This window comes from Eucalyptus grandis, chromosome 11, assembly GCF_016545825.1.
Source record: "Eucalyptus grandis isolate ANBG69807.140 chromosome 11, ASM1654582v1, whole genome shotgun sequence".
Lineage (NCBI taxonomy): Eukaryota > Viridiplantae > Streptophyta > Magnoliopsida > Myrtales > Myrtaceae > Eucalyptus > Eucalyptus grandis.
In genome coordinates this window covers 14,133,464-14,205,552 of record NC_052622.1, presented here as the reverse complement: position 1 = coordinate 14,205,552, position 72,089 = coordinate 14,133,464, and the positions used below count along the sequence as shown (strand labels likewise).

The window sequence follows — 72,089 nt, the reverse complement described above, 5'->3', positions numbered from 1 at the left end:
ATTACTGGTGGTTAGTGTTAGTTAATTATGGTAAAGTATTTATTAGAAAGGCTAAGGGAGATTAGTATTAATTAAGGACGATTAGTTTAAGTAACCGTGGTTAGTTTACTAATTGTGGCTAGTTTAAAGTAACCATAGTTAGGTTAATTAACCGTGGTTACTTTAATTAATCGTATTTAGATTAATTAAGCGTCACGGTTAGTTTAATTAATTGTAGATAATCTTAATTAATCGTAGTAAAATTAAGTAATATTTATTAGTTTTAATTAATAACGGTTAGTGTTATTAATCGCTATTAGCTTAATTAATTGTGTTTAGCACAATTAATGACAGATTAATCGTTAAGTAGAATTTTATGTTTGATTAATTGGGTGAAATTATGCATAATTATGACTGTCTGAGCATGTAATGTCATGTTGATTGCTCAAATCATGAGTTTAAAAGCTATTTTCAAAGATTGTTTATTTGAAAAGAAAATGGAAAATTTTGAGATGTCATAGTTTGGATGCCATGTTTTATGTGTTAAATGGGGCAATGGAGTTTTAAAATGAAAGTATGCAAAATTTGGCGGGTTGGTTTTAAATACGTGACTACTTGCAATTATTTTACCGGAATTTTAAATGTAAATATTTTTCCAAGGTTTGTTATTTCAGCACGAACTCTTTTACATTGGGTTAATTGATGACAAATAAGAATTGGCTTGAGTGTTGGCGTGCTTGTGTGGTCACATAATTGAACCTGTCACCCAACAGGAGTTTGGGGATGATGCCCGATATTTATTGGATGACCGGCGGGGGTCTGGATGCCGAGTCGTGGTTGAGGTTGGATCGATGCTCCTTTATAGAATGATGTCTAGGCGAAGGTTGTAGATGATGCCATGCCCGATGGGGTGGATGATGCCTACTTATGCTAGAAGACCATTGACTCTTGTGTTGGTCGTAACTTGAAGGGTCGTAAGAATCAGAACACATGTGAATGATTGCAATGCGTTGCGCCTAATTATGGAGTAAAATCATGAGGCATGGTATGAAACGGGCAAAAACGGATTTTACTTTATAATCGGGACTCGTGTGGATACTTGGTGCATGAGAGTTATGTGTTCTCATTACTGATTATACTTGTTACATTTGTGCTAGTATATGTGATGTACTAATATGCAAGGGTGTGCCAAGGCGAGGTAAGATTGTATGTTGTTGCATGTTTTGGTTGCCTCCAAGAAGAATTTTGCATCCTAATCGAGGCTTAGGCCATTAACTTGCTGGAATTTTTATCTCACCCGTTTAAATATTTTCAGGCCCATAGTATGGAGAACCGTTGCGTGTGGTTTGGGACCTTGTTGGATCAAGACGTGGGTGTGCCTAGCGTCATTTTTGGCTGGTCTTTGCGTTAAAGAAGTTAGGCTAACCCTGACCCAAGTTATTGAGATGGTCGGTAGGAAGTGGCCATAGAGAAGTTTTTAATTATTAAACTTCCTCAGGTTAATAGTTCATAAATGAAAGTAATACTTCTGGGAATGTTTGCTTTATACTATCCCTGTTTGTTAGGATTGACTGTGTGATAGTTATATTAAATGCTTCCTTGCGTTTAACTGAAAGATAAAAAGAATGGGTCGGTGACACGTCCTGAGATATCGCAACTAATCGATTGCCGTGAGATATTCGCGCACCCGAGGTTCGGGGCATAATATTACATTCTTCCAAAAGCATCCTGTTCCTCACTATTGTCCCCCACCGCATGATGTTCATAGGGAGCGCGCAATATCCACTTCACTCAGAGATCCACAGACAGAGAAGTCGTTCATCAGGACTAAGAACACATAGAAAAGTGGCAAAAGTGGCATGCTACTCTCGAAGCTTCGGTCGTCTCACCAATAGTTAAGATGAATGGTTAAGCTAATAACCAGAGTAGGTACTATGTTCTACGCAATGAAGGAAACTGTAAAAGATGTACAAAAAATAGTCTCAGAGAAAAACAAGATACAGAGTTTCTTACTCATTCTTATCATTCTTCCCGCTCACTGGAGAATCATCCTGTTAAGAAAGTGGTCGTGAAGCTGTCTCTTCTGGTTCCATTGAGATTTATTGCTCCTCAGCACCATGAAAGGAGCGCGAGAACAATTGAAACCTCAGATAACGAAGCGCTCAAAGCACGACAACTAGACCCGTCTGATGGACAGCGAAATTCATAGGCTGAACTTCAAGGTCTGGATAAACCGACTTCCAGAGCAAACGATCATAAAAGGATGGCCTCGCTTAGAAGAGCAGTCGACAAGACCCAACTATTCTAGTCATTCATGAGTGCGTCCACTGGCTTTCGTTTTTATGGAAAAAGTAATTGGACATTAACTAGCGGTGTGTGATCCTACTAAATTCGATTCGTGAGAGAGTGGACTGGCACAGTAAGATAAGTATTGCTTGTGATGCAGAAAATTAGATTAGGTTGACTTTTTCTGTTGTTGTATTCTCAATGGCATTTCTTTAGTATGAATTTATAAGCTACGAAGTATGGAACTTATTATATTTTAGTATTGGATAGGCTAGGTAATTCATTCTGATGTTCAATTTTCATGCCTACGTGATATGCAATCACTACTTGGCTAGGCTGCTCATTCTATGCGTAATTAAACGTCATTTTGATACAGCTGTATCCGTTTGAGCGGTATATGACGGCCATCCTCTTCTTCTTCATCTTGTCGTTGGTGATCAATGCCTGCCATCGTTAAGGAGGCTCTCGAGGACCGACTGCTCGCGTTAACATATGGTTGTTAACCAATTTATGATTCATTCTAGTTTCTTTCAACTTATGGTTGTCTATGGTTGCTTTCAAGCATTGAGTTTCTTCCAGGGAACTCTCTCACTGCAGCTTCCGCTTTACATGAGTTTGATTCGATGCGTTAATGTGCAAATATAGCAAGAAGCAATTGATAAGAGGACGAGAACTTGAACCAACTCGCCATCCAGCATTCCTATTAAAGAGGAATTTGTCCTTCCTATCTCTGCTTATACACAACCAGCATTTATTAACCACGTTCCATATCACTCACAACTTTAGCAAGATCTATAGATCTAGCGTGTTCCGATTTGACGTGCAATTATCCTATCAATCTCAACACTGTTTAATGACTTGTAGCCTAGGAAAAAAAAATGGACACTTAATCAATAAAGTAAGAGTGTTAATGCCCTAAAAAAGGTGTGTTCCTATGGTTGGTTAGCTCGATGTTCTGCATCTTTCTAGTTTTACAACGCTAATCCACCAAAATCAAACCAATATATTATCTATTTTCGAGCACGGGTTTTTGTCCTAATCTCATGGAAAAGGTAGTTGAAATGTAAACACATATGTATCATAAGGAAGCAAGGACGCTTATGAATAGAATGGCGCACTAAAAGACCTGGCCACGCCATCTTTCCAGCCCAAAACCTACCTAGGCCCAAGTTGAGTCGTTCTTTTCTTTCGTCTCTTCCACCGCTCTCGTCTCTGGGTCTCTTTGGGTCTCTTACTCTGGTCTCCCTCAATCCTTGTCCCTGAATTCCTCTCTAACCATGAACTCCACCATGCATGGTCTTTTCTTCCTCTAAGTCTTCATCCTCACGCTATCGGCGATGGCAATTGCTGTTGATGAGGAGGTCTCAAATGCCCGAATCACCAAATTACTAGGCCAGCCGGAGTTGCACGTGGCCCATTTCTCTGGCTATGTCTCCATCAACCGGGAGGCGTCCCTCTTCTACTGGATAGTGGAAGCTGCCAGCGACCACAAGAAGAAGCCGCTTGTTCCGTGGCTGAACGGAGGACCTGGGTGTTCCTCCGTTGGCTACGGCCCGATGCAGGAGCTTGGCCCATTCCGAGTCTCACCCAACTGCGCAACTCTGGTCACTAAACGGTATTCGTGGAACCGAGGTATTTAATTAAGCTGCGTTCACGAACATGTAACAGAAATTCCATATTCAAAATGTATGTAACATTTTTCTTTTTCTTCATTAATACAAATTTCTGGTTTTTTTTTTGGCAGAAGCGAACTTCTTGTTCTTGGACTAGCCGCCGGAGTTTTTTTTTTCAACTGACAATTTTACTCAATACGGAGACAACTCCACAGGTATGTACCTAGTTTTTCTTCTTTTCCCTCTCCAAAGTTGAATTATAAGAAACTGAAGTTTTACATTGTCTACTGTGAACGAAATCTAGCCCATGAGTCTCATACATTTCTGAAAAAAGGGTTAAAGGGATTGCCAGGTTATAAAGGCCGAGCCTTCTTCATTGCCGGAGAAAGCTGTCCCGGTGAGTGTCATTCAATTGTCATTTTTCCAAAGCCCAGATTGAGTCTTTAAACTCATTTTTTGATCTTTGATGTCAGGTCATTATATTCCGTCGTTGGCAGAGATCATTCTGAAGAAGAACTCCAGGAAAACAAATCCCGTGATGAATCTCCAAGGCATTTTGGTGAGAGGGGTAGAATAGTTTCATCTGTTAATGCATGCTGAAGAATCTCCAAGGCATTTTGGTATGTGTTGTGTTCATGGGTGTATTAGTGACCCCTAAACCCAATTACGGTGCTTCTTAAAAATGTCCTTCAGATGGGCAATCCTATCTTGGGCTTGGAGATCGAATTGAAAGGCAGAGCTCTATACTATTGGAGCCATGGTCTCATCTCGGACGACACTTACTAATGGCAATCAAGTACTTTGTGCAGCTCTCTGAAGACATACAGGATGAAGGCATGTAAGCCCCACTTCATCACATGCTCGAGGAAGCCAGAAATGTTAATGCATTTAACGTACTCAGGACAGACTGCAAGGAAAAGGAGGTAAAATTTTCACTATTCTCTCGTGTGTCGAAACCTCACGAATGATACATATTCAGCGTATCATATCTCGTTTTCTAACGTTAGGATTTTTCCTGAACAGGTATCTGAGTTTCGTCTCGATTGGATTACCTACGAGTATATGAACAGGAAGGATAGGCAGCAAGCCTTCCGTGCAATGGCCACCGCATGGACACACTGCAGGTTTATTCCTCTATCTTCCATTAATTTCTTTTAATTTTTCGATTATTTTAAGCTTTGATTAACCACTTGAGTCTTATTAAACTGTCTCTTTTGCCTTGCAGTGAAGCTATACAATGGAGCTACAGCTAGGGGTGTAAATGGGTCAGGTTTGGTCGGGTCGGATTTTGATGTTACCTGACACTACCCAAATCATAAGGGGCGCATTCTGACCCGACCAGACCCAAACCAAAACACAGAAGACCCGAAACAAAAACCGGGTCGGATCTTTTGGGTTTTTCGGGTTTTTGGTTTTTTTCCCTCTCAACTTTTCATGATTGGCTAAACTGCAAATCATTGTGCTCCAAGAAATAACCCCCCTCTCGTTCATCTCATTGAACAAACGGCTCACTTGCTCGATGCAACCGCATTTTGCAAACATCTCCATCAGAGCATTACAAATACAAGTCCTGTGGAGAAGCCGGTGCTTGTCTGCATACACCGGAATCCACTTCCCAACTTCGAGAGCTCCTAGGTGTGCACAAGCTGGCAAGACGGATACAATACTTATCTCATCCGGTTTAACACCAACCGTTTGCATTTCCTGAAAATTTCCAGGGCATCGACATAACTGCCCACTTGAGAATACCCGGAAATCAGCATCGTCCAAGAGAGGACAATCTTGCAGGGCATCTCACCAAACAATTCTCTTGCCCTCATCATTTCTCCCAACCTAACATGCCCGGAAATGAGACTGTTCCATGAGATGGCATCCCTTTGAGGCGTATCGACACCTTATACGCATCTTCCAAATTCCCGAACATTGCCTACGTCTATCAACGAATTCTCCGTCACCAGGTGCCCGCAGGCCCGAATTTACACACATGGGCATGCACTTGCATACCCAGATCTTCGCTCGCCAACCCTGCACACGACTTGATCAAGAACGGGAACGTGAACTTGTCAGGCGAAATCTTTTCGTCCTCCAGCATCTTCCTATACACCGCGAACACAAGACCGTGCGCGTGTAAGCTCTGATGATGGCATTGTACAGGAACACATTCGGGCCCGCCACGCTCCTGAAGAGTGAAATGGCATAACCGAGATCTCCACATCGGTCGGACGCGTCAATCATCATCGTCGCCAGGAAATTGCTCTGCAATAGCGAGCGCCGGACGATGCGGGCGTGGACCCTCTTCAGCTCCACGACGGTGGCTGTGTTGGAAATTAGCGTTGAAAAGCTCACGTGACAAAGAGAAAAGGGAATAGAGGGAGAGGGAGATGGCCCCAATGCCCGCGCGGTACAGATACCTAAAAAGCCCACACCGACCTACTTTGACCCGACCCTAATAACACCGATTGATAGTGGCCCTAAACCCAATAAAAAGTTTGGCCCAACCCCAAAATATCCTAAATTTAGGGTCGGGTCGGGTCACGCTAGGCCTTTTGACACCCCTAGCTACAGCCTTCTGGTAGTGAAAAAGTCAATGTTGCGCACTCTAGAGCTACTCATTTGGTCGGGGTTGCAAATTTGGATGTACAGGGGAGGTGATAGAATCGAACTGGAACTGAAACTGAACCAAACCGAAATTTAATGCATTATCGGTTCAGTTAATGAAAAACTAACCTTATTTTCATTTCGGTTTGGATATTTTCGGTTTGGTTCGGTATCGAACTAGAAATTGTTCATCTTCTTAATATTACAATTTACTTCTCTTTACTTTTTCACTAAAACTTCTTAATATTACAAAATAGAAAACCAAAAAATCAAACTAAACCAAACCAAACCAAATTGAGTTTTGGATTTGGGTCGTGGTTTGGTTCAAAGATAATACACACCCAAATAGCTTGGTTTGGTTAGGGTTTATTGAAATTTGAGCCAAACCAAACTATTAATACCCACAGGTAACTAATAATGAAATTATTAATTAAAGGGAAATGGATTCGAAGTTGCACCAACTTGCACGACAAAAATCGAGTTGTGAAAACTTCATTAATCTCACGTGTTTCTTGAATAAGAACTCTTTTGAATCATCATTTCCATTCTTATCCAAAGGAGGAAATGTGTTTGGTTGGATAGAAACAATTGAGGCTGGGAAATAACATGATGCTTCAAGCTTCAATGCGATCCTGGCCAAGAACTTTACTCCTTTTCAGTTTTTTGGCCGAGTCGTTTCTTTCCGTTCTGCGTCGCTAATGAAGCAGGCCAAGCTTGCTTCTAGGGAAGTTATGCTTTCTGGGTTTTGTCCTTTTTAAGATGGAGACGTAGCAGAAAGTTTATTAAAAAAAAAAAAAACAGTGTTTTGCCAAATAATGTTTTTGCTGTTAAAGCAGTCTTTTATTCACCTTGAATATGTTTTTCGTTTGTACTAGTGGAGACGCAGATTCAGCAGTCCCTTTCATAGCCACCCGGACTGCTATTTCTAAGCTGCATCTAAAGAGGAACGCAAAATGGTATCCGTGGGCCCATGATAGCAAGGTAATTTATTCATTGCCCTAATGTTCCCACATCTTAAAATGAAATCGGGGTTCAAATATTTTCTTTCCATTTGCTTAAGATCAATTTCTATATTGGTACGATGTCAGATTAGTGGATGGTCTGAGATATACGATGGGATGACCTTAGCGACGATCAGAGGCTGAGGTTATGAGGTCCCCACGTACGCACCTACCTTGTGCACTTTCTAGTTAACAAGTCGTTACCTAAATACAGAGTAATGAAAAATTTGTGGTCACATGGGATTGTATTAAAATGTCCTATATAATTGCTACTATGGAACATAATCTACTATAATATAGTATCTCGCATATTTTCTAGTGACTTAATTATGGAGTCCTCTTCGTTTCCAGAGCATGATTAATGTTTTCATCGTTTATGAGTGTCATATCTTATATGGTACCTTCACGAACATCAAATTCAATAAGGGAAGTATTTTCCTCTAGCTGGCTTTAAGAAAAATTCTTTCTAACTAGCCTTATGATTGATGGGGATTAACTAGATGGACAATGCCTCCCATTATACTTGACCAAACACTGATATGAGTTACTTAAACTTAAATTCTTTGCTTCGGCTGTTTTTGCTTCCTTAGGCCGGCTCTTGGGGTCCTCTTTTGCATTGAGCATCTTTCCACTAACTCTGATTTGTTGTCTTGTTGAGTGCAAATATTGTAGTGCCGGATCCTTTGTAATTATTGGTTGAAGCTCTATATATTCTTACCATTCACCAAAAAAACAACATATGTTTTTACTTTTTTGTTTGATACGCTACAACTAAAGGCAGCAAAGGAGTATTTGGGATAACTAAATAAAAAGAGAGACGTAAGGAAATGTAATTTATGTCCCCATTTTTCTAATATGATTCCGTTGTCCGATCTGGGTGATGGACTACAATCTAACTAATCTTTATTAGATGCGGCAGTCTTCCCATCTTGATCCCACTCGACAATTATGTTCTGTTATTAAAACACATTCAATGCAATTCAAGCTGCAAATGATTATTGGGATGGTAGCTACTAAATGAATATACTTGGGCGTCGGATTTAGTTGATTACAATCATGAAACTATTGAGAAATATTGGAAAGGAGAAAATATTGAAAAAAGGGGAACTTAATTTTACTTGTTTTTGAATTGCTCTGCGTATTAAAGAAAAATAGATGCTGCAATTTTTTGTTCAAATGGATAAGTTATATTGAACTAAAAGAAAAGCAATAGAATATCACTCGTTACAAAAAGGTAGTTCTTGCTAGTATAGACAAAAAAAGGGACAATAACAACACATATATTGAGTTGAATCGGAATTGCGGGGTCTGGTGAGATCCAAATCTTATTCACCTAATCATAATTATATTTTTTTAATTAGCGTTGTTTCCATATATCATAATATATCAGTATACAGTATTAATTTATGAGCTATGCATTATGGGGCTTATGAGTTTTATAAAAATCTTATTCACCTGTTATTATTCCATTCGGATAATTATGGTTACATTTTTAAATTGGGAGTTTCCATATATCATGCGTTTGCATGATAATGGATCTATTTGCTCTCATTTACAAATTACCGCAAGTAAATTGAATTCAGTTGATCTTACTTAGTAGTGACCACATTCTTTTTTCTTCTTTTTTTTGTCGGAATATGCTGAATATCATTACTAGCCCATAAAATGGCCATCATTAGTTGGTAAGTCTAAACATAATATTGAAAATAAAGGGTGAGGAGAAAAATAAACCCAATTGCTAGGAAGAGAGTTGATGCGGTGAGCTTTTACAACCCAATCCACTGCCTTGTTGGATTCCCACGACACATAGAAGACAGATACGACACTGATCTGGGCTATAAGTTGTCACGCCCCGATCCTTGGGTACGCACACATCCTTCTACTTGGTCGATTTTATAATGCGATATCCCAGGATTAAGTATCGTCGACCCTTTCGTTTATTAAGCACATGCGGAAACAGTTATAAATCCCCAGACAATAACACAATGGGATAGAAAAGCAGGGTCATATTTTTCATACTAAAATCCATAATCAAATCTTTATACATGGCATAACTCAAAGTCTATTCACAAGACTATTCATAACATTCTAATCACACTATTCACATTTAGACATGATTCACAAAAGAGGATAGGATCTCAGTCCTCATCCGAGTCGTACTCAAGATCATCACCGGGGTTCTCCTCCAGGTACTCCTCTTCGGTTTCTTTCTCCTCAGGCTCCTTATCAGGGTCCTGAAATGTTGTCCCACAACTAGGATGAAACTATATCTCAGCAAGTTCTACCCCACTAAAACTCGATTAGGAAACCAATATGCTATCCGGGCTGCCTATGTACGCACGGGTCAGAGGACTTACGTTGGCCTCAAATTCCATCTGCATATTAGAACAGTTCAATAGACACACAAGCAATCATATCACAAATCGATATCTTGATCAATCGACTTAGTCGATTACATATCAATCGAACCATTCAAAGTCGCTTCCACTCAATCAGTCAATTCACGACAACGGATCAAATCACTGATCAATTGACTTAGTCGATTACATGTCAGTCGGACCATTTCCATATCAAATCACTTCTCAATATAAAACCTCCCATTTGCATTCTCAGTCACAGAGCTACGATAATGCTCTCGGGTGTCGATTCGCCAAGGTGACGTACAGTGAACACTTTACTATGCTCTCGGGCGTCTTTTTCGCCAAGGTGATATATTGATCACAGAGCCAACATAAACATTTCAGTATGCTCTCAGGCGTCTTTTTCGCCAAGGTGATATATTCATCACAGAGCCAACATAAACAATTCAGTATGCTCTCGGGCGTCTTTTTCGCCAAGGTGATATATTCATCACAGAGCCAACATAAACAATGGACAGCACTCGTGCATTCTTTAAGGCACCGTTTTCACCAGTGATATCCTCAATTACCGAGCCACGTATGTCCATGATAATGCATGTAGTAGACAACACTCGTGCGTTCTTTAAGGCGCCGTTTTCACCAGTGATTTCCTTATCACCGAATCACGTATGTCTATACTAATGCAGGTAATAGACAGCACTCGTGCATTCTTTAAGGCGCCGTTTTCACCAGTGATTTCCTTATCACTGAACCACGTATGTTTATACCTCGTACTTGATCAGTCTCAGCCAAGAGTATTCTTAGTTCAATCTCCCGATTCCTTCCGATTTACAACTCATCAAAGCATTATAAATGCTAAATAACCATACTCGGCTATCTACCAATCAATTATTCAATTTCACTGAATTTCAATCAATTTAGGAATAATTCCTCAAATTGCACAATTAATTCAATTCAGCACAATGCAGAACTCAAATAAATAAACGAACTGCACCACGACAATCAGCATGAAATTTCAGTCGTCAACTATCCCAGCCTAATTTCTGAAAAATAAATAATTAAATAATTAATTTCGAAAATTAATAAATAAATACTAAAAATCCAATTTAGGCCCATAATACTTAATTGAAGCCCGATAAAGGTCAAGAAAAATCTCGAGATGCATTCAATAAATAGTAGCAACTCTCTACTTGCTAATGACTATGTCTAACCACCTAACATGCATCATTAAGTTACTAATTTAATTGTTCTAAACTAATCTAACCACCTAATTGCACTTAATTAAATCTAATCAATCATTAAGCATCATTAGTCTACTAAGCAAGGATTAGTGAGATTGCTCACTTGATTAAAAGCGGGGACTGGGACACCGCGACGGCGGACACTCAAGCCGGGCCTCGCGGCTTGAGCTCGGAACTGGACTTTCGACAACACCGGCGGGCTTGGACCGGGCCTTAAATTTGGGCCCAACAAATCTCAGCCCAACTGAGATTTATTCTTGCACTGGACTGGGCTTCACTTGACTGAACGGGCCTTGAATGGGCTGTCCTTGCGGGCTTCTAATTTTGCTGGGCTTCGGAGCTGAATTCACTGGGCCTGACTTAGGGCCCAAATGGACTGAATCTGAGCGGCCCAAGACGTTTAAAATTTGATGGGCTGATGCTTCGGGAATAGGCTGCAATTTGGGCCGTGCGAGAAGCAGCAAAGGCTACCGACTGAAGAGATGCTGGACTGGGCCGAAGGAAGAAACACGTGGGTCACTGCTGCTGGAGACTGAGGACGAAGGAGCAGCTTCGTGGAAATCTTCGGTGTAGCTGGTCGTGGGAGTATGCGGTCAATTGACCGATTGATGCTGCCTTCGGTGAACTGATTTGAAGAAACGAAGGTGGAGCTGGCCACGTGGGGACGGTCTTGGTTTTTCGGTGGGCTTCTTCGGTTGATGAAGATGCGCACGAAGGAGACACGAGCTGGCAGGCAGGCGCTGGTGTTGAAGACCGAAAGGAATCGCAGTTCGGTGGAATTCTGGGGCTACTCCAGTCAACGATTGAAATGAAGAGGGGAGGGGTTTGACTCCGTGGGGCTTCGGGGACGCCTGCTACTAGACGCGTGGGCCTTTGGTGGACCTGGCACACGGTGAACAATGGGGGCTTCGTGGCAAGGAGAAACGAAAGTTGAAGATGCTGGAAATAAAATGAAATGGAGGCCTTCGGTGGAGAGAGCTCGTGTGAGGAAGATGGACGTCAGCGGGGATGTTGGTGTACAAGAGAAGCTGTCGAAGGAGATAAGGGCGAGCGGATGAGCTGGCTCCGAATAAAATGAAGAAAGCGACGCGAAGCAGCTGGCGCGGATTGTTGAAGAAGCCATGGATGGGGGAAAAAATTCAACAAATCCAATCTACTTAATTAATTGCATGTCCCTTAATACTTTCTTGCATCAATATTCATCTAAATTATCCAATTTGAAGCCCCAATTTCTGCTAATTTTCCAATTTCGAAATTCGCTGAAATAAATTAACTTTTCTTACTCAATTTCCCAAATTGAGGGCCGATTTCGACCCAGAAAAATCTCGAAAATTTTTCTATAAATCCTCAATATCCAAAAGCTCGACTTGGAAGCCAAAAACCCATTCGATTTGGCACATCCGATTTTCCGTTAATTTCCACGGCGTCCGATTCGATTTTCCGAAAAATCCTGAACTCGATGGAATTTCTCCAAAAGACAAGACGACATCCTATACATGAACCGTGACATGCTCGAATGTCCGATTTCTAAAATTGAATTCACTTTCGTGGTTAAAATCGATCAAACGCGATTTTAGTCCGATCCGACCTATCGGATAGCTTTTAGGGATTTTACCTCGGTTATATCCCTTAACGGCTTCACTCAATAGATTGGTTAACTCGTGAGTGATTAGCTCAGAGATAAAGGACCATAGGCGCGCCGGCGAAATGCCCATCATTTCATATATTCTGGACGGGATCGAAATTCAAGATGTCACATAAGTTGTGTGCAGTCTGCAATAATGGATTGGGCCTGCCAAGGGGGCTCTTCTCAGCCCGATAAGCATTGAACAAGGGAAAAGCTATCTAAACATAAGTGCACTTGCAGATCAGTTGCAGCAAAGGCTTCGTGCGGGTGTTCTGTTCGTGCATAGCTTTCTTTTCAACTTTCCCTTACCCACAACAAAGCTTCTCGGACGGCTAGGGTTGCTACAACCCATGCGAACGGGGCCAAGATCTACTTCGTGAATCCAGCGACGAGGAGGCCAGCTGCGTTACGCGGACACCCGCAACCGATCCCTCCATTTTTGAGCTGCACCATGAGGCGTCGACATTCACCCTCAGCATGTGCGGGTCAGGTGGGTTCCGTTTTTCTCTACTGTTCTGATATGCTTGCTTTCGGTTTTCTCCATTTTTCCCCTTAGCTGTCCATTTCATCCACAGATCTGCTACTGTACGAGCTTCTTCTTAGGTGCTGATCGGGTTGGGCTCTTTTCCTTAGAAAATCGCATAGTTATGGGTCTTCCAAATCTACCATAGGAGAGCAGCAAAGAGGGATTTCATTTTTGTTTCGACTCTTGAGGTGAGGTTCTCTAAAATCCATCTATCAATTCGAGTTATGCTTGTTGGGTCTGTGTTGGCTTGAAAATCAAGGGCTGACCATACACTTTTTGTCCAGTCACAGAGGATGAATACGTGCTCCATTGTCTCTAGTGCTTGGCCGCATATCTGGCATGTTGGTTCAGGTAACATTTGTCTTCTATGCAGATTTTCTTTTGTTGGGAGAGAGTTGCTACATATGTTCCATATTAAGAATTTAATTTTGGGGAATGTTGGTAGCTTCCATATTTCGTGCCAAAGTGATTTTGGTATTAGGTAGGATGGAGAGGGATTTTTTATGGTGGAGGGGATGGCTGATTTTTGTATGTGGTTATAGCCGCTCTTTATAGAGTATGAATCGGATCTATTTGCTGTCCACACCAGCTTGTCTCGGTTAGGATGCAGGCTTAGAGGGTGAGCTAGAATCTCTTTCGCTATAATTTCCTGAAACAGAGCATTTACTCTGTTCGTATCCCATTTCTTCGTGTTGCGATCTATTAGTTCAACCACAACTTTTGGATCATCTTTATTTGCTAGGCCAATGATTCTTCCAGAAGGTAGCCATGCATCTTCTCGAATTCTTATCGTTTGTCCATCTCCTACCTCCCATCTCATTGCCGGTTCAATTGCATCTCTCCCCATTAAAATACTCTGCCATCCCCATGAAGGCCGATTACCTCTGTTTGCAGCCCAGAAATCACCTCGAGCATAATAGATACTATTCATCACTTGGCACCATAGAGCATTTGGTTGTTTAACAATTCTCCAAGCCTGTTTTCCCAACATAACTTTATTAAAATCCACCAAGTTTTTAAAACCTAAACCACCATAATCCTTCCTACTTTTCAGATCTTCCCATTTCTTCCAATGAACTCCTCTTCTATCTATATTATGTTTCCACCAAAAGGAAGCTACTCTCTTCTCAATAGTTCGGCATATAGAAGTTGGAATTTTAGAAATGAACATCGCATATTAGGGAATAGCTCAAATGACCGTCTTGATAAGGATTTTTTTACTCGCCTTCGAGATCAACCTCTCCTTCCAGCCCTCCAATTTCCTTTCGACTTTTGCAAGGATCCAGACAAACATTTGTTTTTTTGTTTTCCCCTAGTCTGCTGGAATTCCAAGATACTTCCCTACATTTTATGAGATAGAAACTCTCAATTCTGCTGCAAGATTCTGTTTAAGGTTGTAAGGACAACCTCTTCCCACAAAAAGACCTGATTTATCGAGGTTGATAGCTTGACCAGACACATAGTATTGATTCAACACATTTGAGACATTATGAGCTTCTCAAATTGTGCCATCTAAGAAAAAAATGGCATCATCTGCAAAGAGGAGATGTGAGAGGGTGGGGCATGTAGAATTAAGGTGAATACCCTTTATACTTCCATCTTGAATAGTTTTGCTCATAAGAGTCGAGAGAGTGTTGGCCATGATGATGAACAGGTAGGGGGAAAAGGGGGTCCCCCTGCCTTAATTCCTCTAGTAGGTCTAAAAACAGCTGAAGGCTCACCATTGATTAATATATTGAAAGATACCGATGAAATACAATGCTTTATCCACTTGACCCATTTCTCATGATAACCCAGCTTTAGCATATAATCACAAAGAAAATCCCATTCAACTCTATTATACGCTTTTTGCATGTCTAATTTTAGAATGGCTTGAAATTTACGTTTCCTCCTTCTCACCCTTAGTTGATGGATCACCTCTTGGATGATAAATATGTTGTCTTGAATCTGTCTGCCACTTATAAAGGTTGTTTGCTCTTCAGAAACTATCGTTGACAACCAAGGTTTTAGCCTATTAGCCAGCACTTTTGCTCTTCAGCAATTTTATAATTGAAATTGCAAAGGCTTATAGGTCTGAATTGGGTGATGTTCTCTAGGTTAGTTACTTTAGGGATAAGAGTAATGTGCGTTCTATTTAGCTCGATTCAAACTTACCTTAACTGAAAAAGAAGTGCACCATGCTGAAAATATTATCGTGGAATAAGCCATTTAGCCCATCCGGTCCCGGAGCCTTAGTAGCCCCTAGCTGAAAAATTGCAGCTTTAACTTCTTCTTTTGTTCTTGGTTTGATTAGATCGGCATTCATCTCCTCATTGACCACCACATGGCATTGCTCTAATACGGGTTGATAGTTCCTGTCACCAACTGAGGTGAATAGAGATTGATAAAAGTTGCAAATATGATGAGAAAGAGTCTCGGGGTCCCTACACCAGGTTTGATCATCTAGTTGAATCATAGATATTTTATTTCACTATCTTCTTTGAAATGTTGTTGCGTGGAAATACTTGGTATTTTGGTCTCCCCATTTTAACCATTCTATTTTGGACTTCATGCACCAATACATCTCTTCTTGCCTCCACAACTCTTCAATTTTCTGAACAATGTTGCTAGTTACCTCTTTGTTCTGCTCCCCATCTGTGTTGTTTGTTATCTCCATAAGTCGGAACTTGAGGGGGTTGATTTGTTTTTGGGCATTTTGGAACTTTCTTCTGTTCCATTTGTATAATTCTGAAGCAACTAGCTTTATTTTGTGAGTAAAACTGATTGCTATAGAGCCATTTGCGTGCCAAACCCTCTTAATCACCTCATCACATTCAGGATCTTCTAGCCAAAAGGGTTGAAATCTGAACATTCTTTGACTTTTCTTTTCTTTTTGTTGTAGGGATAGAATAATCGGGCTATGATCCGAGCCGATTACTGGTAGAGCAAAGGCTTGCGCATTAGGGTATTGCACTCTCCACTCTATAGTGCAAAGTGCCTTGTCTAATCTCTTTTTAACTAATGCACTTTCTGTTGGATATTTCAATAGTTTTGAAATATTTACAATAATAGTTTCGATAAAAGTTATGACTGCATTGAACACCATCATTATTTTTAACGGTCACATAACGGTTTCTTAACGGTCATATAATGGCTTTTTAAATCGCTTAGTAATGTTTAATTTATTTTTCAAATAAATCATTCATTATTTTAAAACGGCTATATTTTGTCTGAATATAAAAATAAGATCTCATAAGACACAATATGTTCCCATATCTTTCCTTTTCTTTCAGCTGGGTTATACACAAAAGTTGTTATGTTTCCTTCTAATATTCAGTGTAGAGTATAGAGGAATGTCTGTTGTATCTCGGTAGGATAGCCGCTGAAGCCTTATACACCGAGTTTCGTACTCCGAGGGGTGGAATTATCCTTAAGGGCCGGTGCTTGCACGCCTCAGACATTTGTTTTTCTATTTTCTAATCCTTCACAATGTATTAACAGTTATTATTATTTTTATGTATTCGAAACTTTTTCCAACAATCTTAAGGATAAGTCCTATGGATTTCCAAGTTGAAGTTGTTCTTTGTCGCCACCGCAATTGGAATTGAAAGGCGATCGAGATGGTGAAGGACAAGTATCACATATTCATGGGCGGATGTCGTGGGAAATTACTGAGCATCATCAAAGGTTTCTTGGTTGTTTTGGTAAAGGTTATTGAATGTCAGGTAAAATCGTACCTTGAGGCTTTAATACCTAAATCTGTTTTGAGAGGAAGTTGGGTGTTTGTAATTATCTCAAGTTTGTGATTATTTTCATAAGCTTCGATCCACATTGGAGTTTCCTATTCTACTCTTGACCTGGAAGTTGTAATTTTAGGATTAGAGATTGTTTGTTCATTGTGACTTCATTGCTCCTATTGTTTTAATTGGTTGATCGCTTGATATTAACCATTCTGAAATGACCCATTTCATATTTTAGAAATGAAAAAAAAAAAAAAGTAGAAACATTGGATTTTTGTGAGTAAATTATACTTTACAAAATGGTTTCAAATTCTTACCATCTAAATGTCAACGACTTCTAGTATCCGTCAAGGAATTTTTGTGTCGATAGGACAAGAAGTATGTCTCCAAGCTTGAGAACCACCGTAATGATGTTGTTGTTAGTAGAATCATGTTCTTCTTGTTGATTATTTTTTTGGAAAATTCATTAAGGTGTCAGTTGTTCTTCCATTAGGAGAGAGAAGTAGTGATTGTGATCGGGTGGTATATTTGATTTAACTCTGAACTGTTATATTAGCAGGTTTTACTTTGAGTATTGCTTGGCTTTGACCTTTCTATCTGGGTGCAATTGTTAATAATGCAACCTGAAAATTATGAGTCTCATATTGGCCTTCTTTATGCTCATTAAAAATAGATGAGGTACAACATACGAAATCAAGCTATATATATTTTTGTGTTTTGTCTTTGCCCTGCTTTATATTTTAGGGATATTGGATGAGCACCATTGATGGATGCATGCCGGTAGTTGTTTCTTTCTCAGTTTGAGATTTTGAATAAACTCTAAGTGCCAGTGGAAGAGATTTAGCCGGTTCATTTTTAGTCTGGTGCTTGTAAAGTGAAAGTGGTGGTGTTTTCATGTATCATTTCAATTTGTGACATTTTATTGCCTCTTTAATAGAGCATGATGAGAACTTATCTAGGAGACAGGACACTATTAGTGTCATTCAAGATTTGTTAAAACTTTTTGTCACCTTATTTTGTTACCTTCTAGAAGCTGCAGGTGAAAAAGTAAACTGAAATAGAAGATTTTATGATATTCTTATTAAAGAGCCATCACTCTACTTGTGGTAGTGCAAGACCAAGGTATTTGTATATCTTATAATAACTTTAGATATTCTTTACCTTGATATATGCATTTGACTCAGTGCGTACTGCTTACTTTCCGTTATCTGATATGTGGGTCAAACACAATAAATAACGTTAAATGCATAGTCAATCTAAGGATTGTAGCTAATGTTCCTTTCTAGAATGCGAACTATATTATTCATTTTTTTTAGCGTCAATAGTTTCACTTGTGTTGGGAGTGGTAATCACATTGCTGTTGATCTTAAGATAGGATTTTTTGTGGTAGGATTTAGAATCGAGCGTTAACATCATCAACGAACTTGTATGTCTGGCTGATTTGAGTAGAGATCAGCGTGAAGAGACAGAAGTCAAAGACTCCATGACAACCAATGAACGTCTCAGGTGAGATCAATTTTCACAACAATAGAATTTTTGTGGATTTTGCAGCCATGTGAATATAAACTATGACATTTTACATAGTGGATTTTCCGCTGTATTAAAATAATACGGTGATGTTAAGTGGATCTCAGATTCATATGAGACAAAATCCACTCATGAATATGTGTCCACCTTGTGGAGGTGTCGCAACATAAAAAGCAGTCGAATGAAATTGTGGGGGAAATGACAATCCTGCTCAACCAAAATTTGACTTGGTAGAAGTAGATGATCTGATGATGTAATTATTGTAGTCATTTTCCAAGCCAATATTTTGGCAAATGCAAAAGAATTGGAGGTAGACTCAGGCACTTCCAAGCATATATGTTAAAAACATAATGCTTTATCCTCCTAACCTCTCGTAAGGAAGGAAAATAAAATATTTATCTTGATGATTGAAGAACTACTCAAGTTGTTGGGAAGAAGAAAAATTTCTCAAACTCATATTAAAATTGAGGCTGGGTAGTTGAGAAATTTCTTACTATATGTTCCTATGGAAATGAAATGACACTTATGTCTAGAAATTATGATTGCCAAAAAAGGCAATAGCTATTACAAAGAATGAAACTTTCAATGGCAAAAAGAGCGTTTACTTGAGCGTGATGTGGTAAAATAATTCCTTATAAAAGGGATTTATATCGATTGATTATGTTAAGTCAGAAATGATTTTGGCCAATCCTTTGACTATACATCGAGGGGAATGGGACAAGCCAATTGAAGAAAATCAACAGTGATGGTAACCCAACCTATGTGATTGGCGATCCCATGAATTAGGTTCATATGGGTAATAACAAGTCATTTGTTGATCTAGTGCACTATTAAAATTTATTGTTCATTCTAAGATGAAAATAATGCAAAATTGCAAGGAAAAAGAGGTTGAGGTAAGCTCTTAATGAAATTCCATAGCCATTATTGGTGGTGTATTAAACTGCAAAATACACTTAATGGAATCACCTATATAAGTGTGGAGTGGGGCCGCTCCAATGAGATTTTTTGGTGAAAATCTCTAAAGCACTTATGAATAAACCAAGCATGCGCATGGCCTATTAGTGCAAAACCGCGTTGAACAACAAAGTTTGTGGGAGTGTCATGTGATTGGTGAAAATTATAATTCACAAAAAGAAATTTTTGGTTCATAGAAGTTTTAAACTTCACCAATTATTTCGTGAATTATATTTCATTCTTTCTGGGGTTGGTTCATAGCCTAACAAGCACCAATTCAGATGCATTACTCTCCAATAACCCAGCATTATTCTATTTTCTTGTTAGATATTTCACAGTTTTGAAATATTTACAATAATAGCTTCGATAAAAGTTATGACCGCATTGAAGACCATCATTATTTTTAACGGTCACATAACGGTTTCTTAACGGTTATATAATGGCTTTTTAAATCGCTTTGTAATGTTTAATTTATTTCTCAAATAAATCCTCAATTATTTTACAACGGCTCTTTTAACGGCTCTATTTTGTCTGAATATAAAAATAAGATCTCATAAGACACAATATGTTCCCATATCTTTCCTTTTCTTTCAGCTGGGTTATACACAAAAGTTGTTCTGTTTCCTTCAAATATTCAGTGCGGAGTATAGAGGAAGGTCTGTTGTATCTTGGGAGGATAGCCGCTGAAGCCTTACACACCGAGTTTCGTACTCCGAGGGGCGGAATTATCCTTAAGGACAGTGCTTGCACGCCTCAGACATTTGTTCTATTTTCTAATCATTCGCAATGTATTAACAGTTATTATTATTTTTTATGTATTGAAACTTTTTCCAACACTTTCTTCTCTATTGTTGGACCAGGTGAAAGCACAGCCCTTGCTCTCAATATCCATCCAAGCACCCTCGAAAGGTTACAATTCTGTATTGGTCCACCTCCCTACATCCAACTTTTTCCCAATGGTAAAGTGTCGTGACCAAATTTTCGGGTGCACTACCTAGAGATTTGGCTAATGGATTATTAAGCCTAGACTTAACTCGGGCTCTTCTAAACTCATACCAATTCGCAACTTAGGTTTAAATATTTTAACATGCAAATGAATTTTATCTAGGAGTCGCCACTAATCAGTTTATGGTAGGTCGATTAGACACCTAAGTAAAATAATGAGAGAATTGTTTTACTCCTACGAACCAGAGACTTTGGGTACGGGGACTTGGTTACACTAGATTTCTCTAATGCCCTTTCAGTACCATTTCTTTTTATTTTCAAAAATGTTTTTGGAGGCAGCTTGAATTAATTTTAAATTTATTTCCCTAGCATGTGAGGTGATCATGTGAGTGCGCAAATCACCAATTTAACATTTAAGGAAAGCAATGAATAAATTGCAGGAACTTACCTCAGGGCAACGAAAGCATCCGCGTTGTTAGATCAAAATTCACATCAACCCTAAATATGATTTCCAATTAACACGCAATTTCTTTTTTTGTTTTCACTTATTTAATGAGAATGATGCAATGCATGCTACTAATCTAACATGGAATGATATGACATGGCAATATGATCTAAACTATATGACATAAATAAGCATGCAGTCTATACTAAAGAATGAAATTGATTTATTCTAAGACAATTTTTTTTTGTATTTTCCATGAAATTTCAAAATTAGAAAAATGTCAAAATTACCTAGATTAAGATTCTATCCAATTTATATTAAGGATTAGGTCAGACTAAATCCTAATTTAAACCAAGATATTATCTTAACTTAACAATCTCTAACCTAAGATGCAATTTATCTAAAAAGATTAATCTAAACTTAAAACGAAACATGTAATTTTATCCTAATATGCGATGACGTGCAAAGAATGTCCTAATTCTACATGACATATGCATGATGATTTTTGTTTTTTTAATTATAAAAACTCGAAATTAAAATTGCTAAATAATTAAACGTGCAATTTAAATTTAAAAAAAAAACTAACATCCTAAATGAATGCATTTTATTTATTTATTTAAGGAATTCGAAATAAATAAATTTCCTATTCTAAACATGCAAAATAACCCTAAAACAAGTAATATTCCAACATAAACCTAATCTAAATATATTTTTTGGGCTTTTCCTTTTACGGGAGCAACCAAATAAAGGCATCAAGAACAGCACGGCAACAAATCAAGCAAGATATCATCCATGTCCATTTAATTTTGGGAAATAAATTGACAAATCGTATCTCGCGCATGAGATCGGATTGGCCAATTTATAAATAAAATCACGAATCGTATCTCAAGTATGAAATCGAATTGGTGATTTTTTCGTACGATTGCGGGTCGTATTTCGAGTATGAAATCAGACCGTCAATCATATGTACGTTGCGAAATTAGGAAGATTTTCCTAACTTGAAAGACTATTCGGGAAACATGGGACAAGATAACATCATTCAGGGGTTTAATCAAGAATGCAATACCTCAATTGAGCAAACAAAATATTCGAGAATTAATTTAGATGGGAAATTTACCTACCTTGATTGTTGTTTCCTAGTTTGGACGGGTATCAGATCGTAGGTGTCACGGTCAACTTTGCTTCACGGTAGCTGGCTCACGATAACGTTTTGGGAATCGCTCGCGGCACTCGACGGTGGAGAGGGCTTTCGGCTCAGTAAGGGCTGCATCAATATTATCGGACACAACCAAAAGTGGGCTTTCTTATTTGCCGATCGTCCCCTCTTAGGAGCCTTTCTATATTTTAATATAACCCCCCAATACAGTTGCCTTGATCCCCGTTTGAAGCTCTCCTCTTAACCTGCAAAGGCCAAAAAATATTTAATGCGAAGAGCGCCCAAGAAGCTTTTGGTGTGGCATGAGCCCAGCAGGGCCACCGATGGTAGGATGAAGCAGGGGCGGCGCGTCGAGATGGGGGGAGCAACAGCTTCGTTGTCCGCACGGGGAGACCAGAAAAGCAGCCCCGTCGCGTGGCAAGGCCACAACAGCAGCGGAGTTGCCCGGTGCAAGGGACTTGCGATGACCGAATTTGGCTGTTTTAGCCGTGGAACTTCAACATCAGAGATGGCTTGAATGGACTGAGGTGTCTGCAAAACAAAACAGAATTTTATTTGAAAGAATCAACTCAAAATCAAAGAAATCATCCAATCACCCAAAATGTTGGCTCGGTGCATGGTCGGGGGACCAGACAAAGCGGTGGCCGGCAATGGATCAACAAAGCAGTGCTCGTGGTGATGGGGGCCGGCCCGATGGTGTCTTGGCCAAGGAAAAAAAAACAGCTCGGTGGGGACTGCTCCTCAATGACAAGTCGGAAGAAACCGTGGTGGGCATTGCTCACGGTGTCGCAAGAGAATCTGTTGCACTTCCGGCAAGACCCAAACAAACCTGCAAATAATTCAAATTGGATCCAACGAAGTCTTTGACCGAGGAAAGCGGCCTTTCTCTCACTCTTTCGTGGCCTTGTATTCCATTGTGTGGCCTCGCTGAAATCCTACACGAATAACTTATTTATAGGCCAAGGATTAGGGTTTTAAATTTTTCCAAATCCGTATCCACAAAGATTTCTTTTGCCGAATGCAATATTTGCTTTTCCACTTGCCCTATCCGAAAAATTCATCATATCCCGGAAAAATTTCAAATTCCTATTTTTCACGAAATAATTTTTTATCATTAATTTTTTTGGCCAATTTGCTCGCTTCGTGAGCTTAGTCCCGCCTGCCAAGTTAAATTTCAGAACCACTAATTCGAACCCACCCGTCACCATTCCAATAAATAAATGCAAAAAATGCAAATTAAATGCACCTAAATCTATATGTTATGCAATTAATATTTTTTCAGGGATAAAATTAACCCCTAATTTTTTAATACAATAAATGACTAAACAAGTCGCCAAAATTTAGGTGTCAACATAAAGTATTTCAATAGTGACCACATTCAAACACCGAAAGACCTCAGTGTGATTTATCTAAATTTATAGTGGACTAATGTGATATGTGGATGAGCTCAAAAGATCAAAAGTGTCTATATCTTGCATAACAACACATTTATGCAAATACATTGAATTTAACGTATGCATTTTCCAATTTTTTGGATCTATTGTTTTTCACAATAGATCTTGATAATAATCACCTGTAAAATTTTTGAAGTCATAGACATATTGAAGAAATCACACTCCAGTAGGATTTTTCAACCAAAAAGAAAAGAAAAAAAAAAACTCAAGAGTTTTATGGGTGAATTCAAGAGACATGGTGCCTTTGCACCTTATATGACAGTGCACTGATTTTTATTCATTTCAGTCTAAATGTGAATAAATTATATTTAATATAAGTGCACCATAAGTCTTAAAATTTGTCACAAAAATTCAATTGAGTTATAAAATCTCCAAAAAGTACAATTGAATTTTAAAATTTGTCACAAAAAGAGATGTAGGTAAACTATTATATTGCTCGTTCAGCCTTCTTTTTTTTTATTGTGCTGGTCCTTTTGAACATATTTGCTTATGTATACGCAAATCATCATATTGCTCATTCGACCTTCTACTTTTTATTGTGATGGTCCTTCTATTGAATATTTTGCTTTTGAATCACTATTTTTTTTTTTTTAGTGATGAGAGAATCCACATGTATAGGCGAACTTGTATCTACCAGATACAGCCCTAACCTTATGGATAATGTAACATGCGAGCCAAACCCTGGTGGATAACTCAAACATGGAGTTTGTTCGCACTTACCAATAAGGGAAGTCAAATTGGGCATGCACCTAATACAAAAACAATATTATCACGTCTAATTAACAGCAAAAGAGCAACCAAAGGAAAGTGTTCACATGGACAAAATATATAAATGGACGACGCCATCGCAAGTGTCATATATGCAACCGAGCTACAATAATCTCCAAAGTTATTAGCCTTAGGTTTCTTTAGTTAGGATTATCTACATGAGGAACCACGATTGTGGATCATCCCAATATTGAGCGCAAAAGGCATTACAATAGTCATAACATATCTTATCATACTTTCTGCTTTCCTTATTGTTGTTTCCACACGTATTTCTGTAATAACATATATCTTGGCAGACACGTATCCGTTTCTCATAAAATGCCTTGAGTCTGCGCTTATCACGATTTGAATTCAGGGTTTCCGCCCATGCGATCTCCAACAGCGTGATGGCCACAAGAAATCCCGGAATCACGTGCCTCGTGGACATTTTTCTTTTTTTTTTTTTTTTTTGGGTACCTGCAATCAACAAGCTAAGATCTTTGAAATCATAGTTTTTGGTTGATTTAATTCGAGAAAAATTGCTACTATGAGAAAAGAATTGAAGAAAAATGAATGCAAAACAAAGTAGTCGAAGCTGAATGATAAGAGAGCTTGCTGTAGAGCTCATCTTCTTCTTTCTTTCATGGTCTTTTTCATCTTAGAGCTCAATATTTTTTCCGTTCTGTTTTTACATGCTTTTATATAACAACAGAGGAATAACGTCTAGATCTAAACCAACCACTCCTTGAATGACAGCTTAGCACACACACATAACAGAAAAATAGAGCTCATCCATGTGTGTACAAGAAATAACTCTGCTTAATCAAACGACGTAATTTTACACCATTCTAATTCGACTGACTGCTCCTTCTTCACGCCAATCCTCTGTTTCCTCTGTTCTAATTAACTTTAGTTGCTGAGTTTCTTCCTGCTGCTTCCTTCTAAGCATTTGCAGCGCTGCATTCTCAACAAGAATTAAGAGCCCTGAGGATAAGAAGGAAGAATAGTCATTGATTCATTCTTATTGGAGCTCACCCATGGATACAATCCTGATGGAAAAGTGATTTTTTATTATTCTGCTCGTAACAACCATTTTATAGGAGTAGAGCAATGAAAGTTTAACGTATGTATTTAGTGAGGAGTTATTAGATTTTCTTTTAATCGTCTTACATAACATCAGTTTTCAATCCACACCGCACATTACTCCAACAACTGAATGTTAACACTCTCATGCCGTTAGATAAGCCTCATTAAATATCTTGTGCATACAATTTTTACCTTTTGAATTTACTCGTAATGTTTTTAGAATATTTTATACATTTGTTTTATGGGCTGCACTTTTTCCACTCCTCTATATCTTAGACACTCCCTATTTGAGTGTTTTGGTCATTCTATCCCTTGTTGCTAGTACAATTTCATATGATCCCTTTTCTATTAGTTGATCAACTCTTTTTATTTTTTTCCTTTTTTTTTCCTTCTTCTTCTTCTTTCTTTCCACACCTTCCACTCCCCTTTCTATTTTCGCTCTTGCAAGTGATTCTCTTCTTTATATGCCTCCCACTGCTTCTTCTTCTTCTTCCACAAACCCCGTTGTCCTCTGCTTAAAATCTATGATGCTAATCTTGTCGTTCTCCACACTTCCATTGGCACTGGCACTGGGCTCACTACTGACCTCCATAATGAGCCCCTTTTCTTCACACCTAGGCTCTTTTTGCACCATGGAAAGTAATATTGAGAAGCATGGCTTCTCTCTTTTCCTTTATTTTTTATTTTTTATACTTTTCTCTCCTTTTCTAGCACATGTGAGAGTGTAGAGAAGTTATAGATCATTAGATCTTTCTTTCTCTTCCATCGTGGTTCTAGACATACTCCATGTTTTTCCTGGAATAAAATCATCATCGGCAAGCGACAAGCTTAAGCGTTGAATTTTAGATGAAATTGCATAGAAGTAAAGCAACCTACTCATAGACAACAAAAGGAAACCTCCAACATGGAAATTAATAGGAAAAAAAAAAGAGCTTTCGCCAGAAACATACATCCAATGGTGAATGATGATGACACGAATTGTTGAAGTAAGCCGTTCTTTTGGGAATGCAAATATATGGGAGATTTGTGGAAAAAGAAAAAGAAAAAGGAGAATAGCCTACGAGAGAGAAAATAGAGAGGAGTGACAGGCCGGGAAAGAAAGAAGAAGGAAAGTGCTCCATAAGGAAAAGAAAAGGCAAAAACAAAATAAAAACAGTTGCCCAAATAATTGAAAAAGGGACCATAAAAATTGTACCAAAAAGTGATGGCCCCACAAGAGATAAGATGATTAAAACAACAAAAAATGAAGTGTCTAAATTATTAGAGGAGTGGAAAAAGTGTGACCCGTCACAATTTAATGAGAACAATAATCTAATCATACCGACATTCAGTAAAGAAGAACATGACAAACTTGTTCGCCCATGCACATGGCAAACATGTTAAATTTTTATTTTATTTTTTGTTTCATTCTCTATTAATTTCAATTCCAATGTAAAATAATTTCCACGCAAAATCTTCACTTTTTGCACTATGATGCACCTGGATTTGAGTTGGATCCCACTTCATCCACTTTCTAAGTGCGGAGTGAAATTGCACACCTCAATATACCTTACACCCTCAACAGCCACCCCATCACCCACATTTATGGTGGCCATCATTTCCCATTAAATCTCCCACCTGGATTGCATGTCCCATAGGAAGAAAAAGAGCAACTCTCTTACGTTCAAATTAATTAGGAGGTTGCTATGCCACAAGGGAACACAGAGTAAGCCGCCTACTTTGCCAAGCATGTGATGTACGCGGATTGGATTTTGCAGAGTCAGAGTCAAAAAGACACCGATGAATGAACTTTGGGTCGGATTGAGACAAAAAATCAAAGTCTGCTATATTGACTGAGCGAAGAAATAACGGGGGATTGACTGAGACAACCATGAAAGCATATAGGGCAAGTTGGAATTAGATAGAGATAATTACGGGAATTGAATGGTTGAATGAGACAACCATGGAATCGTATGATAACTTTGGGTCAGACTTTGTGGACCAACCATGATAATATCATGTATCAACCTTCTTGGACCGGCAATTCCCCAAAGACCGCTAGCTAACAAGAAATGAAGATATAATCAGTTCTCATAAAACCTAAGAGTTGCTAACTCCCCGTGTCAAAACCGCAGCTGCGAAAGAAAGAGCAACTAGAGATGAGTTACCTAAGCAGACACACAGAATTGTTTCCTTGTCTTTGGCTTCTTTTCTCTGTTTCATTCAGCCCCTCTTTGTCCATAAGCACACACCATATTGCCCGGTAAGTCTCTTCGGAAACTAGATATTTTAATCTCTCAAGAAGAAACATTTGAGATGGGCTTATTTTCCCTAGGTAACACTGGTAACCGCTAAATTGGCATTTGGTACAGAGAATTACTTCAAGAGACTCTGGTTTGGGTTGCGAATAGGAACCACCTCCATGTCTAACCCATTCTCTTCAGAGTTGAAGCTCCTTCGGGAGGGTAATTTAGTCATACTCGCTTCATCCATGCCTAATTCAACTTTGGTGTTGACACTTAAATTTTATAATTTTATTTAGGATTTAATCGTGTATAAATTTATGAATTAGTTGCTAAAAAAAGTAAATGGTAAAATAAAAAACTTTCATTAAAATGAATTGTATATATTTTCATTAAAATCCATTACGTGTAGACATTAGGAGCATTTACATAATTATCATTAATTATTAAAATTAAAAATTTAAAAATTTAAAAAAAATTCGAAAATTAAAAAAAAAAAAAAAGTAAACAAGAAAAGAAAAGTAAAGTAAATTTTATTTTATTTTTGGTAAAAGGCAAGTGATGAAGTAATTTTTTTTTTTTTTTTTTTTTGGTAATGTAAATTTTTTCATTAAAAGGAATAAGAAAAATCTAATGGGGCTGAGTAGAGGGTTTTCTTCATGCGTGGGCTCACCCACCTATCTCTTTTCCTTTTCTTCCTTTTGCACTTGGGCCGGCCCATCTCCTTTTATTTCAACTCGACCCGCGTGCAGGTCATCTTCCTCCACTCATGCCAACCGCGCTTCTGCAAAAAGAAGGAAAAAGAAGAGAGTACGAGCAGAGAAAACAGGGCATCGCCAAGGAGCAGATGGTGGCGTGATCCGCGGGTCGGATCAGTCCGGCTGGCAGGCTGGCGGTGGCAGGGGCCATGCATGCCTGCCGGTCACCCTTAAAAGAGAGGGGCTCGCTCATTTGTTCGGGGGAGAGGGTTTTAAGCGAGAGTTTTAAGCGAGTGAGAGGGAGAGAATCAAATAGTGAGGGAGCTCGAGAGGGTGGTCGACCGTCGCTAGAGTCCGTTCTTCAAGCGCCCTCCTTGCAGTGCTTCCCCCGAACCAGGCAGGTCTTGTGCATAGCTTTTTGATTTGTGTCGAGTTGCGTCGCCTTCCCGAGGATCTCGCTTCGGGAACATCGTGGGACGGCCAGTCATCGCTCGATCCATTACGAGTTCACCCTCCTGTCGCCGCTGCCAAAGCTGAGTAGGGGCCCGTTCCTGCGAACCCCGCTGCTCCACCCTATTTTGGTAGGATAGGACGTTGAGTTTTGTTCCTTCTATTAGTTACACGCATACTGGGCTTCTAGGGGTTAATGTGGTTAATTTCGAATGCCTATTTGATGATTTTTTTTTAAGTGCCGAGTCCGAGTACAAAAAGGGTTGATATCGTTCTTCCGTTCCACGCCCACCACATGTTGGACGATATGTCTAAGCCGGCCTAGGTGCGTTGATGATCGATTCCCATGTGTTCTTGAACGCGGATAAGTACGTTTTGCATGTTATGAACCTTTTGTTGTTTACGAGTTGTCGTTTGCATCATCGGGCCATGTCTGGGCACGTCCGCTTGTGTTTTATTTGTCTCCCGTTGGTAGCCTGGGTGTGGTGGTTGTAAGTGGTGCGCGGCTCAGAAGGGCCGGCAATGATGTCACGAAGTGATGGTGGCGGCAAGCGACGAGTTCAACCGCTGCTTTGTTTATAGTGCTCGGCGTGAGAGAATAGGTAAGGCGTTTGGCGATGGAGGCATCGGAAGGAGGGGCCAATTTCGGGCGTGGGAAGAAACCATCAAAGAAGAAGAAGATGGGCAGAAAGAAGAAATAAAAAAGAAAAAAAAATGTAAAAGTGGAAAAAGACAAAAGGGAAAAGAAGACGCTCGGAGAGGAAAATTTGTGGGGGAAGAAGACCAAAAGGGATGAAGTAAAGAAAAAAAAAATAGAAAAAAGAAATTAAAAAAAAAAAGGAAAAAAGCAAAACAAAAAAATAGAAAACTATAAAATGGCAAAAGTTGGCTTCGGGAAGGACCGTTGAGGAGAAGGTGTAGGGAAAAGGACAAAGAAGTGAGGAAAAGACAAAAGAAAGAAAAAAATCATTAAAAATATAAAAATGAAAAAATGAAATTTTTCTTCCTTTTTAATCTGACAGTGTTGAATCCGAGCTTAGGTCGGATGGGTCGGATTGGGTCGATGGGTCGGATTGGGTTTACCCGGTCCAAACCAGTTTTCTAGAATATAATAATATTAAATGTTAAAAATTTCAAAAAAAAATTCAAAAATTTTCAAGAAAAATAAAAACAAAATCCGAAGAATAATAAATATTCAAAAATTTTCCGAAAATTCAAGAGTTTTTAGAGAACATTAAAACTTTTAGAAAATATTGAAAATTCGAGTTTTTTTTAATAATTTAAAAAATTGAAAATTTATAAAATTCACAAAAAAAAAAATGTCAGAAAATTCAGAATTTTATTTGGAAAGTTTTAAAAACAAAATTTTCAAACTATTTTCTTAAAAAATGAGAGTTTCTTAACTCTAAAGCATGCTAAAAAATTGAGTAAGCCCTTAGGACTCTACCTTAGGGATTCAATTGTCTTCAAAGACAATTACTCCTATTTGTATGCTCTTGGTGTTTTGATCCCTTTAGTCCAATTAAGATTGTCATTTATCTTTTCCTTAATTTTAAATATTTGCTCTCCCATGCAATTTATTTAAATGCTTTCCTTGGCTGCTAACTATTATTTTAATGATTGCGTACCCACATGATCACCTCACGTATTAGTGAATTGGTCTAAAATTAATACAAACTACTTGATAAAATTTCTTTTTAAAATGAACAAAATTAGGTTCCGAAATGGCACTAATTAGTTAATTAGTGTAATCAAGCCCTCGACCTTAGATTCTCTGGTTGCGTAGGAAGTAAGGTACATTCCCATACCTCCCTTAATTTCTAGCCAACCCCAATAGGTTAATGACAACTCCTTATTACAAAATTCCTATGAATCCTCCAATGTCGCACGAGGTATGGGTTTGGGAAAGCCCGTGCCTAATTATGGGTTATGGGCCCGATCTTTAGGCAATACCCCTAAACCCATTCCCTCGCCCCGAGGGGTAGGTCGCGACATTCGGGAGTGCTCCTTGATAGTGGAAACTTCATTTTAAGGAAGACATTTGATGTGTGTATTGCTTGGCTAGGAAAGGGGAAATGTATCTTGATTTGCTTGGATTACACGAGTGGAATCCATGGAATTGGAACACAATCCCGTGATCACTGCTAATGAGACTCGAAACCAATCAGCCTAACCGGCCAACGGCATATAACCAATTGGATAAGCTTGAATCTAGTTTGGTGGATTGGAGAAGCAACGTGCTCAAGATTAAGAGAACGCAAAGCCTCAACCCCCCCGGTTGCCAACGCGCAAGTGTTGATTAGCCCTCACGACCACCCTAATAGAGTCGGCAACCCTTGTCCTAATCTAGTCAAGGACTTGTAGGCCTTCGCCTGCTCGCGATGATGACAAGTGGCCCTAGCCTATGTTTGAGTGAGAGTCTTCCTTAGGGCTCCTAACCATATCTCTCTCGGGTTCTTTGTTTCCTTATTTTCCTTCATTTGGGCTTTTTTGTTTTCTCATTTTAAATATTCTTTTTTATTTTTTATTTCTTATTTTTGATTTATTTATGTGGCGCCCATATATCCTTAATGTAAAAAAAAAAAAATATCATGTTAACATTTTTCATCACCCAAATTTGGTGGAACAAACGAAAGTTGTCAAATCACACAAATTTAATCATTTTTAAACCTTGCAAACTTTTAAAACTTTAGGATCCTATTGCATTTAAAAAAAAAAGAAAAAACTGATACTCATGCTCTTGATGGAAACATAGCCACTTCTCTTGTTCATCAATAATTTAAATTTGTAGGATTGACAAAACAAAAGATTAATAAAATCTCCCCAAAACATAGCACACTAAGACTTGGTATACAATGTTGACTTTCTTTTTCTTGTGTTATTTCCACTCCTTTATTGGCTCCTGCCACCCCCTATCACATTAAATGACTACATTGTCCCTTCTAGGCCCCCCTTTGATTTAAGATTATTTATTACCTTCTTCTTCTTCTTCTTCTTCTTCTTCTTTGCAATTTTACTAAAGAAAACTTACCCACATCCCTTACAATTTTTTTTTCACCATAGCCACTTCTTCCATGCCCATTACATTTTAACGTTTCCTTCATGTCTGTCTTCTTTTGAACTTATTCTTCATTATTATAATGTAAGCACTAATCATATATTGGAGTAAATAATATTAGTTTTATCTGCAAATTATTTACTTTATTTCCTTAGATTATCCTCATTATCGTGAATTTTTTCGATTTTGATTTTTGGTACAAATTTATGAGAATTTACATAAAAATTGAATATTGCGGTTGATGTATGCATTATACACAATTTACTCAAAGATTATCATCTCGTGCTTAAGTTTTTTTTTTAAATAATAGTTTCCCATTAAATATAGAACTATACAACTCATTAACAAAATAATTAGTTTTTTTTGTCAAAAACACAATAATTAATTAACTATCTAACAATTAGAATTTTTAGAAAGAAACAAAAAAAGAGGTACACCAATTTTGTTCTAAATGGAGAAAGAAAAGGAAAATACCAAAAAAAAAAAAAAAAGGAAAAGAAGGCAAGCATTAGTCTTAAATCAGGAGGGGGCCCATATTTAACCTTAATAAATATTGTTCAGGAGAAGCATGAGTACTTTCATCTTTAGAAATTCAAGCAGAAGAAAAAGAAGAAGAAAAGGAAAGAAATAATCTTAAATCAAGAATGAGAGATGTAAGAGATAACATAGTCAATTCAATATAAAAAGGGATGTTAGTAACCATTTAAGGGATGAAAATAATGAGAGTCTTGTTTTTTAATATATTTTTGGTCAAAGATGTTGATCACATGTTACTAAGTGGAAAAAGATAAATGATTTCTAGTGAGAATTTCCTTGAAAAGGGAAATGCATGTGTCAATCGAGAACAAATATCTCTCTTCTCAAGTCGTGATATTGCTTAGGCTTTGCAAAAAGAAGAAATTATTATTTAAAAATCTAATTTTTAGTACTCATATATTCAATAGCATATTTTAATTTTTAACCGGCTGAAACTCACCAATTAGAAGTGTGATGAGAGAAGATATTCTCTCGTAATTGCCCTTGGTTGATACTTGGAGGGACTTATTGTATAATCGACCAATAACAATATAGATATGATATTGACTTGGACTTTATTGTATAATCGACCATCCCTGTCCACAATGTCGGAATGTGCTGAGAAGCTCCACTTTCTTGACTTTTGGACGGCTCTGGGCCATTGCTTGACTTGGGCTTTTCTAAAGACGACTGCAACTCTTCAACTTCAATCGGGATCCTTCTCTCTCTATATATGCATCCCTTTTAGTATGGAGCCTCTCCACCCCATAACCAAAGCCGCACAAAAATCTTCTCTCTCCATTGCACAACTTGTCTCGACATCAGGTACCAAATGGAGTCTTTCCTATTGTTCGTTCTTCTCCTAATACGAGCTGGGATTAATTGCCATGCCCATATCAATAACCTGTGTGCCCCTTCGACATGCGGTGAGATCCGTAACTTAAGCTATCCCTTTCGATTGAAGGAAGATCCAAAAGATTGCGGCGACTCGAGATTCGAGCAAGCGTGTGAAGATAACAGCCCCGGCCCGGTACTATCTTTGTTCGCTGGCCGATATCACGTGAAAAGGATAAACCCGCCCAGCAATTACGGGGAGGTCATCACTGGTTATATGGAAGTGGTCGACATCGGGCTGCAAAAGAGCAACTGTTCCTCCCTTCCTCTCCACCAGCTAATGCCATCAAATTTCAGTGTTGAAGAACATGAACGGTACTCCATCCACTATGGAACCAGGGTGACCATTTTGTCTTGCTCAAAGCCAGTGAGACATCCTTTATATATTGACACAAAACCGTGTATACCTATAAACGGTTCATACGCTGTCATCAGTGCAATGGCCTCGGATATTGAGCATTTTTGTACCATAACCACATCAATACCTGCAGCAGAATATTTATGGGAAAAAAGAACAGAATTGTCCCGGGAGAATCGTACCATCTCCTACAACTACATCCACAATGCGATGGCCGACGGGTTTAATCTCTCCTACTGGGTATGGCCGCTGGGCAAAGCAGCTCACTTTTGCTTCTGGGGCTTCGGAGGGCAAAACCACATATCATTCGACTACTGTAAGTATGTCTTTCCATCAAAGTACTTTGCCCGAATCAATACGCTAACATTTGGCTCTTGCTATAGCTCTTGTGCATCAATCGATGGGACTGTGATTGAATGGTAAGAAAATCAAAGTAATAGCTGCAAGTGGCGTTTGTAAAACTCCTCACCGTCGAGATTGTGTTAGAAAAACTGAATGAATCGAATTAGCCCTCGAGGGGATAAAAACGACATGCAAATAACTGGTTCATCATGAAATACAATCATCATTCTCCAAGAGAAAATGACGATAGCAGTCATGTCGTGTTGCGTTTTATTCCTATTCAAACAATGATGAGTGAATATAGCAAGTACTGAAATTAAGTTTGTGTTGAGTTCACATTGAACATCTCAAATCTTAAAAAACATTAAAAAAAAAAATTGTACTTAGTTCCTTTTAGGAGTTTTTATATTAGCTCAAAGTACCTCATATTTTCAACTGCTGACTTTTCTTTTATATAGAGAGTTTCACAAATTGGGAAATAAAATACTAAGAAAATATTGTCTGGAGCTAGGATTCTACCGTGTCAAAATGCGAGTCTGCTTTTCGCCTAAGCTCCACCGCGTCAGAACCCTCTCACACCCACACCTTCCCCCTCTATCGCCTCTCTCTCTTCCCTCTCTTCTTCTTCTTCTTCTTTTTTCCTTTATTTATTTTTCTTCTTCCCTCTTCTCATGGTGGGAAGCCTCACCCTCAAGATCCCCGTCGCCGCCAAGCCCACCTGCTTTGCCATCCACACTTTCTCGTCCCCCTGCTTTTGCAAGATCAAGCTCAAGAGCTTCCCCCTCTGAACCACCCTCCTACCTCCCGCCTGATGCCGCCCAACCACCCTCCCCCACCCCGACGGCGTCACCTCCCTTCCTAAGGGAAGGGGGGGCGGCAGCACCATGTTCCACCTTAGCAAGTACGATCTCAATAGGCTCACTGGGAAATCCATCTTCTTCGGTAAGGTCCGCCTGAAGGTCCCCGTCTACACGGGCCGGTGTGGGGCAACCTCTAGGGTGAGATTTGGGAGGTTGCTCGGGAACGTCTAGGTGCCCCCGGACCTCGTCAGGGCCGAGTCCAAGGCCTACGTGTTCCACAGCAAAGTGAAAGGGAGACTAGAGGGAAGAAGAAGAAATAAAGGAAAAAAGAAGAGAGGGAAGAGAGAGGCAACAGAGCGGAGAGGTGTGGGTGTGTGTTAGAGGTTCTGACCCAACAAGGCCCGGGCGACATGCGTCGCCAGTGAGTGGACTTGTAGTTTGACACGGTGGAATCCCGGCTCCAGCCATTATTTTCTCATAAAACACCCACCAAAAAGTGAGTGCTGTCCTTCCTCGCGGAGGCTTAGGTATGTTAATCCTACCTTAGAAATTAATCAAATATAGGCATAACATATACGTAGTTATTCACATTGAGACAGCAGACTTATTGAATATATTCAACTATTAATTTTTGTAAATGTCACGTCAGTTACTTATCACTTATTACCCTCAATTAATCTTTGTTTCAAATATTATTAATTTGTACCTAAATTTTTAGTTAATCAGAATGCTCATACTGATTATATATCTTAATTGATATCTTGCTTTTTGTAGACAATTCTTCTTGGGGTAGGGCACTAAATGATGCAATGAATATAGTTCCTTATGCCGGCTTTGCCCTCGGTATGGATGATTTTTTTTTCCCTCACATCTACTAAACACTCACGCATTATAGGTGAAGAGAACACTCTTTGCATGTGCTTTATAACAAATATACCAGGCTATGATTTACCTTGATTTTAAGGCAAGTTTCTACGCAGCTCACTTCCTGACAGCGAAATTCATATTCGGAGCTCCATGTGTGTTGATACTTCTAGTCAATAAGTGGATGAGACGGCATCAAGCAGTGGACGCAAACATCGAAGAATTTCTACGAGCTCACAATAACTTTTTGCCTATAAAGTACTCTTATTCAGATATCAAGAAGATCACAAAAAATTTCAAGCACAAGTTAGGTGAAGGGGGATATGGTTCAGTATATAGAGGAATGCTTAGGAGTGGCACTGAAGTTGCAGTTAAGATTTTGAATAAACCAAAATCTAACGGTCAAGATTTTATCAACGAAGTGGCCACAATTGGAAGGATTCACCACGTTAATGTGGTGTGACTTGTTGGTTTTTGCTTTCATTACTCCAAACCAGCTCTCGTCTATGATTTCATGCCAATGGATCTTTGGATAAGCACATTTTTTTTAAGGCTGGTGATAATTCTCTTGATAATGAGAAAATGTATGAGATCTCTCTTGGCATAGCTAGAGGGATAGAGTACCTACATCGTGGATGTGATATGCAAATTCTACATTTTGATATCAAGCCTCACAATATTCTCTTAAACCAGAGTTTCACCCCAAAAATTTCTGACTTTGGACTTGCAAGACTTTATCCCACCGATCATAGCATAGTATCATTGACTGCAGCAAGAGGAACCTTGGGATATATGGCGCCTGAGTTATTTTATAGGGACATTGGTGGTGTTTCTCATAAAGCTGATGTTTATAGTTTTGGAATGATGTTGATGGAAATGGCTGGTAGAAGGAGAAATGTAAATGCAAATGCAGAGAATTCAAGTCAAATTTATTTTCCTTTGTGGGTTTATGATCAGCTTGGCAAAGAAAAAGATGATGAAATCATAGATGAGACAGAAGAGGAAAGAGAAACAACGAGGAAGATGATAATTGTTGCTCTTTGGTGTATACAATTGAGCCCTAATGATCGACCGTCAATGAGCCGAATCCTTGATATGCTAGAAGGAGAGATAGATGAACTACAACTTCCCCCGAAACCACTTTTGTATCCGATAGAAACGCCAGTTGATGATGTGGAGACTGAGATTGAACCTGAATCTTCTTCAAATTTTGCCACAATTTCTAGTAGTTATTGGCATGAGCACAATAACAAGAGTGCCGAGTCTTGCTTTGTGTGATGTTTACCCTCTTGTAGAAATGGAATTCAAAATAAAAGTAGTGCTATCACTTGTACTAGATTCTAATGGTATAATCCTCGAAGCTATTTATGGGTATCCACCTTTTTCAAATGTGTTTATCTATTATTTATTTGGATGAGTTTTTTTTTGGTCGAATTATTTGGATGAGTTATTTTTTAAGAAACTTGTCCTTTTAAGCCTCAGTGTCGATCCGTCCACCGTGGTCCTAAAAGCTCGCACTTAAAATAATTGAGAATATATGGCAAACATGTCTCAATATAGAGTTACAAGTGCTAAAGATGGAGGAATGCCCCGGGAGAAAAATCAACTTAAACATGGAAGTGAAGACAACCATGGAATCATAGAGGCCAAGTTGGAATTAGGAAAAATTACTAAAAAAGTCCTAAACCTATTGCAATTGTGCCAATTCAGTCATAAACTTATTTTTTTAACCAATTGAGTCCTAAACTTTTTATAATTATTTCCGATCAGTCCATCCAACCAAAAATGGGCCGGCGGCACCGGTGATATTTTTTAATAATATTTTATTTTAAAAAAAATTATTAATTTTTTAAATCTTTTTTCCTTTTTTTCCCCTCCTTCGTTCCTCTTCCTCTCCTCCTTCTTCCCTTGGCTCCGGCGACCGGCTAGAGGGGAGGGCTGGCCGGTCGTCGGACGAGGCGGCCGGCGGGGCGAGCCCCCGCCCGATTTGGCGAGGGGCTCGCCGTTGCGTGCAGCAAGGCCCTCCTCGCCGGATCTGGGGAGGGCTCGCCTCCCCCGGCGACCAAGAGGCGAGCCCTCGCCAGATCGACAAGGAGGGCCTTGCCGGACGTGATCCGCGACTACCGCGCCAAGATCGAGGCCGAGCTCTCCAAGATCTGCGACGGCATCCTCGGCCTCCTCGACTCCCACCTCATCCCCGCCGCCTCCGTCGGCGACTCCAAGGTCTTCTTCGTCTAGATCGGTTCCTTGACCGTTGGCGAGCCCCCTCACCGGAGCGGCGAGGGCTCGCCGAGATCGGCGGGGGCTCGCCCGCCAAACCCGGCGACGGCGAGGCCCCCTTGTCGGATCGGCGAGGGCTTGCCCCGCCGACCGCCTTAGTCCGATGGTGGCCAACCCTCCCCTCGGCGAGGTCACTGAAGCCCGGGGGAGAAGGAGGAGAGGAGGAGGAGGAAGGAGGGAGAGGGAAAAAAAAAAAGGAAAAAAAAAAGATAAAAATAATTAATAAAATATTTCAAAAAATAAAATATTATTAAAAAAATGTCACTGGCGCCGGCCAGCTGCCATGTCAACGTCGGCCAACCATTTTTGGCCGGATGGACTGATCGGGAATAATAGTAAAAGGTTTAGGACTCATTTGGTCAAAAAAATAACTTTATGACTGAATTGACACAATTACAATAGGTTTATGACTTTTTTGGTAATTTTCCCGTTGGAATTAGCCCAAAAGTAAGGATCGTGATAAGAGATTTGAATGGGAAAAATATGTAGCCATACGTTATACTACTTATACTAAAACTAGTTGACAATATTAGTGTTTAAGTTATTAAGATGCTTATTGAGAGAAAATAAATGATGAGTGAAACACGAGGTTAGACAAGATTAAGAGTGAATAGTTGATATAAGAGATAAATAACTTTTAGACTCCAAAAATAAATAAGGGACGCGATATTGAGAACAAATATAAATACTTAGGTTGGAAACTAGTTCTAGAGAAAATGACGGGTTTAACTTTCAATGTTGAATTGTCAGTTCACTTAATGACGCAATATTGGATTATCATCAATGTCACTTTTGGATCCAAATTAGGGCATGGTAGTTCATTTTTCTGGTGCTAGAGCTTATTCCTAAAGATAATCAATTTGCCAAAAAAAAGTCAAATTTAGAAGTCGCATATGACTTTCGTTCCTAACTAGTGTCCAGTAATCCACCACTTGTTATCTTAGCTTTAATGCGTGTACTATAGACCCTGCATAATTTCCACTGATGGAACCATTGGGATGGTCCGCACAAGTGACTTTTCTTAACATGACTTTGTGTTAATTGGTTTACTTGGTCATTTCAATGAAAGACTTTGTCTTGTCACTTTCAACTCAACCTTGTTGGACGGACAATTCCTCGAACACCGCTGGCTAACGAGAAGTCAAGATTTATCAATTCATATAAAGCCTTAGAGTTGGTAACTCCGCCGTGTCAAAACCGTAGTTGCGAAGGAAAAAGTAGCAAGGAGTGGGTTGCAAATATGTTTTTGTTGTGAAATAAATGGAAACCAACAAATTTTGTAATTCAAAAAAAGAAAAGAAAAAACTACTAGAGAAATCAATAAGGAATGTTAAAGCACACACTAAATTTACATAATTTGATGTAAGTGATAATACTTACTCCACATAAAGAATCAATAGTGGAGAATCCACCAACCACTAAGAAATTTATAGAATTATAATCGTTCACATATTCAAGTGTTTCCGTTAAAATAAATTGCAGAGAAAATATCTTGGGACTCCGAAACACTTTTGAAATTATTGGCGGACGTAATTCAATGAATGTCTCGGCCACTTGAAGAAGTCGCGACACACTAGCTGATCAACTACGGCACTCAATTCAGAGGGTGAACTTCCCCTAAACCAATTATGTATTCGATAGATAGAGATGTCAGTTAATGATGTGGGGACAGAGATAGAATTCAAAACATTTTCATATCTTTGAAGTGTTCCAACAATTTTTGGTAATTCCCTGTCCTAGCACAATAATTAAATTGCGGGATCTTGTTTAGCGTGACGTTTTTCCTTCTTGTAGAAATTGAATGCAAAATAAAAGTACTAAAATCACTTTCACTTGATTTGAATTTAGTGGTATAACCATCCTGACTATCCATTGGTACCCACTTTTTCCAAATGTGTGTGTGTGTGTGTTTTTTTTTTCCGATGAGATTTTCTTTAAGAAAGTTTTGCTCCTCCTGGTATCAATGTCAATTTTCCTCCACCTTCTTCTTAAAAGGCTGCAATTCAAAGAATTGACAAATGCTCAAAAAAATCAAGATGAAGGAATGCGCCCGCAGAAAATAAAATTGAAGCGTGGAAGTGAAGACTGAAGACTACTGACCCGTGGCTAATGCTCGGAAGATGCGCATATTGATACGGGGGGAAGAACGAAACAAACGCATGACCCCCATTCAACTTGTTGGAATAATTAAATAATAAACAGTACATTTCTCTAACGGCTTAAATTTTTAGAACAGTTAGCTATTATTCCACCAAATTTCACATAATATCATAGCTATTCTCAGTTCAAATCTTTTTAGAACCTATTTGCATTCTCAATTAAATATGTCTACGCTTAGTACTAGGCAAAAAAAAAAAAAAAAAAAAGATATAGACTTAGCGTAAGGGGAAGTGTTGAAATAATTAAATAATAAATTATGCATTCATCTAATAACTTAAACTTTTAAAATAGTTGGTTATGGTTTCACCAAATCTCACACAACTGTTCCTAAGTTTCATCTTTTTATTTCCTTCACATTTCTTCTTTATGCAAACTTATGTATTGTCTTCTCGTGTAATTTCAATTTCAATGAACTTTAATTTCCTCGCAATATATTCACTTTATGGACTTGGATTTTACATGGATTTCCACTCCGTCAAATCCCCTCTTCATCATGCATTGTGCGGGCGAGGTGTGCAGCTGCGGATCACTCTCCATCATCTGAAGTTTGGTTTGTCTCGGCATATATTGATTTTTCGTCAAATGGTATTATGTTTGTAAGATCTCGATCATTCATATGTAAAGTTCTTGGTTAAGGCAAGTTCTTCACAATACCGTTTGCATCGAGCAATGAGTCTATCTCCTCACTCATAAAAAGGTTTAACAGCACAAGACCCGCATAGACAAACTCAAGTGGGCAAGTCTTTCACTTTGATCTTAAAGACAAGATAAAAAGGTGATCTTGAGTAATTCAATCATCCTATCCACTTCCTCAATTTGCGCGTAATATCAGAGCATAAAATATGGATTTTACAATAGCAAAAGCTAAGTCCTCATTGTTTTCCCCTCCGCATGAGTTTCCGTATGAAGCAAACATTTCACCAAACACTGATGTTGATAAGGAACGCAATATCATATTTTTACACGGTCATTTCAATTCCTTTACATGCTCTTTAAAGCAAGTAAAAAGGATAAAACAGAAAGGTCATTCCTTGTACCAGGTCAAAAACTGAAGGCTTTCAATGACTCTAAACGAGTCTCGATTTGGAGAATTTAAAATGGAATGAAATTGCTGCGGAAAGCTAACTCAGGCATGTTTTGATTCTGTAAATGGCAACCTGTGTGCGTACTAGCAGATATACTGATTGATACATAGATTAGCATCCAATTACTTGCTTTTATCAGATTTGATGCAGCATTTGTTGAATACCTCATGGGCAAAAGAACAAATCCATTGCGATGATGCAAGTATGGTGAAAATTAATGTGCCCGAGCCAAACCTTTGTAGGAAGAGATTCCCCAGTAGAAACTCCAAACCAAGTAAGAGCAAGGAGGAAGAATATCTAGCTAAACAGCGTTAAACATCATGAACAGCTTCAGAGAAAGTAAAGACGTGGTTCGAATCCAAGAGGCACAAACTTCGAGCCATTAGAGTCGATGTTTGAAAATGACTACATTAAAGAGGAAATAAATCTTTAATTGAGGTTCTTCAAGTTCATATTATCGTTATGTTCATTCCTTTAAATTGATGGGTACTTTTTCACATCTACTTTTACAAACTATGCCAACTAGTTCACTTAAAAAGGATTTTTAAATTCTTGATATCATAGTTGTCCCCAACTGTTTCAACGCGAAAAGAGTTAAAAGCGTAGGCAGATGATAAATCACTCGCGGGTCAAGACGATGAGTAAGCAAAAGGCTTGCTCAATCCACCCATGCCCGCCATGCCCGAAATGTAAAGGAGTAAGCTTGGACGGCACACACCCTTCATGAGAAAGTCTAACTCATCCAACTTTAACTAGTCTGCCAAATGTAAACCTTTTGCCATGAGCGGCTTGGGCAACTCCGGTCCGACCCGGCTTGGCCTATCTGGTATTCATTTTTACCTGCCGGAAAATGTTGAGTCTGTCACAAACATTCTATCCCTATCTTGTCATTATAAGAGGATTTAAATATTTTTTTCTTGCCCCTTCTTCTAAGGGGAAGACAGCAAAAGGCGGAACAACACTTGTGCGCAAGAAAGCCCGAGCCCAAGTTTCTACTTAGGCTAGCTTTTTATTAGCAAATTTGTTCACTAGAGATAACCATTTCACTCTGGGTCTTTTCCTGATGAAAAAGTCATTCCTTTTGTTTCGTTCAAAATTGATAAAAATAGCTAGTCCTCGATGGAGTTCCGGTGATACGGAGTTTATGCAACCAATAAAACTCCTGGGGAGTTATACATTTGTATATTGATAAGACTAGTCACTATTATTTGAAGTTCGAATGCACCATTGAGAGAGATGAACCCACGTATGAGAGGCGCGAGCAGCGGGTTGCACGGTACAGGCGTATGTACAAGGATGCAGCCAAGAGGCCGAGACGGTACCTGATGTTCAAGGAAAATATTAGTCGATTGAGTCGTTTAATCTAGCGAGCAAGAAGCCTTACAAGCTCGGTGTCAATCAGTTTGCCTATCTCACCAACACGAGCTCAGGGCCTCGAGGAACGGGTTCAAGGAGCATATGTATACCACGGAGGCAAAGTCCTCCAGGGACGAGAACGTCTCCGCGGTGCTCTCTTCCATCGGTTGGACGAAAAAGGTAGTCGCGCCCATTAAGAACCAAGAGGAATGTGGTAAGCAAGCAATTAATTACCTACTGAATTGATTTTTGTTGGTTAATAATGATGACGAGATAAAGAACTACTAATTTCGGTTGAATCTAACATAGCTATTGATTCTTCCAAAACTAACATGAAAATTATGGTATGAATGCATATTGAAATTGATCCCCTACCATGCAGGATGATGCTGGGCGTTCTCGGCTGTGGTGGCTGTGGAAGGAATCATGGAAATTACGGCGGGCAAGCTAATTGCTCTCTCGGAGTAAGAACTTTGTGGATCGCGACATCCACGGCGAGGACAAAGGTTGCCAAGGCGGATGGATGGATAGCGCGTACCTATTCATCAAGAAGCATGGCTTCGCCAGCGAGGCTCAGTATCCCTACACGGGCACTGACGGCAAATGCAACACGAAAGAGGAAGCCAAACGGTCCGCGACAATCAAGGGCTATGAAACGTCCCCGCCAATAGCGAGGAGGCATTGTTGAAGGCCGTCGCCAATCAGCCGGTCTTCATGGCCATCGATGCCAGAGGTTTCGAGTTTCAAATCTATTCCAGTGGAGTCTTCACGGGAGCTTGTGGGACCGATTTGAACCGTTGGGTTGCCATGGTCGGATATGAGACGAGCAAGGATGGCACCAAATATGGGCTTGTCAACAACTCGTGGGGCGCAGATTGGGGCGAGGAAGGCTACATTAGGATGCAGAGGGGCGTGGATGTCAAGGAAGGCCTTGGCGGCATAGCAATTAGGGCCTCTTATCCATCAGGAAAATTACCAAAAATAAGTTAAACCTATTGCAATTGTATCAATTTAGTCCTAAAGTCTTTTTTTTTTTTTTTTTTTTGGCAATTGAGTCTTAAACATTTTACAATTGTGTCAATTCAGTTCATCCGACTAAAGTTAGCCGATCAATGCTTAGGTGAACAATTTTTTAATAATATTTTATTCTATTCGATTTTTTTTTTCATCATTCATCCTCTCTATCCAAAGTGGTTGGTCATCAAACTAATTGGCAAGAAGGCAACCTTGCCAATTAGTGGCAAAGGGAAGCTCTCCCTTGCCCAATCTAGTGAGGGCTCGCCTTGCCATCATTGGGCGAGGTCAACCTCACCCTCGCCAAATCTAATGGGGGCTCACCTCACCAGTGGCTAGACGAGCCCACTCTTGTCCAACAATGACGAGGTGAACCTCGCCACTAGCCGGCAATCGGCCCTTGCCTCTGATTGGTCGCCTCAATCCAACGACTGAACAAAGAAAGGAGGAAAAAAATTCAAAATAATAAAAAAAAAATTAGAAAAAAAATTATTAAAAAATTGTCAATGTTAGCACCAATTAGCCAAATTTGGCTGGATGAACTGAACTGGCACAATTACAATAGATTTATAACTTTTTGGTAATTTTCCCCTATTCGTCTACATAAGTCTAAATAAACTATACAATGTGCACTCGATTAAATTGTGAGTATGTCACGTGTTGTGAAGTCCATAGTCCTGGAATTTCCATTTTGAATTGAACATTTTATGTTCTACTCGTTCAAGAAATTTGGGACCACATTCCGCGATTCTATTATATACCAAAATGGAATTTATGTAGCATGCTTAATGCTAAGAAAACTATTTCGTCAACTTGATCACCAATCGCTTGCTTCCGCAACATAAAATGGTCAAAAATTTAAATGCAAGACTAATGTTAAGTCTCGCAAACATGTGCATCAGGAGTATTAAATATTTGTATTTTACTCACGGGTCTCATTATATTGCGAGATTAGTCTGACATCGAACTCGGAGCTTTTAGAGGAAATAAACAAGCTCAGTACTTTGCCAGTAATGTAGATATCCTTTTCTTCTCCACAAATTATGAAAATCATAATTATCGACAGACTGTCAAAAAAATCAACAAATTCATTTAAGATTTACTTGTATATGAATTTCACGGAATGATTACCCAAAAAGTGATAAACATATTATATAGATAATAATTCAATTCTAACCATTTTAATTTGATCAACTTAATCATAAACCTTACAATGATTTGTTAATGTAGGCCTTGGAGCCAATTTTGGCTGACAATCGCTAAAGTGGATACCAGGTTGTCGTGACGTGAAATAGCCAATGCTAACATAGACAATTATTACAACTTTTTTTATATTTCTAAATTTTTTAAATATTTTTTTTGAATTTTTCTTTTACTTATCTTTCTTGTTTTCCTTTATTTTCCTTATTCCTCCGCCGATCACCGACGATCAGCCTTAGGTGAGGGCCGGCAAGGTCAACCCTCATCAATTGCAGTGAGACTTGGCCCCCACCTATGGTCAGATAATTTGAAAAAAATGTCGACATCATTGTTGGTCATCTTCTCCATCAATGATCGCAGTCAAAATTGGCTAGAATGATTACTTTGGCAAATTATCAAAAGTTTAAAATTATATTAGTCAAATTAAAGATTTAGGAATGAATCAGCATCTGTACAATAGATTAAGACTTTTTAAATAAAACTCCTAAATTTCGGTTGACAAAATAAAAGTCTTGAAATCTCAATGAGGTTATCAAAATTAAATCAAAGTCTACCATCTTTTTCAAGCATTTAGAACAAGCAAACTGGGCACATCTAACCGAATATTTTGCTCTATCATGCTGCAACCAAAGCACAAAGTCCAATTTATCAGTCCAGCGAAACAGAAAGGAGGAACTTCAATGAATTTAATGAGCCAGTCCATCTCAAATCACTCTCTCCGGCACGTAGATGATTACTGCTTCTGTTAATCTGGAAAGGATTCATTGATTTTTTATGAACAGCTTGGATTATCCAGATAGTCGAAGAATCCACAACCAAGTTCATCGCGCGCTCCGAAACTTCAGGACTATAATTTGAGGGCTAATCTCAGTAGTCTGTGTGCGCACTCATCCATTGATCACTTTTAACTTTTCATTGCTCTTTAAACATTTGCATCTGCTGGTGAAGTCATGGGATCCTTCAGAAACCAATATTGCCTTCTACTGATATTGATCTTCCTTTTGGGAGCTTGGGCTTGCCAAGCCGTTGGTCGGACCCTCCAGCAAGACGATCTCATGTTCAACTTGCACGAGCAGTGGATGGGGCGTTACGGGCATGTCTACAAGGACATGGACGAGAGGGAAAGCCGCTTCAAGATATTCAAGGCCAACGTGCAACGAATCGAGTCGTTCAATTGGGAAAGAGGCAAACCTTACAAGCTCGGCGTCAATCGGTTTGCCGACCTCACAAATGAAGAATTCAAGGCAAGGAACCGATTCAAGTCGAACATGTGCTCCACTATGGCCGCATCTTTCAAGTACGGAAATGTCACCGCGGTGCCTTCGAGCATGGATTGGAGAAAGGAGCTGTGACGCCTGTTAAGAACCAAGGCCAATGTGGTAAATTGATGGAATCTAGTTCATGAATGAGCATTATTTACCTTCGCAAATATTCGACATTCTTTGACGCATTATGTTGTTAAAATCCCTGATCTTCTTGTAGTTTCTTCTCCAAGAATGTTGTTGTTCTGATTTGATTGTCCTGTTTCCATTGCAAAAATGTAGGATGCTGTTGGGCTTTTTCAGCCGCGGCGGCTGTGGAAGGTATCGATGAAATATCCACGGGTAAGTTGATTTCTCTCCGAGCAAGAGTTGGTCGACTGCGACGTCGGTGGCCAGGACGAAGGATGTGAAGGTGGCTAGATGGATAGCGCGCTCCAGTTCGTCGAGAAACACGGCCTCACAACCGAGACAAACTATCTCTACGTGGGCACGGACGGTAAATGCAATGTCAAATCCGAATCGAACTGCGTTGTGATCATAAAGGGCTACGAAGACGTTCCTGCCAACAGCGAGGACGCATTGCTAAAGGCAGTCGCCAATCAGCCGGTTTCCGTGGCCATCGATGCCGGAGGATTTGAGTTCCAATTCTACTCCAGCAGCGTGTTCACCGGAGCTTGCGGGACCGACTTGGACCATGGAGTTACCGCGGTCGGATATGGGACTAGCGATGACGGCACCAAATTTTGGCTGGTGAAGAACCCGCGGGGCGAGGAAGGATACATAAGGATGGAGAGATGTCAGCGCTAAGGAAGGCCTCTTACCCTACTGCATAAGTATGAATGAAGTCTCTACATGACGTACAGATTTTCTACCTTGTGTGTTTACTGCATTGGTGTCATCTCGGCAAGTAACTTGAGTTCGTGTAAATATTGTGTGATTAGAATGTGATTTTGAAATTTCTTATTTCGTATCTCTACTTGTTCAAGAAATGTGGAACTAAATTGAACTCGGCACAACTAAGTATATGCTTAATGCCCTTTTCATTTTGATATCACGAGGTGTCTAAGCGTTTCGCCCATTGATAATTTATTTAAGCAAGCTCTCGATTTAGAGACTCTCTCTTGTGATTAAACTTCCACTTATCAATTTCATGAGATCCCCTTCACGCAATACTCAAACACAGAACAAGTTCACCGTCATTACATCCGAGATCTTCTTCCCACAATTTAACCTCTCTCTCTCTCTCTCTCTCTCTCTCTCTCTCTCTCTCTCTCTCTCTCTTTCTTTTCTCCAAACTATGTAGAATTTCTACAGTTCTTCTTTCAATTGTGATCAAGGTTTTCTTTTTTTTTTTTTTTGGTGAGAATTATATTAGCTGAAACCAATAATTAATCAAAAACGGCACCAAAACAAACACTCATAATGAACAGAGGCATAATGAGTGGAAGAGTGCCGAGAGAACAAAAAAGGGAAGTCAACAAGGCACAATACGCGGTTAAGCCACACAACTACAGCCACAACCAAAAGGGACAAAAAACAAAAGAATGCGACCAGCCAGCCAAACAAAGGCAACTACAGCCAAAACCAAACAAAACGTCATCGCCCAAATGGAAAGAACGAGACAACCGGCAGGAATCAAGGCCAGCACCGAAACAAATAGCAGCAGCCATTCTGCACCACCACTCCAACCTGAAAATATTATGGATGCACTGGAGTAGAAGAGAAGATGCAGGGGTCTATCCCCTAGCTACGAATAATTGACATAATTAGCAGCACCTCACGCTCTATTGAACGGCTAAAAGGAGTCGTTGAAATCGGAAAAGAGCAGCATTAGGGACTATTAGCTTCCCGTCCTGAATCATCTTTTCTACCTACAGATTAAGCCATCGCGGATGTTAGATTTCGAGGACAATCGGCAAGCCATCCATTTCAGGTCGTGGCTGGGTTGTCTGCTTTCAGCAGCAAGTGAAGAGCAACCTCCGTGAAATCGCTCGTCGCGGATGCCGGATGGTACTTATCGACAGTTTTTCCAGATTTAGAGACCGCTTTAGCCATCCCTCTTTTGAGTATAAGTTTAGGATGTTATCATTTCCTTTTGTCTATATTACTCTAACTCCCAACTTACTCTCAGACTTCTGTCCTCCATCTTTACATAGCATGAGAGTCAAACCCCATGCCTGAAACTAAACGTCATCTTCGCCAATACCTAAAAAGGTGGGAAATCAAACTTTTGAATTCACTTTTACTAATTCAATCCTAAAACTTTTAATTTTGCCAATTCAGTCTTGAACATTTTCAGATTTTATTAATTGAGTCTATTTGACTAATTTTGACCAGAAATTACTAACATAAATGCTAACCGTGCCACTAATGTAGGACAACCGACGTTTTTGTCAGGCAATTTTCAACTAAAATTGTTTAAAAAATTATATTGGCCAATCATTAAAAAATTTTAAGCTAAATTAGTCAAATTATAAAGTTTAAGATTGAAATGGCATCCATACAATAAACTTACAACTCTTCCGGTTATTATCCCATTAACTTTGTATGCCGCAAAAATCCTTTCAACCTACAGATCGATTATAGACGCACAAAGGGCTATATATAGGCACATGTGGAAATTCCACAATTTTTTTACCTCGACAGTAAATTAGTTATAATTTCATTATATTTTTTGGGACTAAGTAGAGGTGGAGAAGCCAGACACTCAAGCAGCCTATTCCTCCATTCCGCCGTTTTAAATACTCACATGCACGCCCATGCAACTCCAACGCGAAAGGTCATCGTCTGTAGTTTTGTACTGATCAGATTTGACGTCATGCTGCGAGTTTGGTCAAGAACGAGCGATAAGAACACGTTACGACCGAAGCAGATAGTCCTATATGTCAGCCCACAAACAGAAACTTTGAGCTTTCCGTGACATGAATCTCACGAGCCTAGTCCATCGCAGAACATTCCCTCCGGCACGCAAATGGAAACGAATTCAAATCTAATCTGACGTGCCCATCAGGACAGATTATCAGTCAAGTTGATGAATCCACCGCTCAAATTCTTCGTACGTGTCCAAGACATGAGGACTATAAATCTGAGGTGCGAATCTAGGACTCTGTGTGCTCACAAACTTTCTCCCTTAGCTCTTCTCCATCTCTTACTCCCAACATTCCTTGGGAAGCCATGGCATCGTTGAGAAACCGATGCTGCATCCTAGTGACTCTGATCTTCCTTTTGGGAGCTTGGGCTTGCCAAGCCGCGGGTCGCGCCCTCCAGCAAGACGATCCCATGTACGAGATGCACGAGCAATGGATGGCCCGTTACGGGCGTGTGTACACGGACATGGACGAGAGGCAAAGCCGTTTCCAGATATTCAAGGCAAACATACGACTGATTGAGCCGTTTAATCGGGGAAGTGGCAAGCCTTACAAGCTAAGCGTCAATCAGTTTGCCGACCTCACGAATGAAGAATTCAAGGCGAGGAACCGATTCAAGTCACACATGTGCTCCGCCGAGGCCGCGTCCTTCAAGTACGGAAATGGCACCGCGGTGCCTTCCAGCATGGATTGGAGAAAGAAAGGAGCCGTGACCCCTGTTAAGAACCAAGGCCAATGTGGTAAACTGATCGAATCTATTGATGCTATTTGACCATTTGTTGAGTCAATGTGTAGTCAAACTGCCTATGATTCTTATGGCAGCTCCAACAATATTCATGTTTTAACTCGATTTCCATTCATAAGTAGGATGTTGTTGGGCTTTTTCAGCCGTGGCAGCGGTGGAAGGAATCCATGAAATCACCACAGGTAAGTTGATTTCCCTTTCCGAGCAAGAGTTGGTCGACTGCGACGTCCGCAGCCAGGACCAAGGATGCGAAGGCGGTTGGATGGATAGCGCATTCCAATTCGTCGAGAAGCACGGCCTCACTACTGAGATGAATTACCCCTACACAGGCACGGACGGTAAGTGCAATGCAAAACGCCGTGCCGTGACCATAAAGGATACGAAGACGTTCCTGCCAATAGCGAGGAGGCGTTGCTGAAAGCTGTCGCTAACCAGCCGGTTTCTGTGGCCATCGATGCCGGAGGATTTGAGTTCCAATTCTACTCCAGCGGCGTGTTCACCGGAGCCTGTGGGACAGATTTGGACCATGGTGTCGCCGCCATCGGGTACGGGACCAGCGACGACGGTACCAAGTATTGGTTGGTGAAGAACTCGTGGGGCGCGGAATGGGGGGAGGAAGGGTACATAAGGATGCAGAGAGATGTTACCGCTAAGGAAGGCCTCTGCGGCATAGCAATGAAGGCGTCTTATCCTACTGCATGAGTCTGAATTCACTACACCGGAGATGAGCTCGTGTGATGTAAAGACTCGAGATTTCCCGCTTTCTATGTTTATTGCGTACAGCGTCTGGCTGCTTGTAAATTTCACCTGTATGTGTGATTAGAAGGTAATAATACTATGAAATTTCCTATTTGAAAATCTCTAATTATTTGAGAATTCTGAAATTCAACTAAGCACCTGAGCTTAGTATTCATACCAAATCGTACTTGGGTGAGTGTCATCGTTCGTGCAAAATTAGGAAAATTATCAAAACAGTCCTAAACTTATTATAATATTTTCAATTCAGTCTTAAACCTTTTTTTGGAAAGTCAATTTAGTTCTAAAGGTATACTTATATCTCAATTTAGTTTCTCTCCTCTCTCTCCTTCCTCCTTCCTTCCTCTACAAGCAGTTGATAGTGACAAGCAGCATAAGCATTGGGTTAGCCTTGCCAGCCAATGGTGAGGCTCACCCCCACTGGCTAATGGTGAGGGTAAGCCTCACCTAATGATGACGAGGTTGTCCTCGCCATGGTTAGGTAAGGCTGCGATCTAGCCATGGCTAGCAAGGCTCACCCAAGCTAGAGGCCATGCAAGGTCACAACCTCTAGCGAGGCATGACAACCTCGCTAGCTTAGCGAGCAGCCTAGGCAAGGTCACCTAGCCATAGCTAGGCTTCCTCGAGGATAGCGAGGTCCCTCACCAGGCTTGCCTTTGGCTGCTCGCTAGCAACGACTAGCTAGAGGAAGGAGGAGAAAGTGAAGAAAACCATAATGAGAAAAAAAAAAGGAAAAAATTTAAAAATTTGAAAAAATTAAAATATTGTCCACATCGGCATCAGCTGAATGATTGGTATCCATGTCAATGCTAGCTAGCCAAAATTGGCCAATGGAATCAATTGACACGATTGCAAAATTTTTTGGATTGAATTGATAAAAAAAAAGTTTATGACTCGACTTGAAAAAATGACAATAAGTTTGGCACTTTTTTGTAATTTATTGTACAGAATTCCATTCTCCCCAACCCCAAAATACTGATTTTTTTCTATACTAATTATATTTCAATAAGTGTTGGTAAATATTTAAAAAAAAAAAACTATCCTATAAAAAAAAATTTGTCGGTTATTTTTTGCCCAGGACACTAGACAACTTTCTAATACTTTTAATGAAACTAACTAATTTTTATAGTTTGTAAATTACCAATTTTGTACTAATTGATAAACTTTTATTTATATCTGAATTATCTAACTCTTAAATGAGATTCTCAACCTAAAATATTATTTGGGTTTGCATAGAACTCTTTTGTGTCCTGCCTACAAATACCGATCTTTTTTTCTTTTTTTTTTAATGACCCGGGAAGCCCCATACGACAGCGGGCTGCGAAGTAACCTTGGGGAGGAACGTGAGTTACCACTACCCCTCGTGCCCCGGGTAAGTCGCCTTGTGAAGCCCGGGAATCGAACTCCCCCCCTTATGTTAGGGGGAGAAGCTCGTCGCTAGCAGCGCCACCCAGACAGGTGGTTCAAATACCGATCTTTTTCGTGCTAGTATATGTCAATAAATTTTATAAATAAATAAATAATATATACCAAACTTTCAAATAACTTGGTAAGAAAAATACCGATCTTTTTCGTGCTAGCATATGCCACCCAGATATATATATATATATATATATATATATATATATATATCTTGGTTCATTTTAAAAGCTATTGGTAAGAAAAAAAAATCCCAAATTTTTTCTCAAATAACTTATTGGTAACTTAGCAACAATTTTATGGGATTACTAATATTTTTATAATTTATAAATACCAATTTTGATTTAATTTATCAAATTTTTTTGGTAAGGTTAATTTATCAATTTTATTTGCATAACTTACTAACGTTTTGAATTTAAATGAATTTACCTATGGTGGAACTGCCATGTGTTTTCTAACCAAAAAAACTGTCGTGTGTTTGTCTGTTGGAGAGAGAGGGAGGCAGGCCACAATTGTGACAAGAGAGGATAATACCGTGGTGTGGTAACTGCGTGATGGTGTGAGAAATAGCTTTTCCCAAAAAGTCTAAGAAAATTTTCTCTTTTAGGGTGGGATCACTAAGCACATAAAGAAGTTCAACACCTTCGTTCGAAGAGATTGTCAAGAGGCTCTTAAAAAGATTAAGAATATTTCCCCTTTAGGGTGGGACAACTTATGTTGTGAAAAATCTTATTCCTTTGTAAATACATTGTAGACGTGCAAAGCGTTACACCTCAGTATCACATATTCGATAATTGGAAAGTCATCCGAGTTTATGCCGACGAATGTCTATCGTCCTCTCAAAAGTCGTTTGCTTCGTTTGATGTGAGCAATTATTGTAGCGACTGAACATGCTACAAATTGGCCCAAAAAGACTGTAAAATCACGCTGAAATAAAAGCACACAGTCCAAATTACCAGCCCTCGCACAGAAACAAAGTAAGCCTCCAGACATGAATCTCACAAGCTAAGTCTATCTCGGAACAACCTCTCTGGCACGTTGACGATTGATTACTGCTTTTCTTAATTAAAGCTAATTCATCCGATTAATTCGATGCACCCATCAGGATAGATTATCAGGCAAGTCGATGAATCCACGTCCGAATTCGTCGTACGATCCAAAACATTGGGACTATAAATTTGAGGTGCATTCTTAGGATTCTGTGTGCTCCCAAACTGATTCACTTAGCTATTCTCCTTCACTCCTAACATTGCTAGCCAAGTCATGGGATCGTTTAGAAACCAATATTTCATTCTGGTGCCTTTGGTCTTCCTTTTGGGAGCTTGGGCTCATCAAGCCGCCGGTCGCACCCTCCAGCGAGACGATCCCATGTATGAGATGCATGGGCAATGGATGGCCCGTTACGGGCGTGTGTACAAGGATGTGGAAGAAAGGCAAAGCCGTTTCGAGATATTTAAGGCAAATATGCAGGGCATCGAGTCGTTCAATCAGGCAAACGACAAGCCTTACAGGCTCGGCGTCAATCAGTTCGCCGACCTCACGAATGAAGAATTCAAGGCAAGGAACCGATTCAAGTCGCACATGTGCTCCACCGAGGCCGCTTCTTTCAGGTACGAAAACATCACCGCGGTGCCTTCTAGCATGGACTGGAGAAAGAAAGGAGCTGTGACACCGGTTAAGAACCAAGGCCAATGTGGTAAGTTGATAGAGACTAGTTCATGAATTGCCTTCATCAATCTATTTGAGATTCTTAGAGACAAGATGTTAAAACCCCTAATGTTGTTATAGTATCTTCTCCAAGAATGTCTGTTGTTCTGATTTGAGTGTCCTGTTTCCGTTGCAAAAATGTAGGATGTTGCTGGGCTTTTTCAGCCGTGGCAGCTGTGGAAGGAGTCAATGAAATAACCACGGGTAAGCTGATTTCTCTTTCCGAGCAAGAGTTGGTCGACTGCGACGTCGGTGGCCAGGACCAGGGATGCGAAGGCGGTTGGATGGATAGCGCATTCCAATTTGTTGAGAAGCACGGCCTCACAACCGAGACGAACTATCCCTACAAGGGCACGGATGGCAAATGCAATGTCAAATCGGAATCCAACCGTGCCGTGATCATAAAGGGCTATGAAGACGAAGACGTTCCCGCCAACAGCGAGGGGGCATTGCTAAAGGCAGTTGCTAACCAGCCAGTTTCCGTGGCCATCGATGCCGGAGGATTCGATTTCCAATTCTACTCTAGCGGCGTGTTCACCGGGGCTTGTGGGACCGAATTGGACCACGGTGTTACCGCCGTCGGATACGGGACAAGTGATGATGGCACCAAATTTTGGCTGGTGAAGAACTCGTGGGGCGAGGAATGGGGCGAGAAAGGATACATAAGGATGCAGAGAGACGTCAGTGCGAAGGAAGGCCTCTGCGGCATCGCGATGAAGGCCTCTTATCCTACCGCGTAGATTTAAATGAAGCCACATATCCGTGTGTACTGTAAAAATGGTGAAGCTTTTCAGTTCTAAGGCCTCGTTTTATGCCTATGCTTGACATGCTGCAGGCATATATATCCATATGTACTAGTTGTGTGTTCTTAAGAAGTGATGTTTGAATTTCCGACTTGAAAAATCCTTTTGTTGAAGAAACTTAGGATGAGATTCAACTGGGTACGGCTTCACAACTCGAACAAGAAAAACTTGCGCAAGTCATCAATCCCGATACGCTATTGAGAACGATCTAAAGATGTTGAGTCGAAATACATGAAATTTAAAATGATTCATTCCACATTGCAACAATTTGGCAAGCAGCATGCAGTGAAGGATTGAAGAAGAATATGTGTGAATTCATTAAATCTTCAGTCCGAAGAACGGACTTTTCAAAGAATCGAAGTTCTAAGTGGCTTGTTTGAAAGCTACCGATATTTTTGGCTTTTTTATATTTTAGCATTCAGTTCATAGAAAAAGTGTTCAATCAAGATTTTCATCACCCAAATTTGATGGAATTAACAAAAATTGTCGATCACACCAATATGACAATTTTCAGGATTTGATTGCATAATTTTGAAACTTAGTTCTATATTTAAGCAAATCAAGAACACCCAGAAATCATGCTTTTGACAGGAGCAGAGCCATTGCTCTTTTTGCTCGTAAATTAAATTTGTAGGATCAGCAAAGCATTTCCATCTGGTGGCAATAATGAGACTTTCTTGGTATATGACGTTGACCGAATGTTACGTGAGGAAAAAGGAGAAGTCACTTCTAGTGAGAATTTCCTCGAAACATCATGAAATGCATGTGTAGTGCGAAGAACAAATATTTAACTTTTTGGTGGTGACATTACTTAAGCTTTTGAGAAAAATAACCCACTTTGAAAATAAACATTTGAAAAAGAAATTTTCAGCACATTATTTTCAGTGGCCTATTGTACCTATATTCATATATTTTTGAAAATGTATGATTGTAATTAGGTCTATATTTTCAATCATCCTCGATCAAAAGAAAATTTTATCCAACCATCCTTGTGAATAGCGGGTCACAAATTGTGGACATCAATTATATGTTAAATCAACTGATCACCACCATGACGAAGGCTGCTGATCGGCAGCTGAGGAAAAGAAAAAGAAAGAAAAAGAATTTAAAATTATATTTTTAAAGAGAAAAAAAAAAAAAATTATCAAAAGAAGTGAACGGAGGATAATCATATTTTTCATACCATGATGGACAGTATTTTTCATTTCATTTTCAGATTTTAGCTAAATGCCGAAAATATACGGTTTCTAGAAAATATTTTCAAAAATGTCACATTTTCGCAAGTGAAGCGAATGAAACTTAAGTTTGTGCTTTCCAGGAATATATATTTACTTTGTGCTAAGTCAACATTGAACATCTGGGTTTTTACGGACTATAAGAAAATTGTGTTTAGTTCCTTCCAAAAGTTTTTTATATATTAGCTTAAAGTACCTCATCTTTTCTCTTATATCAAGAGTTCCCAAAATGGGAGTAAAGCCCACCGAAATGTTAATGGTGTGCTTCCAATGCGGAGGCCAGGATACGTTAATCCTACCTCATAATTTAATCAAGTGTAGTCACAAAATGTTTTAATTCTCAAACGAAAATTATGTAAAACATTCAGAATCTCTGGAAAGTAAAACTTGTTGATTTACAATATTTTAGGTCGTGATGGGGCCAGAAAATTCACTAGAAGAAATCTTTAGGTTCAAAAAATATATTAAATATGAGACGGGATGCGTTGAATATTTACTACTATTGATTGTCAAATATAGTATGCAAATGTAACATTAGTTACCATCCTTAATACATATTTGCTCGAGAAATTGTTAACTCATACCTAGTTTTTCTTAGCATTTTGAAAATCAAGTTTTAGACCAATTTCCTTGGCTGCATAGTAATCAATAAAGCGTTGTCCTAGAGCCAACCAAATCTCTTGAGATGTCTGAAGATCGTGAACTTCATAGAAAATCTCAACTATAAGGATTGAATTGATCAAACCGTGAATGCATTAATTTGTCTTTACCTAGGTGGAATAGGAGGTATTGACAATTGTAGCGCCATTTTAATCATTGATAAGTTTTGGCAAACATGGAAAGAACCATCCACATAGTCTAGCAGATCGTTTGCAAACTAAAATAGATTCAAACTAAGATTTCCCAAAAAGATAATTGTCTACATCAAGTTTGATAGAGACGAGACTTGTGATATTGGAAGAAAATAGATGATGAGGATGATTGCACAACCATAATTGGAGCAGCAACAACAATAGCAGCAAAGATCGAGGCAAAGCATAGAAAATGGAAGAAGAGGTGAAATTAGTGCAACATTGCATGGAGGCAAATGGGGAATTGGGATTAACAGAAAGAGTAGATAATGAGTAAAGAGATGGTAGAGATGAAGAGAAATATAGAGATGTATCGGACATTATTGAGGTAATAATTGGAGCAAAGGGAAGTATTGATTTGGGGTAGAGATGTTGAAGAATTTGATGCATTTTCCCTCTTTTGTGTTACTATGGTGATGGTCAGAGTCGAGAGAAAATAATGACAAAGTGTTTATGGTAGTTAGACCCCAATTAAGGTCGAATGATATATATTTATAGGAGTGCTTAAATGCAGAAAGTGTATTGATAAAAACATACTTACAGAAATACTCTATAATACATATAAAATCTACATTAATGAAAGCCATACATGCAAAAGAAGAGGAAAGAGAAAAAACAAGGAAGATGATAATTGTTGTATTTTGGTGTATACAATTGAGCCCTAATGATCACCCATCGATGGGTTAGATCCTTAATATGCTAGAAGGAGAGATCAATCTACAACTTCCCTCAAAACCAATTTTGTATTCAATAGAGACGCCAGTTGATGATGCTGATGGAGAATGAACCTGAAATGTTCTCACCTTCTTCAAGTCTACAAACAATTTCTAGTAGTTACAAATATGAGCACAATAACAAGATTGCGATTTTGTGTGATTTTTCCCTCTCGTAGAAATTGAATGCAAAATAAAAAGTAGTACCATCACTTATTCATGATTATAGTAATTTATCCTTGCTATCACTTTTTTTTTTTGGCACCAGGTTTCCTTTGAGAAACTTTAGGTCCATTTGGCGGCAGTGTTAATCCTTCCCCATCATCCTAAATGCTTGCACTTAAAGAGAAGAGAACACGTGTTGAAATTTTGTGGGAACAATAATCCAGTCGTACCTGCGCTCATTGAAGAAGGACGGGACTCGAGGGGGAAAAAACGGACAACCATATTTGCCCGAACACATGGCTAACATGTTTAACTTTTTGTTTCGTTCTCGGCTAATTTCAATTTCCTCGCAAAATCATAACTTTTGCACTTTGATTCACCTGGAATCCCCACTTCCTGCACTTTCTGAACGCGGTGTGAAAACGTGAAGCGATCTTGATCTCTCTCTGTCTTCTTAAGTTCAGATGGTCTCGGCATAAATAGATTTTTCATCAAATGGTGCTCTCCTTGTATGACCACGAGCATTCACGCGTAAAATTCTGATTTCGTGTGAGTTAAGCAAATCCCTCACGATGCCGTTTGCATTGAGCAATGAGTCTCTCTCTATCTCCACCGATCCATTACAACCTCCGTCCTTCCCACCAAAACCTACACCTTAAGATTCAGCTCTCATCCTTAATCTTAACGTTTAATTTAATTGGGAGGTTGCTTAAATTGGGCTTGTGACGTGCGCATGCCACGGTGGAAACACAGAATAAGCCTTCTACTTCGCCAAATGGGCAGAAATTGAGCATGTGTGTCAAGTGGATCGGATTTTGCAGGTTCAAAAAGAAACCGATAAATGGACTTCCGGTCGGTCTGAGACAGAAAACCAAAGTCTACTATGACGAGTGAAAAAAGAAATAACAGGGATTGACTGAGAGGACCACGAAATCATATAGGGCAAGTTGGAATTAGCCCAAAATGAGAGATAATGACAGGGGAGTTGAATGGTTGAATGAGACTACCATGAAATCGTATGATAACCTTCGGTTTAATTTTATGGACCAACCGTGATAATGTCATGTATCAACATTGTTGGACCAGCAACTCCTCGAAGACTTCTGGCTAATGAGAAATCAAGATTTTATCAGTTCTCGAAAAGCCTTGGAGCTGCTAACTCTCCAAAACAAAACCGTAGTTGCAAGATCAAGAGTAACAAGAGATGAGTTACATAACCAGAAACACCGAAATGTTTCCTTATCTTCTGCTTCTTTACTCCGTTTCATTCGGCCCCTCTTTGTCCATAAGCACAGATACCGGTGAGTCCTCTCTCTGGAAACCAGACATTAATCTCTCAAGGAGGAACAGCTGAGATGGGCTTCTTTTCACCGGTTAACACTGGTAACCACTACATTGGCATTTGGTACAAAGGATTACCTCAAAAGACTCTGGTTTTGGTTGCGAATAGGAACCGCCAGTGTCCGACCCATTCTCTTCAGGGTTGACGCTCCTTTGGGAGGGTAATTTAGTCATACTCGGTTCATCCAAGCATCAAATCTGGTCGACTGGTTTTGACATCGCTCATGCCTAATTCGACTTCAGGGAGTGCTCTTGACAGTCTTCATTTTAAGGAAGACTTCCGATGTGCCTATTGCTTGACAGAGTTTCGATCATCCGACTGATACGTGGTTGCCCGGTGCCAAGGTTGGATTCAATATACTTACGTCCAACAAGAAAGTTTTGGTGGCATGGAGAAATTTACATGATCCAGCTCCGGGATGTTCTCTGCATTCGCAGGAGTGGAAGGAAGAGCTCAGTATTCGCTATATAAAAGGTCGGAAGCCTACGGGAATAGTGGCGACTGGACTGGTGATGACTTCAGGCATCAGCGCTCAGTAATGGTAGAAACGTGGTATGTTTCTCCTTTTTTCCGAATGAGAATGAGGCCTACTTCATGTATTCCTCAGTTGCTCCTTCTAATCTTTCTAGGGTCGTGCTGGAACCAACGGGGCCGCTCAATCAATTAATATGGGCAAAGCATACCCAGAAAATGGAGGGTGCTTTGGACACAGCCAACCCTTGAGTGTGAGATATATCCCTTTTGTGGTGCTTCTTCTAACTGCAATCAGAGCGACGCACTGCCTTGCGATTGCCCGCTTGGATACTTAGATGATCTGAAGCTGGAAGATCGTCTGGGCTGTTGCAAGAGGAGAAATGCGTCAAAATGTAGTGGTGACAGGAAAGATAAATTTTTCGTCATGCCTAATACACGCTTGCAAAAAACTCTGTTTCATGGTGGAAAACCTCGAAACATGCAGGTTCTTGTGCTTGAGCAAGTGTTCTTGCAGTACTTATGCTTACACTACCAACTGTCTGCTATGGACGGATGCCAAATTTGTAGTTGAACATTCAGCCGATGATGCAATTTCAAGAGATTTCCATGTCCGGATTGCAGCGTTGGACTTGGAGGAGAGTAAGAAACGGGGGAAACCCACTTCAAATTTCATAACAGTAGTTGGAGTTGTGTCCGCAGCTTTTCTCGTGGTCCTTAGCATTTCGCTGGTGGCTATTAAGATGAGACGGCCTGCTTATGCAGCAGACGATCATTTGATGCATTTTGAATATCGAGTTCTGAATAAGGCAACAAATAACTTCTCTGAGAAAATCGGGGAAGGAGGGTTTAGTTCTGTTTTCAGGGGAGCACTGCCAGATTCAACTCCCATAGCAGTGAAGAAACTCATGAACCAAAGCCAAAGTAACGAACAGTTCCTTGCAGAAGTTAGCACCGTTGGAACAATACAGCATGTCAATGTCGTTCGTCTAATTGTTTTTGTGCAGAAGAGTGAAAATGTTCCTAGTATAAGAGTACTTGGCAAATGGTTCACTAGCGGCTATTTGTTTTAGAAGGGTTCCAACACCCTCGATTGGAAAACCAGATACGGCATCGCCATCCAGGTTGCTAAAGGATTGGAGTACCTCCATGAAAGGTGTCAGGATTGCATCTTACACTATGACATCAAACCAGAGAATATGCTGTTGGATTCAGAACTCGAACCACAGATTGTTGATTTCTGCCTTGCGAAACTCATGGCACGGGAAGTCAGCAGCGTCATTACCACCGTGAGGGAGCCAGAGGGTACCTCGCTCCAGAATGGATTTTGGGGAGGAGCCATCACATCGAAAGTCAACATTCTCAGTACGGAAAGCTGCTCTTTGAGATCATATCGGAAAGAGAAACATCGAGGAGCTGAACAGTGATATACGCGATTATCTACCGCTCCAGGTAGACAATTCAGTAGCCAGAGGAGAAGTAGTCTTGCCACTCGTGGACCGCAGATTGAACGGACGGGTGGAGATGGAAGAATTGTGCAGAGCATGCGAAGTGGCTTGCTGGTGCATTAAGACAGAGCGTGATAGATCAACCATGTCTCAGGTATTTCAGATTTGGAGGGGGTTATGGACCGGTAGTAGAAAAACCTCCAATCCCAAGAACTTTCTTGCGACTTGTAGGAATTAATGAGAGTGCAGCATAAAACAAAGCACTATGTCCCTTTGTAATTTTGGGCATGATGGAGCCCCAATTCATCCTCCAGGGCCATGGACTGGCTGGTCTTGAATCGGCATCATGCTTACCAGACTTGTCATCACTAACTCCGATTGGCCAAATGGGAAAGGCAAACCTTCTGGCTCATCTCTAAAAGAGGAAGCGGAGATTTTCCAGGCATACAATGAAGAACCTGTCCAATAAGATTTAACTGCTCTTATACTATAATTTTGATTTCGTTTATGACCTGTGACTTTATAAATTGCGACTTTCGTCAACACTACATACTTGAAGCGATTTTAAACAAACGGAGAAGTAAGCTCCAATGCCATAGTGCAAGCAATATGGGCAAGTCAAGCTTCAACTTAAATTGCTAGACGAACCTTGATCTGAAATGGAAATGTTTTGTGCAAATATAACGAACATTTTCATAAGCAACTTTTGAAAAAAGAAAAAGAAAATTGGACATGAAGCAAACATCAGGTTTTGCTCACAATAGTCTCCAATTGCCCGGTGCACCAACGAGACAAAAACAACTGAAATCATTTAAAAATCAAAACCCAACCGGCAACGTCCCTTATGCTTTTATTTTTCTTTTTCCATTTTTTCATAAAAATCATGGGATTTTCTTAAAATCGAGAAGCAAAGGGTTTTAGGGTGCATTTGGTTCGGTATTTTGAGGGCTTTCGGCCCTCCAAAAGCCCTCGAGAAAATCTTTGGACCATTTGGCAATTATTTTGAAGTAGCCTTCTGTCGTGACCTAATTTTTTGGTGCAGATCTAAAACTAGGTTAATGGACTACTAAGTCTTTAACTTAGCTCGAGGGCTCTAGAGTTCATACCAATTCGCGACTTAAGGTTCAAATATTTAACATGCAAAATTTTTTTAATTAGGAATCGCCACTAATCGGTTTATGATATCGAAATAAATGAAAATTTATTTTACTCCTACGAAGCTAAAAAGACTAAGAGTACGGGGACTTAATTACACTAGAATTTTTAATGCTATTTCGGCATTCATTTCTTTTACTTTTTCAAAATATTTTTTGCGGCAGCTTGGATTTATTTTAACTTAACGCAAAAGGTGATCACACATATGCTCAAGCATTTAATAAATAAATTGCATCACACAAAGCAAACAATTTTTTGGGTTTTCTTGAAAATTAGAATTCTTTTATAAAATTCATTTCTTAACTAAATGACTTAATCTTATTAATATGCAAATTCTAATTAAATGGGCCTATTATGCGAGACTAGTTATTATGCACCTCATGACCTAACTTTACTAGCAAATTTTGATTAAATGATCCTATTATGCGAACTAGTTAACATGCACCTAGATTTTTGTATTTTTGTATTTTTGTATTTTTTATTTGAAATTCAGAATTAATAAAAACCCTAATTAAAACATTTAAAAGGGATAATTTTCTAATTTATTCTAGGGATTAATTTGACTTAATTAAGATGTGTGAACATTATCTAAAAAATTAATTTAGGTCCAACCCTAACTTATTTCTAAAAATGCAATCCTAAGAAAATTCTAATTTTCTAAACCTATATGTCTGTTTTACTAAACCTATATGCTCATGCAGAATTTTGAATTTTGATTTTTTTTTAGTTTTTTTAAAGATAAGTAATTATTAAATAAATATTAAATCTAAACTATAAGCAAAATAAATGATTAAAATAATCGAAAAAATAACTGTTGTCTCACAGTCAAATTAATGATTATCCTAACCATAATTATCACAACAAAGAGCTCAAAATAATTAAAAATCTAATCCAAGTCTTACGGATCAAATTAATAATTATAATGATTTAATAATTGAAATTTACCGAAAGCCCAAAAATTAATATAATTAAAAAAATAAACAGATGCCTCTCGGATTAAATTAATAATTACAATAATTCCGGACAAAATCCCTATGAATAATGCCTACAAAATTCATAAAATGGAAACCACCTTATAATAACGAAACTTTAAAAAATAAAAATAATAGCATAAAAATAAAAATAAACTAAACTACCTAAGGGGCTCCAGGAGGACAGCGCAATGGGAGTAAGCGCGGGCGGACCAGCGGCAGACGATGGGCGAGCAGGTCGCAGGCAGTGGTGGCGCGGGCTAAGGCGCGGCGGCGGAGCTGCGGATGTCGCTGGTGCAGGCGCGGGTGAGGCGGAGGGAGCAGCGATGGCGGCGAACAATGGCGTCGCGGGCTGCTGCAGGGCGCGGAGGTGTGGCAATCTGCTCGGGCTGCTGGCGAAGGGAGGAGTGGCTGCAGTGGCGGCACTCGAGCGAGCTGCTGATGGTCGCTCAGGCGAGGGCGGCGACCAGCAAGATGGCGCAGAGGTGCTGGCCCGAACAGATGCGCAGGCGGAGGCAGAGGAGCGTCGGCAACTGCTGCGGGCAAGCGACGGAGATTCTGTTGCGGTGCAGCAACGTCAGCGACGTGGGTTCGCCGGAAGGAAAGGGGGCAGCCGCAGCGACGATCGGGGTAGGGAGAGCGGCGGACGCGGGGATGAGCGGTGACAATGCTCGCGGTGTCGAGCGAAGGTGCAACCGCGGCGACGTCAAGAGGTTGCTGCGTCGGCGGCAAGGCGCGGCGACGGTGCTTGAACACCGGGCGAGCGGGCTTCGGGGTTCGATAGCGGTGGCCGGCGCAGGCACCGACACAGGGGGTGAACTAGCAGCAACGGCGGAGGCGAGCTCGTGAAGAAGAAGACTGATTTTCTTCTTTTCTATTTTTTTCTCTCTCTCTCACGTCCCCTCACGCTACTCTGTTGACTTTCTTTCCTTGTATTTGTCAGAAGAGAAAGGAGCTGGCCCTTTTCGATGACAAGGGGATTTCCTTTCTTCTTCTTTTTTTGCGCGAATTCCCTCTTCGCACCAATTCTCTCAATTTTTTTTTTTTTTTAAATCGTTCCTCCTCACTTTTTCTCTGCACCTTTTTGCACGAATTCTTCACACGACTTTTTCACTCTTTTCTGAATTCCCCCTAATGTCATGAAAAACAGCCTTCTCTTTTATAGTGATTCAAACAGCCTCTTTATTTGGCATTCCCGAGCTTATCATTTCTTATCACATTAAATCAAATCATATAATTTGACAGTCGGCTCCATTTCTGCCCATTTTTCACTTGATTTCAAAATTGTTGCTACATTTAACAAAATCCGGACATCCATCGAATTCTATATTTCCTTGCATAATTCAATCAAATAAATTTCTCCCATTTTCATTTTTTTTCTTTTTATTTGTTCAAAATGCATTTTATTTTTCCAAAATTAGGTGTCAACACTTTCAAGTGAAAGTCGGATTGAGAAGGTTGAAAGCTCAATACTAGTAAGGACTAGCTTTAAGCTTTCAAAGATTTGGCCAAATGCTTAAACGTTTTTTTTTTTCCAAAACTATCATCACTCATTCTTCAAATTTCTTATTTTGGCCTCATTATCATTTTTTAAATGACAAAAATAATGCTAAAAAAAATCAAATTTATATAAATGCTAAAAAATTGAATATATTTTGGTATTTTTTAAAAATATTTATATGTCTGATTTTTTTAGCATTATTGTCAAAATTTATATTTAAAAAGTTGCATACATTTTTTTTTTCAATTTTAAACAAATATAAATTAAAAAATTTCGACAAAGGATTTGGTCTTTATATATATATTTGGTTTTTAGCATTATTTTCAAATTTTTATTTAAAATTTACACGCATTATTTTTTCAATTTTAAACAAATAAAAATCAAAAAATTTCGACAAAGGATTTTGTCTTTTTTTTATAATTATATATATTTTATTTTTTAGCATTATTATAAAAATTTTATTTAAAAAGTTGCATACATTATTTTTTTTCAATTTTAAACAAATAAAAATTAAAAAATTCCAATGAAGGGTTTGGTCTTTTAAAAACAAAAGTATATATGTATTTTATTTTTTATATTATTGTCAAAATTTATATTTAAAAGTTGCATACATTATTTTTTTATTTTAAAAAATGAAAATTAAAAAAAAAAAACTAATATTAAACATCCAAAGGGTTTTTAAATGTGTTTTCGCTAAACAACATTTTCTCAAAATTACTTCTCAACATAGTTTACCAAACAGTTTTTACATTTGCCTAAAGTCTTTTAGGTTAAACTATTTTGCATTTTCCCAATGGGCTTTCAAAAATGCTGAACTAAACACACCCTTAAACTTGTGGCATAAGTTCAAGGAAACAATGTGGAAGGTTTTTACTTGAGCCAAAGGCAGTATACACTATCTATGGAAGCAGGCCAAGAAACAAGGTTTCCGAGGGCGAGGCAATTTCCTAAGTATGGCCAACTCAGAAAACAACAAACTATTCATGATTTTTTTCTTTGGGCTTTATGTACCTGAACCTGCTAAACAGCAAATTGCCAGACCTAGAGGTTGCGTTCGGGTGGATAGTGTCCTCGGCCTCAAATGTGGATTTCTCTTTTACAACTTACATGAGATCTATGTTTCTTGATCGAAGCAGATTTAAACCGTCGGAACAGAGACTTGATTTGGAGTAGTTCGGATATAATCATCGGCCCATCTAGACAAGTGGTTTCCTCATAGAGTTCATACGAGCTCATTGTATCTATACAAATGAAAATTTTAGGAGTTCCGAGTCATGAACAAGTCTGGGCATGACCTTTACAGGCTCTGCTTGGACCCTACTGGGTCGACCATTTGGAACCAAAAATATTGACAAAGCTTGCCTTGTGGACAAGTCTACAATCCAGTCTCACGATTCCATTGAAGAAGTAAAGTGTTCTGTTCTTTTTCTTGTAGCTGGGGTTTTATTCGGTGGACTGGATGATGGATAAACCAACAAGCCATCGTTCTTACTACAGGAGCATGTGCAATCAACTATAATAGCGAAAAGGCTGGAAGATGTGGCAAAAATAAGGTGACAGCCCAGTAGTTTCCTTATATGATAAATCATCATCTAATAAATATGCAATTGATCTACTCTTATCGACATTTCTGATCCCATAGAGAAGTGGTGAATTACTTGCTCAGTCGGTGATGTTCTTGCTAGTGTTGTGGCAGACTCACCAACGGTGTGTAATGTGGCTGAGGTTGGGAAGAATATGAGATTGAGATCCTCGGATGGAAGCGTGCAGAGAAAGCTGTTTAAGATTTGGGGCGTTATAGTAGGTGATCAAACTGAAGACAAAAAAAATAAAATAAAATTGGTGAATGATGTTTTTTCAATATTCATTACGTGCTTAACATCACTCACTTGAGGTTAAAAAGGAAAAAAGAAATATAAAGTAGTCACAAGCCATACTTTATTCTTTTGGACTAGTGTATTTGAAGTCTTAAAACATATCATGAAACGGCGCTAAGCTAAAAAGTGTAATCAATTTTAAAATTTGTCCAATTTGTTCAATGAGTACTCTAAGAGTTTTCTCATTTCAATGACGGAAAAATACTAATATGACTTTTTTTAATAAGAGATGATGTTATGTCCACTTTGCAATTTTGAATATCTCTCTTTGTCTGTGTGTAACGAGACTGGCGCCAAGGCTGGGTTAGGGGGGCGGTGCCACCCCAACTATGCTGACAACCCTCGTTGAGGTATAGGTGAGAACACCGGCCTTCGTAGCAACATGGGTCTTCAGCAGCGTTTCTACAGAAACTCTTTCTCCCAAATGCTCAACATGATGCATCATACACTCAATCCCCAACGTAAATCTCATTGGCATGTCCAACCGGAGAAAAGGTGAGAGTTACATTGAGAGGAACAAACTCTTCACTTGGCCACCAGAAATTAGTCTTTAGATTCGAAAGGCCTTCAATTTGATAAGCGAGTGGCTTTCGTATGATGCTTGGAGCTGGTGGAAGTGGAAAGGTATCTCGTTATGCTTGGATTGCATCGAAGGTGAGTCCGCGAATTGGAAAGCCAGCCATGACCACTGCTAATCTCAACCAAGCCCAGTCGATTTGGGAAACTTTGCCAATGGCATACAACTAACTGGATAGGCTTGAAAATGCCCTGGTGAATTGAGAAGCAACACCTTGAGACTAAGAGAACGTAAGGCCTCAACTCTATCGCCACCGCGCAAGGGTTGATCGGCCTTGCGATCTCTACCAGGGTGGCCCCCTGCTCATGGTGATGACTAACAATCTTGTCTTGTGGTCGAGCAAGCGTTTTCATCGGGCCTCAGTGGTGCCCTTGCAATGCTTTCCTGACCTTCTCTTTCTCTCCGTTTCCTTTTTCTTGTTGCCCTCTTAACTTTTGATTTACTTTCTGATGTGGTGCGTACATGTCTTTAAAATAAATAAAAGGTCACTTTAGCAATTTTCATTATTCAAATTTAATGGAGCTAAGGAAATCATCAATCACGCCCGATTTGATAAATTTCAAGATTTAATTGTATTTTTGAAAAAGTTTGGGCTGGATTACATTTCAAGTAAATCAAGAACTGTGGATAGTCATGCTTTTGGTGGGAACAGCCATCCCTCCTGTAAAATTAAATTTGAAGGATTGACAAAACAAAAGATCAAAAAAATAAAATAAAAAATTCCTATTACGTAGTAATAATGAGACTTTCTCTGGATATATTTCCTTGAAACGACAAAAAATTCATGTGCGAGTCGACGAGCAAATTGTCTATCTTCCGGTCAAGCTCCATTTTCTGGACTTTGACGGCTCTTGAGTCATTTGCTCGATCTGGTCTTTTTCAAAGACGACCCCAACTCTTCAACTTCAATCCCGACCCGTCTGTCAAAGTGCGTCCTCTATTTTTTTTGTCGTATAACCAAAGCCAAACACAAATTTCTCCCAGTTGTACAAAAGACTTTACTAACATAACAGTTTTTAGTACTGTGAGAATAATAATTTATCGTGAGTTACAAATTTTTAAAAAGTAAGTCCATAATAATTTATAATTATTTGTGATTTGATATTTTATGATTCAAAATATACAATTATTCTCATAATACATTAAAAAGACCCGACTCTCTGAATTTAATGTTTGGTCTTCACTGGTGACCTCACCAAGATCTAGGCGAGGCTTGGGGGCGCGGGCGAAATTTCAATTCGCATGTCACTATCTGTTTTCGTTATTCTTGACGAAACTTCATTGTCTTGTTACAGATAAAGAGGGTGTGGGAAACGTAGGAGACTTCATCAGCTCCCCGGATCAAAGAGGTTGAGAGAGCCACGTTCACAGACATCAAGGAGATCCTGCCTTTCGTCAAATGGCCTGACCACGAGCTCCTATCTAGTAAATCGTTCCCGTGCAAGATGGCAGCAATGCTCTGCTTCTTCTTTAGCTTCAACAATGGCTCTTAACCAAAGAATTTACTTTTGATTGGGTGGATTAGGGCAGTCACCATGGCCTCGCCAGTAGCGGATGATGCCGCTTTGCTCGTGGCAAGCCGGGCGAGCTGCCATGAGGGTGGGCAAGGGTCAGAAGCCCTTGCTGGCCACTACTGTAAGGGAAGTAAAAAGGAAGAAAAAAAAAAAAAAAAAGGAAAAGGAAAAGGAAAAGGAAAGGAATAAAATAAAAATAAAAATCAATTGGAAAAAAAAAAAATATATTTATTAAAAAATCATCACATCAGAGTTTGTTAAATAGCTAGTATCCATGTTAGTGTCAATTGACCGAATTTGGCCGGAAAAACTAAATTGACTTAATTATTAAAGGCTTAGGATCAAATTAGCTTAAAAAATTTAGAATGAATTGACACGATTACACAATTTATGGCTTTTTTGATAATTTTCTCGCCAAAATAGTCAAATTTAGAAATTCCAGACAAGTTTTCTTCCTAATTAGCAAGCAAGCTATCCATAAAGCAATCCACCACTTGTTATGTTAGTTTCAATGTGTGCGCCACAAGCTGCGTAATGCTACTATGGAACCTTTAGTGGTTCCACACAATTTACTTCTTGACTTGACTTTGTGCTGATTGGTTGGTTGACTTGGTCATTGCAAAGACAGATGACCCAACTGATCTTTTCGATCTTCATCAGATAAAAGGAACCTTTCTCCAAAATGCTACGCGTTTTCTAGTCCGAATAATCTAATTGATGGATTCGAAAGCAACGCTAAGAATTATGGTCACCCACAAGAGAAAGAGCCAGTGTCTTGTCACTTTCTGACTCAACCTTGTTGGACGGGCAACTCCCCAAAGATTGCTAGCTATTGTGAAGTCAAGATTTGTCTGTTCAGAAGAAAGACTTGAGAGTTGAGTAACTCCACCATTAATCAAAACCGCAATTGCGAAAGAATGAGTAACAAGAGTTATGTTGCGCAAAGGGAAATCAGAAATTTTGTTGCAAAATATGTGAAACTGACATGAAAAAAAAAAAAAAGCATGACAGGACAAAACTACCAGAGTAGTCAACAAAGAATACTAAAGCGGTATGGAATTTATGTGGTTCAATCGAGGTGTCGACATCTATTACGTGGAAGATGCTTGTATTAGAGAATTTACAAATCATGAATGGATTTATTTAGTTATAATCATTACACGTTCAAGTATGAAACATGCCGAACATCAACCTGCTCGTACAAACAATTGGATAAGTTTGAAATGGTTTGGTGAACTGGAGAAGCAACAATGCGTGGGACGAAGAACACAAGGCGTCGCCACTTGTCACCCACGTGAGGGTTGCTTAGCCCTCTCGACAACCTTGCTAGGTCGATCAATTCATGCCCTGATCTGGGCGAGGCTCCTTTGCCTGCTCGCGGTAATGGATATGATTGAGCAGTTGTCGCCCATTGTCAAGCGAGTCCCCTTCCCCTCTTAATTTTTTTGGCTTTTTTTGTAAATTGGCTTTTTTTTTTTATAACATTCAGTATATAGAAAGTGTCTTGTCAAGATCTTCATCACCCAAATTTGATGGAATTAAAGAAATTGTCAATCACACCAATATAATAATTTTTAGGATTTAATTATATAATTTTGAAACTTAATTTTATATTTAAGCAAATCAAGAACACCCAGAAATCATGCTTTGGCAGGAGCAAAGCCATTGGTCTTTTTTATTCGCAAATTGAATTTGTAGGATTGACAAAGCATTTCCATCAAGTAGCAATAATGAGACTTTCTTGGTATACGACGTTGCTGAATGTTACGTAGAGGAAAAAGAGGGCTCTTCAGTGAGAATTTCCTCAAACATCATGAAATGCATGTGTAGTACCAAGAACAAATATCTATCTTCTTCGGTGGTGACGTTATTTAAGCTTTCCAAGAAAAATAACCCAATTTTGAAAATGAAATTTTCAGCACGCATAATTTTTAGTGGCCTATTGTGATTTTTATGTATATTTCAATACTTCATGCATATTTTGAAAATATATGATTGTAATTAGGTCTATTTTTCATTCATCCTCGGTTAAATTTTTTTATCCAACCGCTCTTGTGAATAGTGGATTACAAGTTGTGAACATCATTTATATGTTAAATTAACTTATGTCCATATTTAAAATCCACCAATCATAATAGTGGTAAGAGAAAAGAATTGTATGATCAAATACGAAGAATAATTTTAAAAATAAATAAATAATAATTTATGATTTATAGAGTATATAGACCAAAAAATTATCTCAACCCAACAACTACGTTTCCATCACGTGACGAAGCTTTGTTCTTGACTTTGGCGGCTCCGACGGGTCATTTGCTTGACTTGGGCTTTTCAAAAGACCCGACTCCCAGTCTTCCAATTCAATCGCGGTGCTTCTCTCTAATTGCATCCTTTTCTGTCGTGCCTCCGCACCAAACAACCAAAGCCAAACAAAAAGCTTTCTGCATTGCAATGTTCTTTCAACTTCAGGTACCAAATGAAGTCCTTCCATTACTCCTCCTCATAATACAAGCTGGGATTAGTTGTTATGCCAGGAACAACCCTGTGTGCCTCTTCATCATGCGGCGGAGGTCAATAACATAAGCTATCCCTTTCGATTGAAAGACGACCCGAAGGTTGCAGTGTGCTTATTTAGAGTTAGCATGTGAAGATAACCTGCACGGTCTTATCTTTGTTTGGTGTTCAGTATCACGTGAAATTGATATATACTGATGGTTATGTTGTTATGATGGATTATGGGTTTATCAAAGTGGTGGATGTGGGGCTGCGAAAGGGCGACTGTTCCTCCCTTCCTCTCTACCAGTTAACGAACTATAATTTCAGTGAAGACGATGGATGGAACGGTCAGAGGATTCACGGTGATTCATTGTGTCTTGCTCAAAGTAAGTGAGATCCTCATTCATATATCAGCACCGAACCATGTATAGTTACAGAAGGGTATCATTCATACGCCATCATCAACGCGCACATCCACCGGATATTGAGGTTTTCCCATGCCCGTCAATATTAGCACCAGCACCAAAACCAGAATCAGCTTATTCATGGTATCCAGCACCAGCACCAGCACCAGCTTATTCATGGTATCCAGCACCAGCTTCTTCATGGGATTCAGCACCAGCTTATTATTCATGGTATCCGGAGAATCGCACAATCTCCTACAACGACATTCACAATGCGATGGCGGACGGTTTAACCTCGGCTACTCCTCCTGAGAAAAATATAAAGTTTTGCTTCTTAGCTTCCGATACCTAGGGACAAAAATGATGAGATACACAATCTTCCATTCCTACGACTTACCCTGTAAGTATGCCTTTCCAATTGAGGTTCTTTACCCTAGCAATATGCTAATATATGGCTCTAGCTATAGCTCTTGCGCCTTAAAGCGACGGACTGGGATTAGTTGGCATGAAAATCAAAGTAACATATGCAAGTGAAATTTGTAGAACTCCCGACCATCATGATTGAATAAGCAAAACCGAATAAAACGAATTCGCCCCTCTAGAGGGGATTAACCAAACATGCAAATAATTGTTTGTGAAATACAATTGTCATTCTCCGAGAGAAAATGGCAGTAACAAACCACGTCATGTGGTGTTTTATTCTTGCTAATAAAAAAGATAGTTGAAAGTTGTAGTATAGAACCACTGAATAGCTATGTTTGTATTGCGGAAAATAGATTTCAAGAAATTTTTCTCAAGAATTTTTTTTTTTTTTTGGATTTTTCATTCGGTTAATGAAAAATAATAAGTTAAGGAAAACATCTTTCCGTCAATGAAAAAAACACCTTCAAAAGTGGGGAAATTATTTTATTTTTTGAAGAGAAGAAATCATTTTCCCTCCTCTTTCTTTCACCACTCATTTTACTTATTTTATTATTTTATTTTATTTTATTTTATTTCTTTTTAAAATTCAAATGTTTTAATTTTTCCTTTTGCTTCTTCTTTAGCTGGTCGCCCACCAAGTGAAGGCCGATGGCGCATAGGGCGAGCCAAGTGTCACTAGATCATGACACTTGAGCTTTGCCTATAGAAATGCAAGGCTCAAGCCTCGTAGATTGGTGATGCTTGAGCATTGCCAAAGTGATGAGTCGTTCCTCACTTGTGGCCAATCAAGCTAGCCGAGGAAGAGAAAAGAATTAAAAAAGGAAATTAA

At 39.3% G+C, this 72,089-nt stretch overlaps 2 protein-coding genes and 4 pseudogenes across 2 annotated transcripts; all 6 read left to right on the top strand.

The window, feature by feature from the left end:
• The first annotated feature begins 32,985 nt into the window (after positions 1 to 32,985).
• LOC104427276 lies at positions 32,986 to 36,832 on the top strand (annotated as a pseudogene).
• Positions 36,833 to 37,012: 180 nt separating this feature from the next.
• Positions 37,013 to 43,337, top strand: LOC120289762 (annotated as a pseudogene).
• A 2,174-nt stretch (positions 43,338 to 45,511) lies between these two features.
• Positions 45,512 to 46,679, top strand: LOC104427274 (annotated as a pseudogene).
• A 2,318-nt stretch (positions 46,680 to 48,997) lies between these two features.
• On the top strand, positions 48,998 to 50,190 carry LOC120290034 (annotated as a pseudogene).
• Positions 50,191 to 52,856: 2,666 nt separating this feature from the next.
• On the top strand, positions 52,857 to 54,057 carry LOC120290033 (senescence-specific cysteine protease SAG39-like). The gene is made up of 2 exons (XM_039305710.1): positions 52,857 to 53,306; positions 53,462 to 54,057. The coding sequence occupies exons 1-2, from the start codon at positions 52,874 to 52,876 to the stop codon at positions 54,055 to 54,057; spliced, it is 1,029 nt and encodes a 342-aa protein (XP_039161644.1). The 5' UTR covers positions 52,857 to 52,873.
• A 4,231-nt stretch (positions 54,058 to 58,288) lies between these two features.
• On the top strand, positions 58,289 to 60,324 carry LOC120289761 (G-type lectin S-receptor-like serine/threonine-protein kinase At2g19130). The gene is made up of 4 exons (XM_039305101.1): positions 58,289 to 58,385; positions 58,864 to 58,978; positions 59,385 to 59,931; positions 59,974 to 60,324. The coding sequence occupies exons 1-4, from the start codon at positions 58,289 to 58,291 to the stop codon at positions 60,322 to 60,324; spliced, it is 1,110 nt and encodes a 369-aa protein (XP_039161035.1).
• The last annotated feature ends 11,765 nt before the right edge of the window (positions 60,325 to 72,089 follow it).

Coding starts and splice junctions, on each gene's coding strand:
- LOC120290033 (XM_039305710.1), top strand. CDS start 52,874: ATGGGATCGTTTAGAAACCAATATTTCATTCTGGTGCCTTTGGTCTTC. Junction 53,307..53,461: donor TAAGAACCAAGGCCAATGTG/GTAAGTTGATAG, acceptor GCAAAAATGTAG/GATGTTGCTGGGCTTTTTCA.
- LOC120289761 (XM_039305101.1), top strand. CDS start 58,289: ATGAGTTACATAACCAGAAACACCGAAATGTTTCCTTATCTTCTGCTT. Junction 58,386..58,863: donor GTCCATAAGCACAGATACCG/GTGAGTCCTCTC, acceptor CTGCATTCGCAG/GAGTGGAAGGAAGAGCTCAG. Junction 58,979..59,384: donor TCAGTAATGGTAGAAACGTG/GTATGTTTCTCC, acceptor CGAAACATGCAG/GTTCTTGTGCTTGAGCAAGT.